Genomic DNA, 72,089 nt, shown 5'->3' on the forward strand with positions numbered 1-72,089 from the left:
CCCCCCAGCATCATTTAGTGAAGAGACTGTCTTTTTTTCTGTTAGATACTCTTTCCCGCTTTGTTAAAAATTAGTTGGCCATATATTTGTAGGTCCATTTCTGGGTTCTCTATTCTATTCCATTGATCTATGTGTCTGTTTTTGTGCCAATACCATACTGTCTTGATGATTATAGCTTTGTAATACAGCTTAAACTCCAGAGGAGAAGTAGGGAGGCAGGGATTTTCCTTGTCCCTCAAACACAGCTATATTGGGATCAGATCACTTGGAACACCCAATAAGTTGATCTGTGGAGGGTAGAAGGACCTCCACAGTTGGAGCAAGACAGCTTGACAGGAGTGAGGTGTGTGGAAGTGAAGAGAGGAGATAAAATGGCATAACCATGGAGGAGAGGGAACCCTTTCTGTGGAGAGACAAAAGGGAGAGAAAGGGAGAGGGGTTGTGAAAGTGTGGCTTTGAGTTAGCACAATAGGAAAACCTGTCTGTATCATGGACTGGGGAACAAGAAGTATGGGATGTGCTAGTTCTTTTTGAAAACAGCCTTTGGAGCTGAGACTCAGAGGTTTTGGAGGTGCACGACATTCCCCTGAGTGGAGATGTGGCGTGCACTCCTGGGGAAGAAGGAGCTGGCCCTGGAGTGCATAGTGTGGTGTAGCAATCTCCAGGGCACACTGGGAGAACAATCGTGCCAGGGTACTTTGGAAAGATGGTTTATTGCCTCCGCAAGGACAAAAAGACCCTGCAGGTGCAAGCCAAAAGCCTTTCATCAGCAGGTGGTGGGGCTCTACTCCGGAGGAGGGGAGCATATCTGGATCTTCACTGTGTTGGGTCTTTTAAGATTTTGGGTTTTGAATCCCAGCTGAATGCCAAGAAGCCACAGAATTGTGGTCCAGGACAAGCTGACTGTCCTTGCTATTCTGTTAGGGCTGAAATTGAGAATTTAAAGTAATGATCATAAAGATACTCACTGGGCTTGGGAAAAGAGAGGAAGGCATCAGTGAAACCCTAAATGAAGAGATTTTTAAAAATCAGAGATGAAGAACACAATAAATAAAATGCAAAAATACACTAGACAGAATAAATAGCAGGATAGAGGGAGCAGAAGGACAAATTAACAAACAGGAAGACAGAGTAATGGAAAGTAATCAATATGAGAAAGTGAGAGAAAAAAATAGGCAAAATGAGAATAGACTCGGGAAAATCAGTGACTCCATCAAGCATAATAACATGTGCATTATAGGGATCCCAAAAGATGGAAAAAATGGGACAGAAAATTTTTAAAGAAAAAAATAGCTGGCAATGTCCCGAACCTGGGGAAGGAAACAAATGTCCAGATCCAGAGACATACAGTTACCCCAACCAAATAAAACCAAGGAGGTCCACTGCAAGACACATAGTAATTAAATGGCAAAAAGTAATGTTAAAAAATTTAAAAGCACCAAGAGAAAGCAAGACAATTAAACACAAGGGAAATCCCATAAGGCTCTCATATTTTTCATCAGAAACTGCAGGCCAGAAGGGAGTGACATGATATATTCAAAGTGATGGAAAAGAAAAATCTGCAGTCAAGAATGACCTATCTAGCAAGGTTGTCATTAATAATAGAAGGAGAAAGAGTTTCTCAGACAAATAAAAACTAAAAGTTTTTGATAACTAAATGAGCCCTACAAGAAATATTAAAGGCTACTCTGTGAGTGGAAAAGAAAGACCATGAATAAGACTATGAAAAGTAGGAAACACAAAAGCAGTAAAAATAAGTATATCTGCAAAAAATCAGTCAAGGGATACACAAAATAAAAAGATGTAAATTATGACACAATATACCTGAAGTGTGGAGGGATAAGAATAAAGAATGAGTTCAAATTCAATTGACCATCATCTTAATATACATTATTATATACAGAAGATGTTATATACAAACCTAATGGTTACCACAAATCAAAATACAATAACAGATATACAAGTAATAAGGAGAAATTAGTCCAAGTATATCACTAAACAAAGCCAGAAAACCATAAAAGAGAGCAAGAGAAGTAAAGATCAAAGAAAAAGTACAAAACAACCCCCAATAAAACAAGTAATAAAATGACAATAAATAAATATCTATCAATAGTTACTTTGAATGAGGCAACAAGAAGATGGAAGCAGAATGAAAGGACCCAAGACTCATCTCATCCCATGTACACAACTGGATAGCTATCAAATCATCCTAAATATTCCACAAATCAACTGAAGACAGACAGAACAAACTTCACAACTAAAGGAGAGAAGAGGCCACATTGAAGATGGTAGGAAGTGTGGATATGTGGTTTAGGGGAGAAATGAATCCCAGTACTGCATAGGGGAAGGAGCCATGGTCACAGAGAAAGGCAAGAGAGAGAGGTGCACTCAGGGGAGTGCACAAGAATAATGTTTCCCCAAAGCCATTGGCTTGGAAAATGAGAGGGGCTAAATTTTGTGAGTTCTTGCAACTAGTAGGGTTTAAAGTCTGGAGTTTTAAAGGGCAGCAGGATTGACTGGGATAGAACCAAAAGGGCACTGCCTTACCTATGGAGAGAAGGCAGGTAAAAACACACAAGGGCAGACAGTGTTGAAACAGCAATCTAAAGAATGCTGGGGCGCATGGTAGGGAGATTATTTGCTCTTCTGGGAGCGTGCCACCGAGAAGCAGTGATCACAGAGATGCCTCTCTGTGAATAAATGAGCTGGCTGGCACCAATGCCCTCCCCTACTCCTTAGCATAAACACAGAGTAACCCTTAGGAAGTAGCCCAGCACTGACAGTGGCTGCCTCACTTGCTTATACCAAGACCCACTGCCCTGCACTCTGCAGTAGTAACTTATCTCAGTCCTAGGGCAGCAGGTCTCTCCCCCAGAAAGACCAGCAAAAACCCCTGCCTACAACAGGTCTCCTAACCAGACAGTTCTGCAAGGGCCTCAGTTCTGGTGGAAGTGGTGTCAGGTATCATTGCACAAACAGACAAGAGAATACCTAAACTTCACCACATTCAGGCTAGGGACCAAACATTGTCCACTCCAGGCAAGGAAAGCTTCTGCAGATGACTAACCTGAAGGCTAGATCAACCAAAACACAACAGCAGAGAGCATGCAGTACATACCAGAGACACTTACTGAAGCACCAGACCCTGGACACTGCATGACCTCTTCTTCATAAGTCCATTACTTTCAGGAACAGGAGACATAACTGGATTTTCAAACACAAATAACAAGGTAGAGGCTTAGATAAAGGCCTCTTTATCTAAGTGAAGATGGAGGAATTTATCCCAAATGAAAGAACAAGACTGGGCCATGGGCCCAGAGATGTAAGTGAAACAGATATAAGTAACATGTCTAATGGAGAATTTAAAGCAATAATTATAAGGATACTCACTGGGCTTGAGAAATAATAGAAGACATCAGTGAGACCCTTTAACAATAGTATCAAAAAGAATAAAATAGGAATGAACTTCAGATAAATTTTGGTTTTCAACTGGGTTAAATTATAGAATTTTATCATTAAATTTGCTCTTTAATTTTATTTATTTTTCTGTTTTTGTCTTCTATTCACTTAAAGCCATGTATTTTTTGTGTAAGTTTTTATTTAAATTCAAGCTAGTTAAGGGGTACCTGGGTGGCTCAGGCAGTTAAGCATCTGACTCTTGATCTGAGCTCAGGTCATGATCCCAGGGTCGTGGGATTAAGCCTCAAATTGGGCTCTCCACTGAGCTTGAAACTTACTTAGGATTCTCTGCCCCTCTCCCCCTCTTGTGTGCTCACTTTCTCTCTTTCTAAAATAAAAATTAAAAAAAATAAATTCCAGTTAGTTAACATACAGTGTAATATTAGCTTTGGGTATACACAGTATAGTGATCTAACAATTCCATACAACACCTGGTGCTGATCATGACAAGTGAACTCCTTAATCCCCACCACCTATTTAACCCATTCCCCACCCCTTACCCTCTGGTAACCATCAGTTTGTCCCTGATAAATCACTAGAACTGACTTTCTTGGTTAGGGAAAGGGAGGAGGATAGGCCAGTAGCAACTGCCTCTTGTTCCAAGCCTCCAAATATACCTCCCAGGATTGGGGTTTGCGCTTAGAGAACTAAAGAAACCTCTTCTTGGGACAGCACATTTAGCCCTTTAGTACAAACCATCAGTCCCTTCTTATGTTGATATTCAACTGCATTTATTAAGTTCAGAGAACATGGGAAGAGGTCTTGCAATTTTCAAGTGATAGAATTACTTTGGCAACTGTTCTGATAGAAGGGTTCAGGGGTTGAATATTTCTTTCCTTCTCCCCTTTGGATTAAACATTGGGCTACTGGCCCCAAAGTGTGTTACATAGCACCTTATTCAGGTAGCACCTGAAGGGTAGCAAGACAGCTCGTGACAGCTGCAGGGTACACAGTAGGAAAGAAGACAGGTAGTTTGCTACCCCTGCCTGAACAACATTGACAATGTGATTTGGGTGCCACTTTTACATCATGAGCACGTTCTACTAACACCTTCTACCACAGGACTTTCTCTAGAACACAAGGATAAACTAGAGTTCTTCCCCAAATAATAAGTACTGACACCCCAAAGGTAACAGACACCTAAAACAGGCCTCTGCCAAACACAGAGTGTGACTGGAAACACAGCTGAATGCCCACCCCTGGAAAATATGACTCAAGTGGATTATCATTCTGATTGCCCTAAATTGGCCCCCCACCTGGGCCACATACAGTCCCTTGGGTTTAACCAATTAGCAGTAATCATCTTGAATATTTGGACACCCAGGAAATTTGGGAAAGGAGAGGTATGTATGGCAACCAGCAGCAGACATAGCAGCAAGGCTAAACTGTAGTTACATCACCAGGTGGAAATTCTGTCCCAAGCCACTTATGCAGTGGTCTGGAACCAGTAGTAATCCTAGAGCAGTCCTCTTACAAAGCTACCCAAAATTCAGTGTGAATGGCCTAGTGGTCCTGTTTGTAAAGCCACTTGGGGTGTGGACCTAATCAGCTATTCAAAAAGGGGAACTGACCGGCCTCTGTGCAGGACCTCAAAATTGAGTCAGAGGAACTTTAAAGACACTATATGACAGAGATATCATGTTATAACCAACTTGAAGACATAAGATAAACCTTCCCTCCAAATTTTGTTTGGATATCCAGATTGATAATGACACACACAGGCCAAAAACGTATGGAAACGTTTATTACTCACAAAATGAAGGCTTTCTAAGAGAGTAGCACAGCTCCCAGGCAGGTCCAAAAATGCCTTGAGATAATAGGGGAAAGAGACTGGCTTGAAGTTTGTACAGTGGTTGGACATGCATGGATTGAATTTATCACATGTTCCAAAGGGAGGAGGATGCAGGCTTTCTTATCATCTCACCCAGTTGTGAGGCAGAAGTGGAAGACAATGGCGTGGGGCTGAAAAGCTTAAAAGTTAAAGGTTAAATGTCAAATATAAATGGTACTTTATAAACACATAGCTTAAAGCACACAATACGGCTGGGATATGATAGAAGATAAACATCTACCTTTAGTCCGAGATAAGTTGTCTCCATTAAGGTATTTCAAACCTGCAACCACAGATGCTAAATATATGTGCACATGTGCATATATACATGGAAATGTATATCCATGAACAAAATATTTTTATATCATATATATGTGTATATATATATATATGTATATATACATACATGTATACATACACATATATATATATACACATATATATGTATTTCAGATTTTCTAAATGAAAATATGCCATAGGTAATAATCCATTTTTTCTTTTTCTGGGAATGATTTTAATTCAAAACATCAAATATATTCAGATGGAAGTTTAACTGATCTAAGTGTTGTGGAATTAGAAGCAAATTCACCTGTACTCTGAAAACTATAAAATATTGATGAAAGAAATTGAAGATGACACAAACTAATGGAAAGATACTTCATGCTTATGAATTGGAAGAAAATAATATTGTTAAAATGTCTATGATACTCAAATCAATCTATAGATGTAATACAATACCTATCAAAATATTTATCACAGCATTTATCACAGATGTAGAGCAACCCTAAAATTTGTATGTAACAACAAAAGACTGTATAGCCAAAGCAATCTTGAAAAAGAAGAACAAACTGGAGGTGTCACAATCCCAGACTTTAAGTTATATTAGAAAGCTGTAGTGACAAAGACAGTATGGTACTGGCACAAAAAATAGACACACAAATCAATGAAACAAAATAGAAAACCCGGGGGCACCTGAGTGGCTCAGTCAGTTAAGCATCTGCCTCTGGCTCTGCTCATGATCTGTTTGTGAGTTCGAGCCCCGTGTCAGGCTCTGTGCTGACAGCTCAGAGCCTGGAGCCTGCTTTGGATTCTGTGTTTCCCTCTGTCTCTCTCTCTCCTTCAAAAATAAATAAACATTTAAAAGAAAGAATAGAAAACCCAGAAATAAACCCACAAATGGCCAGTCAGGGAAATACAAATCAAAACTACAATAAGATAGCACCTCATATCTGTCAGAATGACTAAAATTAAAAAAAAAAAAACATAGGAAATGACAGGTGTTGGTGAGGAATGTGGAAGAAAGGGAACATTTGTGTCCTTTTGGTAGGAATGCAAAGTATTGCAGCCACTCTGGAAAATAGTGTGGAGGTTCCTCATAAAGTTAATAATAGAACTACCCTATGATTTACTAATAACACTGCTGGGTATTTACACAAAGAAAACAAAAACATGAGTTCAAAGGGATGCATTCACTCCCATGTTTATTGAAGCATTATTTACAATAGCCAAACTATGGAAGCAGCCAGAGTGATGATGTGATACACACACACACACACACACACACACACACAGGGAATATTACTCATGCATAAAAAAGAATGAAATCTTGCCATTTGCAAAGACAGGGGTGGCCTAAGGAGTATAAAGTTAAGTGAAACAAGTCAGTCAGAAAAACACAGATGACAATATGATGTCACTCATATATAACATTTAAGAAACAAAACAATGGGGAAAAATAGAAACCAAAAGCAAACTCTTAACTATAGAGAACAAACTGATGGTTTCCAAAGGGGAGGTGGGTGGAGGATAGGTTATATAGGTGATGAGGATTAGGAGTACACTTGTGATGTACAATACTGGGTATTGTATAAAGTGTCGAATCACTGTATTGTATACCTGAAACTAATATTAAACTGTATGTTAACTAATTGGAATTTAAATAAAAAGTTTAAAAAATAAATGGTCAATTAATCTTTGGCAAAGGAGGAAAGAACATACAATGGGCAAAAGAGAGTGTTTTCAAAAAATGGTTTTGGGAGAACTGGACAGCAACATGCAGAAAAATGAAACTGGACCACTTACACCATACACAAAAATAAATTCAGAATGGATTAAAGATCTAAATGTGAGACTTGAAGCCATGGAAGTCCTGGAAGAAAGCACAGGCAATTATCTCTCTTATATCAGTTGCAGCAAAATTTTCAAGATGGTCTCCTGAGGGAAAGCAAATAAATACAAAAATATGGGCCTCTGGTTGGCTCAGTTGGTTAAGCATCCAACTTTGGCTCAGTCATGATCTCATGGTTCATGGGTTCAAATCCTTTGTCAGGCTGTATGCTAATAGCTCAGAGCCTGGAGTCTGCTTCAGATTCTGTGTCTTCCTCTCTCTCTGCTCCTCTCTGGCTCTCACTCTGTCTCTCTCTCAAAAATAAATAAACAATAAAAAACATTTTTAAAAAGCAAAAATACAATATTAGGAGTACATAAAAGAAAAAAAAAACTTCTGCACAAAAAAGGAAACAATCAACAAAACTAAAAGGCAAGCTACAGAATGGGAGATTTTGCAAATGACACATCTGATAAAGTGTTAGTATCAAAAACATATAAAGAAACTACACAACTCAACATCAAAATATAATCCAATTGTATGGAATTGTTGAATCACTATATTGAACACCTGAAACTAATATAACACTGTATGTTACCTATACTGGAATTAAAATGAAAACATTTAAAATTTAAAACAACAATAACAAAAAAGAAAATGAGTCAGAGGAATTAAGATAGTGATGTAGTAAGGGGACGCTGGGCTTGTCTGGTCCCTCTAACATATCTAGATCAACCTCAAATTATTTTGAACACCTAGGAAATCGATCTGAGTATTAAGAGAACAATCTGCATAATTTGTGGGAGAAAACATGGGAGGTACATGGTGCAGAGGGGAAATTGGGGGAGAGAAAAGCTGCAAAGGGTGCTGCAGAGAGGTGGCAGCCCTTTTTGCAGAGAGGTAAAACAGAGGGAGAGAGAGAGAGCAGTGTGTTGGGTTTGCAGAAGGAAAACATTCCCTCCAAACCATTGACAGGGAGTCCTTAGGAACTGAATATTGCAAGTTTTTGCAAACAGTGGACCTGAAGTTCTGAGTTTTTGGAAATCTACACCATTTTCTGGAGTGGGCAAATGGTGCTCCTGGGTAGAAGGAGGGGAAGCCTTGGAGTGGACAGTGGAAAGTGTGGTGTGGGGAATCCTCTGGGTTGCACATGGCAAGGAAGTTTCCCTTCCCTGAGTGCATTTGGAAGAGGGTATATTGCCTCTGCAAGGACAAAAGACTCAGCTGGTGCATTTGAGTGGCAGTTCAACTTCAGGGGAAAGAGTGTTTGCAGAAGACAGATAAAGTGGCCACAGCTTTTCACTGTTCTTCACCATAAACTCTAGACACTTGCTCAGTTGTGAGACTGCTTTTCTGTGACAGAATACTGCCAGGTGCAACACTGTGAGGCTCTCCTCCAGAGTCGGTGTAGTGGGTCTGTGTCCTGACCAGCCTTTTAAGATTTGAAGCATTGAATCCCAGTCATGTGCCAGAGATAAAACACCAGGGAGCTATGGCACCAGGCACGTCTATGACCAAGGCACAGAAGGGTTAAGGTCAGGGATCTAATGGAAGCCTGTGACACAGGAGGGTAGATTGTTCCCTTGTCTTTCAGGACAAGGGTGGGAAACAGCTTGCCTCCCTGGGGACAAGAGAGTAGGGTGACGCCATCTGCCTTGCCCACCAACATTGTCAGACTTCAGCGAGTAACAGTGTCCCCAGTGGAGGTTGGAACTGTTTACACCAAACCCTACCCACCCATTCTCCCCCGCGCCCACCCTGCGCACTACAGGGTCATCTTTATGAGGGAAGTCTCGCAGTGGACCTCTCCCTAGAGGACCAAAACAGGAACCCCTGCATGCACCAAGTCTACTGATCACAGAGTGCTCCAAAGTATCACCTTCAGTAATAAGATCAGTCTTTTGTTTTTTGTTTTTTGGTTTTTGGTTTTGTTTTTGTTTTTTAAATCAGGCTTATAGTTGTTGTTGTAGTTGTTCATTTATTTGTTCTTTTGTTTCTTTTTTTCTTGTTTTTGGGAACAGGATTCTTCTTTCTTTTTCTTCTTTTTGCCTTATTTTTCTTTAAAATCAGGCTTATAACTTTATGATTGTGTGTTTGTTGTTTTTTTTTTTTGTTGTTGCTGTTGTTCCCTAATTTTTATCTTTTTTTTTTTTTGGATAAGGCTTTAAAAAAAAACAACCCCATGCTTGTTTGAACAAATATATCAAAACACACTTAGATAAAAGTCCAAACACTCCCTACTGAAAACAAAGAGGAGCTCTGCAGGCGACTAACCAGTGGGAAAGAGAATCCAAAATAAAACAACAGAGTGTACACAGCTTACACCAGAAACACTTCCTGAAGCACTGGACCCTGAACAATGTATAATCCCTTATTAATATAGCATTACTTTCAGGAGCAGGAAACATAACAAGCTTTCATAACACACAAAACACAGAAACCTAGACAAAATGATGAGATGGAGGAATTTTCCCCCAAAGAAAGATCAGGAAGAAACCATAACCAGGGATTTGCTCAAAACAGATAGAAATAATATATCTGAACAAGAATTTACCACAGCAGTGATAAGAATACTAGATGGATTTTTAAAAAGCATAGAAGACTCCAGAGAAACCCTTGCTTCAGAGATAAGAGACCTAAAAACTACTTGGGGCAAAATAAAAAGTGTTAAAGCTGACTGGATGTAATTACAATTGAAGAAGCAGAGGATCAAATAGGTGGTATAGAATATAAAATTATGGAAAATTATGAAGCGGTAAAGAAGAAAGAAAGAAAAATATTAGATCAAAAATTTAGAATTAGGGAAATCAGAGATATTTTAAAACACAATAATATCTGTATCATAGAGTCCCCAAAGAATAAGAGTGGGGAAAAAAGAAAAGGTTTATATGAACAAATTATAGCTGAGAACTTCCCTAATCTTGGGAAGCAAACAGGCATTCAAGTCCAAGAGGCCCAGAGAACTCCCTTCAAAATCAACAAAATAAGTCAACACCAAGACATATCATAGTGAAACTTGAAAAATACAAAGATAAAGAGAATTATGAAAGTAGCTAGGCACAAAATGTTCATAACCTACATGGGTAGTTAGATAAAGTTAGCAGCAGACCTGTCCACAGAAACTTGGTAAGCAAGAAGGGAGTGTCATGGTATATTTAATATGCTGAATGGGACACATATGCAGCCAAGAATAATTTATAAAGCAAGGCAGTCATTCAGAATAGAAGAGAGATAAAGAGTTTCTAAGAGAAGCAAAACCTAGAGTTCATGAAAACTAAGCCAGCTGTGCAAGAATTATAAAAGGAGACACTTTGATCAGGGAAGAGAGGCCAAAACCAAAAAAGACTAGAAAGGAACAGAGACAATCTACAGGAAGAGCGACTTTACATGTAATACCATAGATATCTATCAGTAATTACTATGAATGTAAATGGACTAAGTGTTCCAATCAAAAGACACAGGGTGTCAAAATGGATGAAAAAAAAAAAGCCTCGTCAATATGAAGGTTACAAGAGACTCTTTTTGCCCCAAAGTCACCTTCAGATTGAAAGTGATGGAGTGGAGAGACATTTATCATGCTAATGGAGGTCAAAAGAAAGTTTGTGTAGCCATAATTATGTCAGACAAACTAGATTTTAAATCAAAGACTGTAACAAGAGATGAAGAAAGGCACTATATCATAATAAAGAGGTCTACCCAAAAAGAAGTGCTAAGAATTGTAAATATTTATGGACCCAACTTAGAAGAATCCAAATATATAAATCAATTAATAACAGAGGTTCTTGGATGGTTCAGTTGGCTAAGTGTCTGACTCTTGATTTCAACTAAGGTCATGATCTTGTGACTTGTGAGTCTGAGCCCCACATTGGGCCTTGGGTTTTCTCTCGCCCACTCTCTCTGCCCTTCCACCACTCCCATGCATGCACAAAGCATGCATGCATGGGTGTGTTCTCTCTCTCAAAATAAATAAACATTAAAAAAATAATAAACATAGAGACACTCATTGATAATTATGTGATAATAGTAGAGCACTTTAACACCCCAACTTACAGCAATGGACAGATCATATAAGCAGCAGATCAACTAGGAAACAATGGCTTTGAATGACACACTGGACCAGATGGACTTAATAGATATATTCAGAACATTTCAACCTAACAGCAGAATAAACATTCTTTTTAGGTTCACATGGAACATTCTCCAGAATAGATCACATACTGAGTGACAAATCAGCCCTCAACAAGTACAAAAAGATTGAAATCATACCATACATATTTTCAGACCACAATGCTATGAAACTTGAAGTCAACCACAAGAAAAAAATTGGGAAAGACCACCAATACATGAAGATTAAAGAATATCCTACTAAAGATTGAATGGCTTAACCAGGAAATTAAAGAAGAAACTAAAAATTACATGGAAGCAAATGAAAATGAAAACACTGCAGTCCACAATTTTTGGAATAAAACAAAGGTGGTCAAAAGAGGAATATATATATATATATATATATATATATATGATTATTATATATTATAATTATATAATTATAAATATAAATTATAAATATATAATTATAAATTATAAATAAATAATTATATATATATTATATATATGTAATATATATATAATTCAGGCCTAAGTCAAGAAAAAAGAAAAGTACCAAGCACACAACCTAACTTTATACCTAAAGAAGCTGGAAAAAGAACAGGGAATAAAGCCCAAAACCAACAGAAGAAGGTAAATAACAAAGATTTGAGTAGAAATAAATGATATCAAATTAAAAAAAAAAACGAATTCAACAAAACTAAGAGCTGGTTCTTTGAAATAATTAACAAAATTGACAAACTCCTAGCCAGACTTCTCAAAAAAAAAGGAAAGAACTCTCCCAAAATACAATCATTAATAAAAGAGGAGATATCACAACCAACACCACATAAATATATAAGAGAATATTATGAGCAATTATATGCCAAAAATGGACAATCTGGAATAAATGGATAAATACCTAGAGATATAAACTACCAAAACTGAAACAAGAAGAAATAGAAAATTTGAACAGACTCATAACCAGTAAAGAAATTGAATCACTAATCAAAAATCTCCCATCAAACCAAAGTCCAGGCCCAGATGGCTTCCCAGGGGAATTCTACCAAACATTTGAAGAAGAGATAATAGATTTTCTTTTGAAGCTGTTCCAAAAAATAGAAATCGAAAGAAAACTTCCAACCTCATCTGTGAGGCAAGAATTTCATTGATTCTACAACCAGACAAAGACTCGACTGAAAAGGAGAATTAGAGGCCAATATCGTTGATGAACCTTGATTCAAAAATTCCCAACTAGATACTAGTAAATTGAATTCAACAGTACTTTAAGATAATTATTAACCACAATCAAGTGGGCTTTATTCCTGGGCCTCTGGAATGGTGCAAAATTGGCAAATCAATCAATGTGATACACCACATTAATAAAGAAAGGATAAGAATCATATGATCCCATCAATAGATGTGGAAAAAACATTTGAAAAATACAGCATTTTTCATGAGAGAAACACTCAAGAAAATAGGAATAAAAGAAACATACCTCAATATCATAAAAATCATATGTGAAAGGCCCACAGCTAATATCATCTTCAATGGGAGAAAACCTGAGAGCTTTCCTCCTAAGGTGAGGAACACGACAGCGATATCCACTGTCACCACTCTTGTTCAACATAGTACTAGAAGTACTAGCCTCAGCAATCACACAACAGAAGAAAATAAATGGCATACAAATTGGCAAGGAAGAAGTTAAACTTTAACTCTTCACAGATGACATAATACTGTATGTGGAAAACCCAAATACTACACCAAAAATTGCTAGAACTGATACATGAATTAAGCAAATTCACAGGAAATAAAATCAAAGTAAATATATCTGTTGCATTTCTATACACCAATAATGAAGCAGCAGAAAGATAAATCAAGGAATCAATCCCATTTATAATTGCACCAAAAGCCACCAGATAACTAGGAATAAACCTAAGCAAAGAGGTAAACTATCTGTGTGCTGAAAATTCTAGAACACTTATGAAAAAACTTGAAGAAGACACAAAGAAATGGAAAAAGAGTCCATGTCCATGCTCATGGATTGGCAGAGAAAACATGGTTAAAGTGTCTATAATTCCCAAAGCAATCTACACATTAAATGTAATCCCTACTAACATAACATCAACATTTTTCCTAGAGCTAGAACTAGCAATTCGAAAAATTTTATGGAAACAAAAGACCCCAAATGGCCAAAGTAATACTGGGGGGGGGGGGGAAGCAAAACAGAGGCATCACAATTTTGGGCTTTTAGCTATACTATAAAGTTGTAGTCATCAAGACAGTATGGTACTGATACAAAAACAGACACATAGAGAATAGAATAGAATAGAATAGAATAGAATAGAATAGAATAGAATAATAGAGAACCCAGAAATGGACCCACAAGTGTATGACCAACCAACTTTTGATAAAGCAGGAAAAGAGTATCCAATGAAAAAAAGACAGTCTTTTCAGGAAATGGTGCTGGGAGAACTGGACAGTGACATGCAGAATAATAAAACTGGACCACTTTCTTATACCATAAACAAAAATAAACTAAATACGGATGAAAAGCCAAAATGTGAGACAGGGAAACATCAAAATACTAAAGAATACAGGCAGCGACCTCTCTGACCTCAGCCACAGCAACTTCTTACTACACAAATCACTGGAGGCTAAGGAAACAAAAGCAAAAATGAACTATTGTAATGTCATTAATCTAAAAAGGTTCTGCAGACTGAAGGAAATAGTAAACAAAACTAAAAAGGCAACCAATGGAATGGTAGAGGATATTTGCAAGTGACATATCAGATAAAGGGTTAGTATCCAAAATCTATAAATGCTTATCAAATGCAACACCAAAAAATAAATCATCCAGTAAAGAAATGGGCAGAAAACATGAATAGACACTTTTCCAAAGAAGAAGTCCAGATGGCTAACAGACACATGAAAAGATGCTCAGCATTACTCATCATCAGAGAAATACAAATCAAAACCACAATAAGATATCACCTCACACCAGCCAGAATGGCTAACATGAACAACTCAGGAAACAACAGATGTTGGCAAGGATGTGGAGAAAGGGGAATGTTTTTGCACTATTTGTGGGAATGCAAACTGATGCAGCCACTCTGAAAAGCAGTATGGAGGTTCTAAAAAAAAAACAAAAAAAACAAACTACCTTACAACACAACAATTGCACTGCTAGGTATTTATCCCCAGGACACAAAACTGCTAACTTGAAGGGGGACATGTTCTCCAATGTTTATAGCAGTGCTATCTACAATAGCCATATTATGAAAAGAACCCAAATGTCCATAGACTGATGAGTGGATAAAGATGTGGTTTACAATGGAATATTACTCAGTGATCAAGAAGAATAAAATCTTGTCATTTGCAATCATGTGGATAGAACTAGAATGTATTATGTTAAGAAAAATAAGTCAGTCAGAGAAAGACAAATGGTTTTAGTCATATATGGAATTTAAGGGAAAAAATGATGAACTTAGGGGAAGGGAAGAAAAAATAAGATAAAAACAGAGATGCAGACAAACAATAAGAGACTTTTAAATACAGAAAACTGAGGGTTGTTGGAGGGGTGGTGGGTGGGGAATGAGCTAAATGGGTGATAGGCATTAAGCAGAGCACTTAATGTGATGAACACCAGGTGTTATATGTAAATGATGAATCACTGGGTTCTACTTCTGAAAACAATACCACACTGTATATTAGCTAACTTGAATTTAAAGAAATAAATTTAAAAAAAGAAAATGCAAGAATAATTAAATGCACACATTGAAAAGAATGAAGAAAATTTAAGACAATTTGGAGAAGGAAAAAAGACACAGAAGATTAAAATTGGGACAGTGTACAAGAAAGTAAGTGTTACAAAGCAGTGCAGAATGCTTCTGGAAGAAGACAGTCTTGAACCCTGTACTTCATCATTCATCCCAAAATAAAAATTTGGCAAAAGCTTTTGTGGGAGGTAGTTATAACATCTCATCTGGTGAAAGAGGTGGAGCCTGCTCCTGAAGACCTGGATTCAGAGACTCATCACCTGGTGGATGAGGTAAAAATGTTGTTAGTGTTGTTTTTAACATCAGCAAGATAAATCCTTAACACTCAAGTCAAATGTCATATGCACACTGTTCACAGTGAGTAGCCAAGAGGAGCAGGGTTTTATTCTGTTCTTAACTACACCTGCATCTTAAGGCTTAAAGTCAGCATCGGATATAGACATCACCACAAGCTATAGTGGCAGTTGGTCACACTTCACTAAAGCCAGTAACTGTGTTCATTGATTTAATGCGTAATTACTAGTTGGTAGATGAAGCTCTTCAGTTGATTAACAATCTGATAAAAGAAACCTAGTAATGATCCTTCACTTTACAAGTCCTTGCTGGTAGGACAATCTCTGTAACAGGTTGCATTGAATTATGTCTTCCTTGTAAATGGTGAGCCCACCAGCAAGGATTACTGATGGACAGTTGGTGAAGTTGGTTGTTTTTATATAGTTTTATGTTCAAGACTTTGTTTTTTTAAAAAAGAAACTGTAAGGGCTCCTGGGTGGCTCAATTGGTTAAGTGTCCAACTTCAGCTTAGGTCATGATCTCATAGTTCATGGGTTTGAGCCCTGCATCAGGCTCTGTGCTGATGGCTCAGAACCTGGAGCCTGCTTTGGATTCTGTGTCTTCCTCTCTCTCTGCCCCTCACCTGCTCGTGCTCTCTCTCTCTCTTGCAAAAATAAACATTGAAAAAAAATTTTAAAAAGAAACTGTAATCGTTTTTAATCACAAAGAAAGAAAATGTATTTTTATTAAGTATATCAAAAGTCAAATTTAAGGGTTTTAAGGATAAGCATATATGAACAAGTGGAGATCTAATGAAATTGAAAGTGTGCACTTACTTCCCACAATACATGTGATGCTTCTCAGGCATTCACAAACCCAGGACAAAGATACAGTACATCTGTGCCAAGTATTTCTGCAATGCTTCTAACCTAATACAATTCCATGTCTTTTTTGTCTACAGTCTACAAGGCCTATCATATAGTTTGTGTGTTTCCAGTATGTTTTTCCAAGCAATGAGCTAAAAAGTAGAATAAGACCATGAGGAAATCGTCAAGATTCTGATTCCTTATAAGTGTTGTTACATAATATATCTACTGGATCTTATAGCAAAGGCAAAGCAACAAATTCAGAATCATGTAGTGTAGTGTTGCTCTGCTCACCTTGTTTCTCTATGGTCTTATGTAACATCATCTCTTGAAGCAAACGCCTTATCTGTCAGTCTATTTGAACCTGGATCACCAATTTCAGCAAAGTTAACTGCTTTTCCTTTTGTCCCCCTTTTCCTTGAGTTCTACTGCAAGTGTAAAATGTCTGAATTAAGAAATTCTGACTATAGCTGCCTACCAGTTTTTCATCTCTTCCCCTCAAAATGGTTGAGAGACTAAGAAGAGACACAGGAAGTGTATATAAGAAAGCAAGACATTCTTTGAAATATAACTGTTAAAATATTAATACACTTTTGAAATTGAATTTATCACTACATTTAGGCAAATTTTGTATTGTACAGAATGAGTATTTTATTTTTATATTAGCTGTTACTGTTGCTTTATCTTGTGGAAAGTTTAGTTAAGATAGTCCATGGTACAGTAGTCCCCCCCACCTGTGGGGGGATATGTTCCAACAACCCCAGCAGATGAAACCTCAAATAGTACAGAACCCTATAGATGGTATGTTTCCTACACTTAACTACCTATGATAAAGTTTAGTTTATAAATTAGGCACAGTAAGAGGTTAACAACAATAATTAATAATAAAATAGATAAATTATAACAATAGACTAAATAAAAGTTACATAAATATGGTCTCAAAATATCTTACTGTAGTCTACTCACACTACTTCTGATGATGATATGAGATGACAAAATGCCCATGTGATGAAATGAAGTGAGGAAAATGACCTAGGCATTGTGATGTAGCATTAGGCTATTATGAACATTCTGACCATATATCAGAAGGAGGATCATCTGCTTCTGAACAGCAGGTGACTGGAGGTAGCTGAAACCATGGAAAGTAATAACACAGATAAAGTGGATCTACTGTAAGGTACTGGCTGCCTCAGATTTCATTTTATTTGGCCAAGAGGGGTGTAGGGACTTGAAATGACACTATCACCCTAATGCATGCTCTAGATAACAGCTCTTAGAATCACAAGTAAATGTAAGTTCCTGGTATGACATTATCAAAAGCTCTTCTTTTAAGATTTTGTTTTGGAAATTTATTTATTTTGAGAGAGAGAAAGAGAGAGAGAGAGCACAAGCAGGGAAGGGGCAAAAAGGGAGAGTCAAGCAGGCTCCACACTGTCAGCACAGAGCCTCATATGGGGCTTGATCCCATGAAAAATGGGATCATGACCTAAACTGAAATCAAGAGTCAGATACTCAACCAACTGAGCTACCTAGGTACTCCAAAAGCCCATATGATCACTAGTGTACCCTGCCTTCCAGAGCTTTCCCCTTGTATGACCCATAGATAAGACCCCATCAAGATTGCCAAAACCCCACTCTTTTGATTTGGATTTACCAATTTGGCCCTTGTCTGGAAACTCCAATGCACTCTACCCACAGACTCTAGTGAAGGTATGTTCCCCAGGTTCTAGGCCTCAGCCTACCTTGACCTTCCAATGTCGTTCCTCCAGGTATGTTCTGTACCTCCTCCAAGTCCTCTGAGAAATAAAGTTTCTATTTTAATTTCTCTTGTAATCCGTTATTTAACAGATAACAGAATCACCCTCCATGTAGCACCCTGTGCTCCACTTAACAAATGTTCATTTGATAAAATCATAGCAATTGGCATCACCACATAGGATGGTAGAGTAGACCTTCAGACACAAATCGCTGACTAACTGACTCTTCCACGTGGGAAATCCTATTTGGGGGAGGTCCACTGTTTGCTGGCCTTTGTGTAACTTCACACTGCAACTTACTACCTATGCAGAGTGCTGTTGCATCTTCCCATCCTTAGATGCAAGTTCTGAAGCAACCAGAGTCCTCCTGAGCCAGGCATGGAGCATTGCTCATCAGTCCTAGTTTTAGGTACTATAGATATGTCGTCTGCCTGTTAATGCCCCACATAAGGTAATTCCCCCACTGGGTGTTAGGTTTCAGGTATATTTCCTAACTCTAAGCACAGATCCAGCTGCTGACTGTCAGGTGAACTGGCTAAGATTTTTACAAGTTCTGCAGTGTTAGTTAAGGTTCAGGACATGAGAGTAGCAACCTCAAACTCAAGGGTATGCTACCAGATGAGTGTTCTAGGGAGTGCCCTTGGAAGCAGGAGAGACAGACTCTCCTTCTCTAACCATGGTGTTTTCAGGTGGCACCAGGACCCTGAGTCTTAGCCAGTATGATTGGAACACCCTGGCTCAGGAAGTCATGGTTCCTCACAAAGGCAAGTGCAGCCTGGGTCTTTAATCCTTCTGTATACTTTGCTGCTGTATTGCTGTATACCTTTCTGCTGTCTGCAAGTCATCCCTGGAACCTATGGGGTATTGTCAGTCTTAAACCTGGTGCATGGTGACATAAGATCTAATGGCCCATGTAAAAAGCCTGTGTACCTAGTGTTGAAACTACCTAAAGTTCTGGAAGAATTTTGCAACTTTCTCATTAAATATAAAATAATTGTAGAATAAGACTGTATACAGCTCAGTGCTGTGGTATACCAACATTGCAAAGCACTGGATTTATGCTTTGGGGGTCTCGGGTCCAGCCCCAATGATCCTGATACCACTGTATTACTGGTAGCTGACCATATCCCTAGTGAAATTGATTAGGACATCCCAAAGAAAGAAGTGAGCACCTAAATCTGGCCAAGTATGTCCACCACAGATCTTGTCAGTAATAATTCTTAAGTTTAAATCCTAGAATTGAAAACTGAAACTTGAAACTTTTGACATCTTGAGATTCAAAACATTTTAAAATAATTTGTAAAGCAGGAAGAAAGAAAAGGGGCAGACTGGTAATTCAGAGTATTTAATACTTCTCTAAACTGCTAGTCACCACAGAAATGAGGCAACTAAGCAGAATTTCCACAGACCCCAAAATGCATAACATTTGTAAAGAGCTTTAGTGTCTAGTGTCTGCTATCAGCAGACATAGGCCTGGCCCCTAATTCATTTTAGATAAAGAAGTAAATGACCATTTGCTCTAAACTATATTCAACTATATTCAGCCTTTGGGCAGTATTGATATTGCTTGCCCTGAAGGAAGCCATCCCCACACACTAATCAAATGCAAATGCTCTTCTTTATTATAACTATTGTTCTTATTGTGTACAGTCTGGGTAATAGGGTTACTAGAAAAACCCCTTAGGTCTAACACTGTCTCGGGAGATGTGCTAGGAGAAAATTACCCAGGTGCATTAGTACATTGCAGGATGGCTGAGCACCAGGTGCTGGCAGACCCTGTTAGAGGAGTTTGAACTATCATGACATTAGGCATGGATTCTGATCCAGAACTTGTGTCTCTCTATATTAAATGATGCCAATGAAAATAATGCCTAAGTAACTCACTCCCTCTTCATACCATGCCTGAAATGATATCCCAAGCAGAATGGCCCTTCCAATGTAACCAAATGAGACCCATATAGCTGGCAGGTTTATGCTCTAATGTTCTTTCTGTAATTCTAATGGGAAAATCTCTGTTTTAAAGCTGCTGTTTACAAATTTACCTATAATTAGCTTACCAAAGAGCCCAGAATCTATATGCATTATGGATGAGTATCCACAAAGCTCCATCACAGACATTAGTTTTTTGCAAGATGCACCCCTGATGATCTGACAGAGCTCACTGAGATTGGCTCAACTAGCAGCAGAGTCCATACTTCTTGTTCCATCCAAAGCCATGCTTTTATCAGAATTTAATACCTGCCAGCCACTCCTATTCTTCATGGGTCTGCATCTGGGAAAGCTACTTTTTCCTGAGCTGTCCCATCCTCCAGCATACCAGCTACTCAGACATCATTGTTCCAGCACATGAAATCACCATTGGAGATGACCTCACCCCAGATGGAAATGACACAACCCAAGAAGAGGAAAAGGGAAACAATGCACCCCAACCTTGATGGACATCAGGGATTTCTTCTATGGTGACTGTTGACCTCAAGACCAAGTTGCCAAAATGCCTCTGTTGAACGACCCTGAGAATTCTATTGGATCTATTATTCCAAAACAGCTAAGTACTTTCCTCACAAATGTTTTCTCTGTCAAATGCTTGCAAAACTCTAAGTCCTCTGCTGATTGCCTGGCAGCACTAAACATCATTTTACCTTATGGCAAGCCAAATAATGCATAGTTGACCTTTGAACAACACATGTTTGAACTACATGGGTCCACTTATACATGGGTTTTTAAATAAGTATAATACTATAAATGTATTTTCTCTTATAATTTTTAATAACTTTCTTTTCTCTAGCTTATTTTATTTTAAAAATATAGTATGGGAGAAGCCAAGATGGCGGAACAGCATGGAAGGTTTTTTTTGTTTTTTTTGTTTTCTTGTTTTCTTGTTTTTGCATCTTGAGTCCATGAAATACAACCAGATCAACACTAAACCATCCCGCATACCTAGAAAACTGACTTGAGGATTAACACAACAATCTGCACAACCTGAACCACAGAACTCAGCAGATATATGGCACAGAGAGGTGAACTGAGGGAGAGAGAAGCCATGGAGGGCAGGGAGGTGTTTTTGCTTGTGGAGAGAGGACAGAGATGAGGAGGCTACAGGAACCCCCCCCAAAAAAAAATCAGCACAAAAGAAAGTGGAAAAGTGGAAATAGCTGTAGGTACTGAACTAAAAAGGGACAAAGGAGAGGGTTTAAATTCCATTAAGACTCTTTATCCATTCATCAGTTGATGGACATTTAGGCTCTTTCCATAATTTGGCGATTGTTGAGAGTGCTGCTATAAACATTGGGGTACAAGTGCCCCTATGCATCAGTACTCCTGTATCCCTTGGATAAATTCCTAGCAGTGCTATTGCTGGGTCATAGGGTAGGTCTATTTTTAATTTTCTGAGGAACCTCCACACTGCTTTCCAGAGCGGCTGCACCAATTTGCATTCCCACCAACAGTGCAAGAGGGTTTGGGATGAGCACTGGGTGTTGTATGGAAACCAATTTGACAGTAAATTTCATATATTAAAAAAAAAAAAAAAAAAAAAAAAAAAAAATTCCATTAAGACTCTATAAACAGGGGTGTGGAAAGTCTGAAACTTCACAGCTTAATACCTGGTCGTGCTCTGGTAGGAAGGACAAATCCCCAGGAGCAGAGTGCGGTCCAGGCAGTCCTCAGGCCACACAGGGAGAGGCGGTTTCACTGCTGGGAAGACATTTGGTAAAGGTTGTGCAGCCACCCCACAGGCAAAGGTCCCAGCAGACCCCAGAGAATAACCATATTTGCTGGTGCTGGAACAAGGTCCTTAAGGGTGAAGCCTGGTGCCAGAAGTGTGTTGTGATTTTCCATAATCCCTGAAATGCTGTTACATGATTGCATGAACTTTTTCTGAGAAGGCTGGTACCCAGCCACAGGGCATTGGTAGCAGCACAGTCCTGCGAACATTCCTGGGTGCAGTCAGCACCTGGCCACTGCTCAGTGAGAACCTGCCTCAGAAGATCTGAGCAGATCAAAGCGGCCATCCCTAAGAAATGAGGGGTTTGGAAACACAGCCGCATCTGGGATAAAACTCAGGAGGAGGTGCAGTCTGGTAACCTGATGGTTTGGTCATGGACTGTGAAAGCAGGGAGTAAATGGAAGGCAGAGAGAAAGATGGATGCATGATTGCTGATAGGAAAGAAAAGAGTTCTGATACTAGAAGCTGGGTAGCTGGGGATGCCATTTTCACCCCTCCCACACATGCACATACACACCTAAAAGTGCCATAAAAATCCACTGCAATAAACTAAGCAGTGCCATCTAGTGGACGATGGAGCCATTATACTAAGCTCTTCCCAACTGGGCCAGCCTTTGTCTTGAGGAACACCTCATGACTCTCCACCTACTTAGATTATGGACTATAAGTGCTTCATTCTTTGACTTCTAGGGGAAAACGATCTAATTTCAATTGTATTTCAGCCTGTTTGCTTGTCCATCTATTCAATTTTTTTTCTTTTTCTTTTTAGTTTCTTTACTTTTTCTTGAATACAGAAAGAGAAAAAAATTTTATTTTCTATTTTCATTAAAAATATTTTTCATTAGGATAGTGCTGGAAGAAGGCAGCGTAGGAGGATGCTGGGCTCGCCGCGCGTCCTGCTGATCACTTAGATTCCACCTACACCTGCCTAAATAACCCAGAAAACCACCAGAGGATTAGCAGAACAGAGTCTCTGGAGCCAAGCACAGACGAGAGGCCCACGGAAGAGGGGCCTCTCCTGAAGTGGATCACCTAAGGAGAAGCGAGCTAAGCCTGCCCCTCCTGCCCCTGTGCACCTTGCCTACCCACCCCAGCTAATATGCCAGATCCCCAGCACCACAAGCCTGGCAGTGTGCAAGTAGCCCAGACAGGCCACGCCACCCCACAGTGAATCCCGCCCCTAGGAGAGGGGAAGAGAAGGCACACACCAGTCTGACTGTGGCCCAGCGGTGGGCAGGGGGCAGACATCAGATCTGACTGTGGACCCGCCCACCAACTCCAGTTATACACCACAGCACAGGGGAAGTGCCCTGCAGGTCCTCACCACTCCAGGGACTATCCAAAATGACCAAACGGAAGAATTACCCTCAGAAGGATCTCCAGGAAATAACAACAGCTAATGAACTGATCAAAAAGGATTTAAATAATATAACAGAAAGTGAATTTAGGATAATAGTCATAAAATTAATCGCTAGGCTTGAAAACAGTATAGAGGACAGCAGAGAATCTCTTGCTACAGAGATCAAGGGACTAAGGAACAGTCACGAGGAGCTGAAAAGCGCTTTAAACGAAATGCAAAACAAAATGAAAACGACGACGGCTCGGATTGAAGAGGCAGAGGAGAGAATAGGTGAACTAGAAGATAAAGTTATGGAAAAAGAGGAAGCTGAGAGAAAGAGAGATAAAAAAAATCCAGGAGTATGAGGGGAAAATTAGAGAACTAAGTGATACACCAAAAAGAAATAATATACGCATAATTGGTATCCCAGAGGAGGAAGAGAGAGGGAAAGGTGCTGAAGTGGTACTTGAAGAAATAATAGCTGAGAACTTCCCTGAACTCGGGAAGGAAAAAGGCATTGAAATCCAAGAGGCACAGATAACTCCCTTCAGACGTAACTTGAATCAATCTGCACGACATATCATAGTGAAACTGGCAAAATACAAGCATAAAGAGAAAATTCTGAAAGCAGCAAGGGATAAACGTGCCCTCACATATAAAGGGAGACCTATAAGACTCTCTTTTGAAACTTGGCAGGCCAGAAAGGATTGGCACGAGATCTTCAGTGTGCTAAACAGAAAAAAAATATGCAGCCGAGAATCCTTTAGCCAGCAAGTCTGTCATTTAGAATAGAAGGAGAGATAAAGGTCTTCCCAAACAAACAAAAATTGAAGGAATTAGTCACCACTAAACCAGCCCTACAAGAGATCCTAAGGGGGATCCTGTGAGACAAAGTACCAGAGACATCGCTACAAGCATAAAACATACAGATATCACAATGACTCTAAACCTGTATCTTTCTATAATAACACTGAATGTAAATGGATTAAATGCGCCAACCAAAAGACATAGGATATCAGAATGGATAAAAAAAACAAGGCCCATCTATTTGCTGTCTACAAGACTCATTTTAGATCTGAGGACACCTTTAGATTGAGAGTGAGGGGATGGAGAACTATTTATCATGCTACTGGAAGCCAAAAGAAACCTGGAGTAGCCATACTTATATCAGACAAACTAAACTTTAAATTAAAGGCTGTAACAAGAGATGAAGAAGGGCATTATATAATAACTACAGGGTCTATCCATCAGGAAGAACTAACAATTATAAATGTCTATGCGCCGAATACCGGAGCCCCCAAATATATAAAACAATTACTCATAAACATAAGCAACCTTATTAATAAGAATGTGGTCATTGCAGGGGACTTTAACACCCCACTTACAGAAATGGATAGATCATCTAGACACACAGTCAATAAAGAAACAAGGGCCCTGAATGATACATTGGATCAGATGGACTTGACAGATATATTTAGAACTCTGCATCCCAAAGCAACAGAATATACTTTCTTCTCGAGTGCACATGGAACATTCTCCAAGATAGATCATATACTGGGTCACAAAACAGCCCTTCATAAGTTTACAAGAATTGAAATTATACCATGCATACTTTCAGACCACAATGCTATGAAGCTTGAAATCAACCACAGGAAAAAGTCTGGAAAACCTCCAAAAGCATGGAGGTTAAAGAACGCCCTACTAAAGAATGAGTGGGTCAACCAGGCAATTAGAGAAGAAATTAAAAAATATATGGAAACAAATGAAAATGAAAATACAACAATCCAAACGCTTTGGGACGCAGCAAAGGCAGTCCTGAGAGGAAAATACATTGCAATCCAGGCCTATCTCAAGAAACAAGAAAAATCCCAAATACAAAATCTAACAGCACACCTAAAGGAAATAGAAGCAGAACAGCAAAGGCAGCCTAAACCCAGCAGAAGAAGAGAAATCATAAAGATCAGAGCAGAAATAAACAATATAGAATCTAAAAAAAATGTAGAGCAGATCAATGAAACCAAGAGTTGGTTTTTTGAAAACATAAACAAAATTGACAAACCTCTAGCCAGGCTTCTCAAAAAGAAAAGGGAGATGACCCAAATAGATAAAATCATGAATGAAAATGGAATTATTACAACCAATCCCTCAGAGATACAAACAATTATCAGGGAATACTATGAAAAATTATATGCCAACCAATTGGACAACCTGGAAGAAATGGACAAATTCCTAAACACCCACACTCTTCCAAAACTCAATCAGGAGGAAATAGAAAGCTTGAACAGACCCATAACCAGCGAAGAAATTGAATCGGTTATCAAAAATCTCCCAACAAATAAGAGTCCAGGACCAGATGGCTTCCCAGGGGAGTTCTACCAGACGTTTAAAGCAGAGATAATACCTATCCTTCTCGAGCTATTCCAAGAAATAGAAAGGGAAGGAAAACTTCCAGACTCATTCTATGAAGCCAGTATTACTTTGATTCCTAAACCAGACAGAGACCCAGTAAAAAAAGAGAACTACAGGCCAATATCCCTGATGAATATGGATGCAAAAATTCTCAATAAGATACTAGCAAATCGAATTCAACAGCATATAAAAAGAATTATTCACCATGATCAAGTGGGATTCATTCCTGGGATGCAGGGTTGGTTCAACATTCGCAAATCGATCAACGTGATACATCACATTAACAAAAAAAAAGAGAAGAACCATATGATCCTGTCAATCGATGCAGAAAAGGCCTTTGACAAAATCCAGCACCCTTTCTTTTTTTTTTTTTTTTTTCAACGTTTTTTATTTATTTTTGGGACAGAGAGAGACAGAGCATGAACGGGGAGGGGCAGAGAGAGAGGGAGACACAGAATCGGAAACAGGCTCCAGGCTCCGAGCCATCAGCCCAGAGCCTGACGCGGGGCTCGAACTCACGGACCGCGAGATCGTGACCTGGCTGAAGTCGGACGCTTAACCAACTGCGCCACCCAGGCGCCCCCCAGCACCCTTTCTTAATAAAAATCCTGGAGAAAGTCGGGATAGAAGGAACATACTTAAAGATCATCAAAGCCATTTATGAAAAGTCCACAGCTAACATCATCCTCAATGGGGAAAAACTGAGAGCTTTTTCCCTGAGATCAGGAACACGACAGGGATGCCCACTCTCACCGCTGTTGTTTAATATAGTGTTGGAAGTTCTAGCATCAGCAATCAGACAACAAAAGGAAATCAAAGGCATCCAAATTGGCAAAGATGAAGTCAAGCTTTCGCTTTTTGCAGATGACATGATATTATACATGGAAAATCCGATAGACTCCACCAAAAGTCTGCTAGAACTGATACATGAATTCAGCAAAGTTGCAGGATACAAAATCAATGTACAGAAATCAGTTGCATTCTTATACACTAACAATGAAGCAACAGAAAGACAAATAAAGAAACTGATCCCATTCACAATTGCACCAAGAAGCATAAAATACCTAGGAATAAACCTAACCAAAGATGTAAAAGATCTGTATGCTGAAAACTATAGAAAGCTTATGCAGGTAATTGAAGAAGATATAAAGAAATGGAAAGACATTCCCTGCTTATGGATTGGAAGAATAAATATTGTCAAAATGTCAATACTACCCAAAGCTATCTACACATTCAATGCAATCCCAATCAAAATTGCCCTAGCATTCTTCTCGAAACTAGAACAAGCAATCCTAGAATTCATATGGAATCACAAAAAGCCCTGAATAGCCAAAGTAATTTTGAAGAAGAAGACCAAAGCAGAAGGCATCACAATCCCAGACTTTAGCCTCTACTACAAAGCTGTAATCATCAACACAGCATGGTATTGGCATAAAAACAGACACATAGACCAATGGAATAGAATAGAAACCCCAGAACTAGACCCACAAACGTATGGCCAACTCATCTTTGACAAAGCAGGAAAGAACATCCAATGGAAAAAAGACAGTCTCTTTAACAAATGGTGCTGGGAGAACTGGACAGCAACATGCAGAAGGTTGAAACTAGACCACTTTCTCACACCATTCACAAAAATAAACTCAAAATGGATAAAGGACCTGAATGTGAGACAGGAAACCACAAAAACTAGAGGAGAAAACAGGCAACAACATCTTTGACCTCACCAAGAAGTTAAGGAGCATACAGCAATTTCTTGCTTGGCAGATTTCCAAAGGCAAAGGAATTAAAAGCAAAAATGAACTATTTGGACCTCATCAAGATAAAAAGTTTCTGCATTGTGGATTGCTAGAGGTAAGAGTGACTGGTGCCACTCCCACTGCTACACCTTCCTTCTTGGACCCATGAAACTTAGCTGTGGGAAAAACAGCAACATATTGAATGTTGATTCAGAGTATATATGCCGTTTATTTATAACATTGCCTTAGTCTCACAAAGTACTGTCATCTACCTGGCACTGTAACTAAGTCTTAAAGAGGCCATTCCACTGTTCTGTCATGGCTGCTGATTCAGGATGGTGGAAAACATGGTATGATTATGAATTTCATGAACATGGAATCATTGATACATTTCATTTCCTGTGACACGATGAGTTCCTTGGTCAGAAGCAATGTTGTTGGAATAGCATAATGGTGAGAAGGCATTCATTAAGTTTTCAGAAGGTAATTTTGGCAAAAGCATCACATACAGGGAATGAAAATATGTATCTAGAGTATGTGTATATTTTAATAAGAATGAAACGCTACCTTGGGGCACGTGGGTGGCTGAGGTGGTTAAGCATCTGACTCTTGATCTTGGATCAGGTCATAATCTTAGTTCATGAGATGCAACCCTGCATCAGGTTCTGTGCTGACAGCACAAAACCTGTTTGGGATTCTCTCTCTCCCTCATCTCTACCCCTCCCCCACTCACACACAATCTTTCTCTCAAAATAAATTAAAAAAACATTAAAAAATTAAAAAAGAAAAGAATGAAACACTACCTCTGCTGTGATGGAGTCTAATGGAATCAAGTTGCCACCAGCTTGCTGGCTGAACACTTTGGGAAATGATGCCATATAAGAGAATCAGTGTTGGCCTCTATGGCTGGTAAATGGTCACTCAGCAGTAGCCATAAGCATATTGGCCTTTTTGAGCATAAATCCATGTTGTTGGGCCCATGATATCTTCCATCCCTGCCAACATGGCCACTGCATCCATGAGCCCATTGAGTGATGATGGGTGGCAGGGGAAAACATTGACTGCTATCCATAGAATGGGTCATTGTATCCACTATATTGTTAGAATCATCCTCCTCTGATAAGGGAACCCTTTGTTGAGCATTTACATGGGACTCAAATATTTTCACATTTTGCCCATTCAAAAAGATCTAACTGGTTCCAGTTGCTTCTTCTCCCTCCACTGCCATCAATCACCAAGGATCATCTATCCCTTGGTGCAGACAAAAAAGCAAGTAGCAATTGGTCAGGAGAATAGCATCAAAAGAATTGCAGACATTTTTTGAATATGACAGTGTTGAGCTGAATGCAAAATGAACTTTGTTATCTACCACCAAAGGCAAAAAGTGGAAAATGCCCTGCACTATATTGGCTGTCTGGTTTAACTTGCACCAAACAAAATTTTATGTCAAAGTCTGGTTATCATCAAGATACCTCAGAACATGGTTGTTGTCATTGTTCAAGATACCAGCCCTTGTGGTTGCAATATTAAAGGAGAAAATTAGAGCTGGGACTTTGACACCAGTGCTGGGTTTTTTTTGTGGGTGCCACTGAAGATCCTTGGAAAACTAACTGCAGAATGTACTTTTATGTAACTGAGGAGCTTCTCCAAATCATAAATGCCATTTTCCAGTGGATATCCAAAGGATGTCTATTTTTGGACACTCCATGGGGAACTTTGCGCTTTGAAGAATCCTGGAAAGTACAAATCTCTGCCAACATTTGCTCCAATTTGCAACCCAGTGATCTTTTTGCCCTTGGGGTAAAAAAGCCTTTAGTGGATATTTGGGAACAGATCAAAGTAAATGGAAGACTTATGATGCTACCCATCTTGTGAAGTGCTACCCAGGTTCTCAGCTGGACATACTAATTGATCAAAGAAAAGGTGATCAGTTCCTTTCTGATTGACTGTTACTACTTGATAAATTCATACCTGCCTGTACATAAAATAAATTCCTGTTGTTTTTAGATTATGAGAATTATGAACATAGCTAAATATTTCATTGCAACTGTTATTACTGATCACATCAGACATCATGAAAAGTATCTGAATGCATTAAAAACTTCACATAAGAGAATTTCTCTAGGATTATAACATTGTGATAAACAGAATTATATGGAAAAGGGATTTCAGAACATCAGATTTCATAGTGCTAAAAATGCATAATTCCATAGTTTAAAGACTTTCTGAATAAATATATAAAACATGAAAAATAAAAAAAGGTCAACCCACATACTTCTTTCTGAGACCTCCTTATCACCAATTTTCCAATAATGTTCCTTCCAGTCTCTGACCAACCAGCCAAACCAATGGCCACATCCTAGGAATCAGTATATAATCTCAAGTCTGGTAATTTTTTCTTCCACGCAGAGTGAACCATCATATATACTTATCAAAATTCTGCTCACTGGGAGGTTTTCTCTTCATCTTAGTCTTTTTAATTGCTGCAGCTGTTTATTTTCACATGGCGTCTGCATAACATGCAAATTATCTGTGAACAGAGCCTGAATTGTCTCTCTCTGTCAGCTGATTGTAGAGAACTGTCTGTGAGACCACAGGTACCGGCCAGAAGAGAGAAGGTAGTGTAACAGGAATGAGAATTATGGGCATTTGGGTCACTTCAACATGCAAATTACTTGTGCTCCTGGGCCTGCTTAAGCCTGATCTTTTTTTTTTTTTCAACGTTTTTTTTTTTTTAATTTATTTTTGGGACAGAGAGAGACAGAGCATGAACGGGGGAGGGGCAGAGAGAGAGAGGGAGACACAGAATCGGAAACAGGCTCCAGGCTCCGAGCCATCAGCCCAGAGCCTGACGCGGGGCTGGAACTCACGGACTGCGAGATCGTGACCTGGCTGAAGTCGGACGCTTAACCGACTGCACCACCCAGGTGCCCCTGCTTAAGCCTGATCTTAGGCAGACTCTCAATCAGTAGTGTCTATACCACTTCTGTTTGATGATGGAATGCATCTGTGCATACCCAACTTTATAGGTTGGTGAATAAAACAATATTCAGTTCATGATGAACACATAACATGGTAATTTAGTATCCAACAGTTAGGTTTTCATTCTCTACTAAGGCCCACTAGAACTTAAAGTTGTTTCCCAGAAGGAGGGTAGTTATCAACAGAGGATGGCAGAACTTTTCTTGAAAACCCTGGGTGCTGTGATTCATCTGTAGGGACCTGCCAAAATCATGTTTATCTGTCACTGACACATCAAATATCATTGGATCTATGGTGTCATATAGTCCAAGTTTCCAGAGAAGCTTGTATGGCTGCTTGGATCTGTTGAGGAGCCTTCTCTTATTATGAGCTCCATTCAAACCTAGAAGTTTTGGGGGTAAGTTGTTAGATGGGCTAGCGTAACACATACAAATGACAAATATGTTGTCTCTAAAATTCAAGGATGCCCACTGGATGTTGTGTCTCAGCTTTGGTTGTAGCAGGGGCCAACACAACAATTCACCCTTCATCCTGGAAAGGATAGCTTGACATGCCCCATACCACTGGACTTATAGGTAGAAGGCCACTGAATTTCAGTTGGATTTATTTCCCACACTGTGACTTGCACATGTTTTACCAATAACTCTGGAGTACTTGCTACTTCTTACTCACTAGTTCAATCAGCATGATGTCATCAAGGTACGACCAGTGTGATATCTTATAGAAGACAAAGGTGAGCAAGATCCCTATGAACTAAATTATGACACAAGTTAAATTGATACACCCCTGAAGTAGGATAGTGAATGTGTATTGCTACTTTGACAGCTGAAAGCAACTGCTTCTGATAGTCTTTAATATCAGATAGAAGAAAAGAGCATTTACAAGATCAATAGCTACATACCAGGTACTGAAGTATATGTTTATCAGTTTAAGCAATGAAACTATATCTAATACAGCAGTTACAATAGAAGTTGCCATCTAGATAAGCTTATGATAATCTGCCATTATTCTCTAAGATATATCTGTTTCCTGAACAGGCCAAGTAAGTAAGATGTGTGAAAATTAATAAAAGAAAATATCATTTAGAATGAAGTTGGGAGGCCAGCAGGGGGGCCCTCATACCCAGCCACTAGTCCTCAATTGGAGACCCCACAGGAAGAGATTTACCTCACTAGTGGATACTACTTTGCAATCCCAGCAGGAATAAGAAAGGTTTCCTCCTTCCCCAGCAGCAGCCCAGCCAAAGAGAGACTGTCACAACTCAGCCAATAAAAGGCCACTACAGGGGTGCTTGGCTAGTTCAGTTGGTTAATCCTCTGACTTTGGTTCAGGTCCTTATCTTGTGGTTCATGAGTTCGAGCCCCAAGTGGGGTTCCGTGCTGACAGCTTAGAGCCTGGAGCCTGCTTCAGATTCTGGTGTCTCCTTTCCCTCTGTTCCTCCCCTACTTGTTCTCTGTGTCTCTCTCAGAAATAAATAAACATTTAAAAAAATTAAAAAGCCACTACACTTGGAACTCCCAGTTTACTCCAGTGGACTTTTTGTTTATAGAATCCCTCCCAGCTTAACCCTTTACTCTGTAAAAGAGCATTCTTCTCTTTGGTTCTCCAGACCTGACTATAGTTTTGCTGTACCTTGTCCCAAGAATTGAAATTCTCTGCTATTACCAAATAAACCCATTTTTTTCTCGTAAAATAATTGGCAGTTTTAAGGTTTACAGTTTAATGGAACTATGGTGGCAGTCAACAATCCTGCGTCCTTCAACTCCTTGTTCATGGCATGTTTATCCACAATCCCTACAGGAATACGTATTGCTTTTGGTTTAGTAAAGACAGTCTGGTTTTAAAATGTAGGTTTTATTATTATTCAGGTGTGGTGAGATAATTGCCATTGAAATGGTAGTTCATTACTCACAGTTCCTACTAGACAGGCACATGCTATGAAACACAGGGCCACATGGGGAAGCACTGAAATCTCTCATGAGGTAGAATTAATTGAGAAAAAAGATGGACAAAAGATTTTATTATAGCTTCCCCAGAAAGGAAGGAATGAAGTAGAGTAAGGAGGCTTAGGATTGGCTAGTTTGAACAATGTCAGTGAGCTCTGAGGTATAGAAGCTGTCCCCAGTTGCTGAGTACCTGGCCATAGGTTGATAAAGACAGATAAATAGGGGCCTGTGAGTGGGAGCCCTATGAAAGCACAATAAAAGAACTGGTTGAATATGGGCTCTGGATTGACTGGTTTTCTCCCAGGGAGTTATTTGCTATTCCTATGAATTAAATAATTCTATGAGGGGCAGTCCTTTTCAGTGTCAGCAAAGCCCCAAGATTTTGAAGCATCATTAAAAAAAAGAAAAGAAAAGAAAGAAAAAGAAAAAGAAAAACATACTTACTTCCAGTGGCTTCCACTAGGACTTTCCTTTTCCCTAATACCCCTCACTCCACAGCACAAGAACCAATGAGGAGAATCTGCCAGTTGCTGAGTATGTCTAATACAATTACGCATTCCAGACTGGTTTAATAACCATAGGATGAACTTACAGACCCGTACACCCACTGTGAGATGGACTTAAGCTCTAACTCCATCAATCAACCTCCATTAGCTCCTACATTGGTGGGCCACTGTGACATTATGGGTCTTTTGGAATTAGTTTCAATTCAGAGACAGTGTCCAGTAATCCCCCAAAGGTCTTATTATTTCCTATTTTTTGGTGAACAATCACCCCAATGAAAGGTCATAGTTCCATAGTTGAAAGGCTGCGAGAAAGATTAACAGCATCATTTTGGGTAGCACAGCGAGGTTTTTCAAGATCTGGCCTCCTCTTCATTCAAGGGGTTCTGGATCTGTAAACTGGATCAAGTATGGGAAATTATTGAGAAACCAAGATTCTATGTTTTTTATGATTTAAGTTAGACTTTTGCTCACATGATCTAGAACTGTTCCACTTCTACAGACCATGTAAGAATTTAGTAGACAGCCCATCTCTTTTACTTTTAAGAACTTCCCAATTAACTAGCCAAAAGCATAAGTGTCTACAAATCAGACTTCTTAAGTGCTGCTTGGACTGTGCTGTCCATTATGGTAACAATGCCAACTTGCTCTTGGATACTAAGTGCTTCCACTTGGCCTCTGCCACCAAAAAAATCTGATTGTCCCAATTGCATTTAGGTTTCCCAGTTTGGTGGTAGCAGTTCTCATTCTAATTTCTGACCTACAGAGAAGAGTTAGAAAGCTCTCCAAAGAGCTTCTCAAAGATGACTACTCTTCCTGCACAAATTTATTTCCAATAATTGTGGTGAAAAGTGTGCTGTCTGAATCTCCCAGGGTAGTTGAGCGGATCTGGCATGATAAATCCTCTCTAACGTTTCAATCACCCTTAGCCTTTGGATTCCTTCCCATACAGTGTATTGAAACAGTTATGGCATCTAAATTTATTGTGCCCCACTCTTAGTTTATGTTTCACCCAACCAATCAAACAAACTTCCATAGTCCTTTATAATGCCTAGAGTTACAATATTAAATCTATGATATCTGCTTAGTGAACCCATGCCAATAAACTCAGCCTCATCCAGCTTTGTGTTCCTTCCACTGTTCCATTACCTCACATGCTTACTATCCATTCCTATGTATGTCCCTCATATTTCTGTGAATATAAATTGGGAAAAAGTCATGTACTTTTTTTAGAATGACTTTTCATGAGTTATACTTTATATCTACCTTTTGGAGCCTGTTGGGACTAATTCAGAAAATGCATCCTTATGATTCTGTTCTTCTAGAATTATACTTGGTACCAAAATATGTGTACTTCCGGGTTCTTAAAAAAATGAACTAATAGGGTGTGTGTGTGTGTGTGTGTGTGTGTGTGTGTGTGTAGAGACAGAAAGAGAGAGAGAGAGATTTACTTTTTACTTTTAGGAATTGGTTCATGCAAGTATGAACGTTAGTAAGTCAGAAATTTGTAGGGCAGATTGGTAGGCTAGAGACCCCAGGAAGAGTTAATGCTGTAGCTGAAGTCTGAGGGCAATTTGGAGACAAAATTCCTTTTCTCTGGTGGATCTTAGTCTTTTTGTTTTAAGGCTTCAACTGACTATATAAAGCCTACCCATGTTATAAAGGATAACCTAATTTGTTCAAAGTCTACTGACTTAATAATAATCACATCTAAAAAATGCCTTCACAATAATGTCTACACTGGTGTTTGACCAGCAACTAGGTTCCATGGTCCATTCAAGTTGATGGATAAAATTAACCATCAAATGCTACCACTCTACAAGTGAGCACTCAGTGGAGGAAAGGAGGTTACAGCTGAGATCTTCTTGGTTGGCTTCTCCTGGGTGAAACCACAACCCTACGATAAGAGCTATATAAAACCACCAGCAGACATAGATTTCAATCTCAACTTTGCTATGTCCCATGAGAGCTACAAGCATAAGTTTTCTCACATAAAATGGAAAAGATATGATATATCAGGGACTAATTGTGAGTATTAAATGAGATAATATATGTAATATAACTGACATAAATTTTGATACATCATAGGAACTTAATAAATATGAAAGCAATTATGATGGTGATGGTAAAAATGATGATTACAGTGTTGATGGTCATGATACATTTATATTTAACAGAGGTATAAAACTGGATGTCAAGTTCAAATTCAATATAAAGTCATGTATTATTTTTTCTGTACAAAAATTAAAGACAAATTATATCAGCTTCCAACTTTTTAAAATGTGAGATTTTACATAAAATTGTATCTTTTAGCTTCTTGTGAAAATTCCAAAATGGCCCTCCTGACCCGAAATTCTCATAGAGCAACAACTGGCAAGGACTGAGTAGATCTACCCCTTTCCAACTAGGACGTATTTTCTCTAGTCTTCACTAGCCAATTCATTCACTTACTTTCCTGGACTTTGTTGGCATTTACTTTTTCCCACTCTAGCATTTTTCAGTTTATAAAGAGTAATGCAACATATTGCTATTAAGCATGTATTTCATTCTGGTGTTTTGACATTTGGGGTTTTACTGACCCTGAGGAGACCATTTCTCCCCTGACTAGCCAACTTCTAGAGAAAATATACAACTCATTTTCTATGTAAAGTTACCAATATAGAGCCTTATTCTTTCTTAGAGTCCTATCCTTTCTTTCATCCCATTCCTTCTACCTCCTAATTATGTAGGTGTTCCCCAGGTGGCCGTGTGTGGTGTGTACACCATCCTCATGGAAACTGTGAGTAACAAACTATCTTTTCAATGGCAGTTTTCTCTTGATCTTCTTGCCTCAACATACTGGAATAACACCAAGACTTACATCAATCTGGGAAGGTGCTACCTTGCTTACACTTGATACCACTGCTATCTGCCTTTGCCAGCTGGTCTTCAAGTCCCAACATTATTTTGGAACTTGAAAGCTGAATCCTCCCTTCTTTATGGTCTGAGATGTGTTATTTGCCTATTGTCTCTAACAATACTCTTAGGAACACCTGTTTTCTTTTTTTTTTTTTTTTTTTTTTTTTTTCAACGTTTTTTATTTATTTTTGGGACAGAGAGAGACAGAGCATGAATGGGGGAGGGGCAGAGAGAGAGGGAGACACAGAATCGGAAACAGGCTCCAGGCTCCGAGCCATCAGCCCAGAGCCTGACGCGGGGCTCGAACTCACGGACTGAGAGATCGTGACCTGGCTGAAGTCGGACGCTTAACCGACTGCGCCACCCAGGCGCCCCAGGAACACCTGTTTTCTTAATAAACTAGGTAGGTTTCCAAAGGATCCTTTAGAGGAAGCCAAGTATGAATTCCCTTCCAGTGCCATAGAATGATTCTGATTCACTGAGCAGACAGCACTGATAGGAAGTGAGCAAACCAAGTTTTTGCTCTTTTCCCACACATTTAAGCCTACCCCACTGAGTAGGTGGAGAGTGATTTTCAGAGATGCTCTTGAGTTGTGAGTCATATATTGGGTCACTATGAGAGTATCTGCCTCATGGACCATGGCCCTCCACAAAAAGTATTATTCTGAACATAAACTTTGTGCAGTTTTTTTGCCTTGCTGTTATTGCAAATTGTCCCCTGACCAACTGTGATATAAGATATAACTTTAACTGAAGTTAAAGTTCCCATAGTAATAGCACCCATTGTCTTAGAATATGCCATAGTGGGCACTCATGCTATAATACAATGAATAATGCATTAAAATTAAGCTATATCTTTGGCATTTACAAACTTATTATTAAAATGTACTAGACCATGAATGTAAATTAAATAGGACATTCAAGAATTAAGACCTCTATAAAACATAATTAACAAAGAGGTATTATATGCATTGCTTCTTGACTTTAATCCAATGTTGCATGTTTTAAAAATGGAGAATAAAGGGCACTTCATAATCGATTATTACAACTGTAATGCTGTGATCCAGTCCAGTAACGTCCTCACATCCAATATTCGGTATTATTAAATTACTGATTCTAGACAACGAGTAAATATTTTTCTATTATATTTTTGGCTGATATGTTCCATGCAGTGCTCTTTTGTGTTATTATCAGCCAATCAATAATGATGCCATCTGCTAGGAATGCCTGAGAACACTCTCTTAGGCCCATATTACCTATTATGAGCTCCCAGTAACATTTCCCCAAATGGAACCAACATTGTAGTTGGACCAGAACTAGTGGTTCTTTTTTTTGTCTTTTTTTCTTGTATTTAAATCCAAGTTAGTTAACATATAATGTAATAGTGATTTAAGAAATAGAATTTAGTGATTCATCACTTACATATAACACCCAGTGCTCGTCCCAACAATAGTCCTCCTTAATGTCCCTCACCCCTTTAGCCTTTCCCCCCAACCCAAAACCTCACCAGAAACCTTCAGTTCGTTCTCTGTATTTAAAAGTCCCTTATGGTTTGTCTCCATCCTGCTTTTAGCTTATTTTTGCTTCCCTCACTCTATGTTCATCTGTTTTGTTCCATAAAAATTAGCATTTTTTGTATATTTTGGATAAATACTAGTAAAATTTCTGGGTCATAGGGTAGCACTATTTTTAATTTTTTGAGGACCCTACATATTGTTTTCCAGAATGGCTGCACCAGTTTGCATTACCACCAGCAGTGAAAAAGAGATCCTCTTTCTCTGCATCGTCACCAACATCTGTTGTTGCCTGAGTGTTAATTTTAGCCTTTCTGACAAGTGTGAGGTGGTATCTCATTGTGGTTCTGATTTTGTTTTCCTGATGATGAGTGATGTTGAACATCTTTTCATGTGTCTGTTATCCATCTGGATGTCTTCTTTGGAAAGGTGTCTATTCATTCTTTCTACCTATTTCCTCAATGGATTATTCTTTTGGGTGTTGATTTATCTGTTCTTTAGGTGACTTGGGTGTTATTTATAGATTTTGGATACTAACCTTTTATCTGATATGTCATTTGCAAATATCTTCTCCCATTTCATCGGTTGCATTTTGGTTTTGCTTATTGTCTCCTCTATGCAGAAGATTTTTATCATGTTGAAGTCCCAACAGTTCATTTTTGCTTTTGTTTCCCTTGCCTCTGGAGACATGTCAAGTAAGAAGTTGCTGTGGCCGAGATCAAACATATTGTTGCCCGTTTTCTCCTCTAGGATTTTGATGGCTTCCTATAGTACATTCAGATCTTTCATCCATTTCGAGTTTATTTTTGTGTATGGTGTAAGAAAGTGATCCATGTTAATTATTCTGCATGTCGCTGTCCAGTTGTCCCAACACCCTTTGCTGAAGAGACTGTGTCCAACCCCCCTCCTTTGGGTATTGTTTTGGATAAATATCTTTGGAAATTCTTTCCTGGTTTGTCAAAGATTGATATTCCATATATTTGTGGGTCAATTTATGGATTCTATATTCTGTTCCACTGATCTAAGTGTCCACTTTTATGCCAGTACCATACTGTCTTGATGATTACAGCTTTGTTATACAGCTTGAAGTCCAGAATTGTGACGCCACCAGCCATAGCTTTCTTTTTCAACATTAGTTTGGCTATTCTCACTGTTTTGTGGTTCCATACAAATTTCAGAATTGTTTGCTATAACTCTGCGAAAAATGTTGGTGCTATTTTGATTGGGATTACATTGAATGTGTAGATTGCTTTGGGTAGTATTGACATTTTAACAATATCTGTTCTTCCAATCGATGAGCATGGAATGTTTTTCCATTTCTTTGTGCCATCTTCCAGTTCTTTCATAGCCTTCTATAGTTTTCAATGTATAGATATTTCACTCTTTGGTTGGCTTTATTCCTAGGTATTTTATGATTTTTGGTGCAATTGTAAATGGGATAGATTCTTTGATTTCTCTTTCTGCTGTTTCATTATTGGTATATAGAAATGCAACAGATGTTTGTACATTGATTTTATATCCTTCAACTTTGCAGAATTCATATATCAGTTCTAGCAGTTTTTTGGTGGAGGCTTTTGGGTTTTCTAGGTAGACTTTCATGTCAACAGTTAAAAGTGAATATTTGACCTCTCCCTTGCAAATTTGGATGCCTTTTATTTATTTTTGTTGTCTAATTGCTGAGGCTAAGACTTCCAACACTATGTTGAATAACAGTGGTGAGAGTGGTAAGAGTGTTGTGTTCCTGATCATAGCAGGAAGCTCTCAGTTTTCCCCATTGAGAATGATATTAGCTGTGGGTATTCTGTATATGGACTTTGTGATTGAAATATGTTCCTTGAATCCCTACTTTCTCAAGGATTGTTATCAAGAAATAATGCTGTATTTTGTCAAATGCTTTTTCTGCATCTATTGAGAGGATCATGTGGTTCTTATCCTTTCTTTTATTAATGTGATGTACTGCATTGATTGATTTGCAAATATAGAACCAGCCCTGCATCCCAGGAATAAATTCCACTTGTCTAGGTGAAAAATTCTTTTAAAGTATTGTCCAATCTGGTTTGCTAGTATCTTGTTGAGGATTTTTGCATCCATGTTCATCAGGGAAATTTTTCTGTTGTTCTTTTTTTTAGTGTTGTCTTTGTCTGGTTTTGGGAATTAAAATAATGCTGGACTTGTAGAGTGAGTTTGTAAGTTTTCCTTGCATTTATGTTTTTTGGAACAGCTTCAAAATAAGCAGTGCTAACTCTAAATTTTTGATAAAATTTCCTTGGTAAGCCTTCTGGCCCTGGACTTTTGGTTTTTTTGGGAGAGTTTTGATTACTGATTCATTTTTTTTTTTTTACTGGGTTTGGGTCTGTTAAAATTTTCTAATTTCTTCCTGTTATAGTTTTTGTAGTTTATATGTTCCTAGGAATTTACCCATTTCCTCCAGATTGCCCAATTTGTTGGGTTATATTTGCACATAATATTCTCTTATAATTGTATTTCTGTGGTGTTGGTTGTGATCTCTCCTCTTTCACGAGTGATTTTATTTATTTGAATCCTTTCATAGATTTCCTAGATTTCCTAGAACCAATCTAGCTAGGGGCGTATCGATTTTGTTAATTCTTTTTTTTTTTTTTTTTTTTTTTTTTTTTTTAATTTTTTTTTTTTTCAACGTTTTTTATTTATTTTTGGGACAGAGAGAGACAGAGCATGAACGGGGGAGGGGCAGAGAGAGAGGGAGACACAGAATCAGAAACAGGCTCCAGGCTCCGAGCCATCAGCCCAGAGCCTGACGCGGGGCTCGAACTCACGGACCGCGAGATTGTGACCTGGCTGAAGTCGGACGCTTAACCGACTGCGCCACCCAGGCGCCCCTCGATTTTGTTAATTCTATCAAAGGAAGAGCTTCTGGTTTCATCGGTCTGTACTAGTAGGCTTTTGTTTTTGTTTTTTGATTTTTTTATAACACTGACTTCTGCTCTAATTTTTATTATTCTCCTTCTTCTATTGTTTTTGGGCTTTATTTCCTGTTCTTTTCCCAGATCTTTTAAGTGTAAGGTTAGGTTGCGTATTTGAAGCTTTTTTTTTTTCCTTCTTTAGGAGGACCTGCTTTCCTATATACTTCCCTCTTATGACCATCTTTACAGCATCCCACAGCAACACATTAAAATTGTGTTTTAATTTTCATGGCTTCCATGTACTTTTAAACTTCCTCCTTAATTTCTTGATTAATCTATTCTACAGTAGGATGTTCTTTAATCTCCAACTATTCACAGTCTTTCCAATTTTTTCTTGTGGTTCATTTTGAGTTTCATACCATTGTGGTCTGAAAAAAATGCAAGATATGATCTTGATCTTTTTGTACTTGTTGAGGACTGATTTGTGAACCAGTGTTTTTTTCTGGAGAATGTACCATGTGTACTCAAAAAGAACGTTTATTCCGCTATTTTAGGATGGTAGTTTCTGAATATATCTGTTAAGTACATCTGGTCCAGTGTGGTCCAGTGTTAAGTACATCTGGTCCAAAGCTATTGTTTCCTTGTTGATTTTCTGTTTAGATGATCTGTCCGTTGCTGTAAGTGGGGTGTTGAAGTCTCCTACTATTATGGTATTATTATCAATGAGTTTCTTTATGTTTGTGATTAATTGATTTATATATTTGGGTGCTTCCACGTTGGGCAGATAAGTATTTAGAGTAGTTAGTTCTTCTTGGTAGGTAGAACCCTTAATCATGATATAATGCCCTTCTTCATTTCTTATTACAGTCTTTATTTTAAAATCTAGTTTGTCTGATATAAGTATGGCTACTCCAGCTTTCCTTTGATGATCATTAGCATGATAGATGGTTCTCCATCCACTTACTTTCAATCTGCAGGTGTCTTTAGGTCTAAAATGTGTCTCTTGTAAGCAGCATATGGATGGGTCTTGTTTTCTAATCCATTCTGATACCCTGTGTCTTTCGATTGGAACATTTAGTCCATTTACATTTACAGTGAGAACTGAAAGGAATTTAGTGCCATTGTGTTGCCTGTAGAGTTGGTATTTCTGTTGATGCTCTCCGGTCCTTTCTAGTCTTTTTTGCTTTTGGTATTTTTCGTTTTATTTTGTCTTTTCTCCACTCAAAGACCCATCCTTAAAATTTCTTGCAGGGCTGGTTTAGTGATCACGACCTCCTTTAGCTTTGTTTGTCTGGGAAATTCTTTTTGTATCCTTCTATTTGGAATGACATTCTTGCTGGATAAAGAATTATTGACTGCATATTTTTCTGATTCAGCATGTTGAATATATCCTGCCAAGTTTCTGTGGATAATCTTTTTGCTTATAGAATACAGACTTTTTCCCTTGCTGCTTTCATAATTTGTCCTTGTCTGTGTATTCTGTGATTTGACTATGATATGACTTCGTGATTGTTAGATTTGTTGAATCTAATGGGAGTTCTCTTTGTTTCTTGGATTTTGATGTTTGTGCCCTCCCTCAGAATAGGAAAGTTTTCCATTCCACTTCACTCACATAAACCTTCTGCCCCTTTTTCTTTCTTTTCAACTTCTGCGACTCCTATGATTTGGATGGTATTGCTTTTTAATAAGTCACTGAGTTCTCCAAGTCTTGTACACTGATTTTGACTGGTTTTGACTGGTTTTGACTTTATTTCCCTCTTTTTTTTTCCTGGTACTTTTTTCTCCATAATTTTATCTTCTATATTGCTTATTCGCTGCTCTGCTCCATTCATCCTTGCCATCGTGACATCCATTCCAAATTGCATCTTGGTTGTAAGCATTTTTAATTTTGATCCGATTAGAATTTATTTCTTTTTTTTTCTCCACAGAAAGGGATTCTCCTGTCTTCTATGCTTTTTTTAAACCCCAGCTAGTATTCTTTTTATCAAGGTTCTAAATTCTATTTGACATCATACTTACATTTGTGTTAATTAAGTCCCTGGCTGTCATTTCTTCCTGTTCTTTCTTTTGGTGTGAATTCCTTCATTTTGTCATTTTGGAGGAAGAAAAAAATTAACAAAATAAAAAACAAAAATTAAAGAATTAAAAACAAAACACAAAATCAAATAAAGAAAGCTATATCCTAGGTGTGTTTCAGTCTGCTTGTTCAAAGAATCCTGATAGAACAGAGAAAAAGGGAAAGAAAAATTTTAAAAAAAAGGTAAGAAAATTAAAAAAAAAACCCTATACAATAAAATAACAAAAATGAAGCAGAATAAAACAGTAAAAAATTTTAAAAACTAAAGTAATAAAATTTTCTCTTTCTGTATCCAAGAAAGGGAAAAAAAGAAAGAAATAAGAAAAAAACTTAATCAAAAACAAGCAAAGAAAATGAACAAATAAATGAACTCACAAGCAGAATGTAACCCAGAGGAAGTTACATTATTTCTCCTATTACTGAAAGTATGAAGCACTCTATAGTCTGTATGATAAGCAGGTGAAGTGAGTTGTGCTGGTCTTCTGGGGGAATGTTTAGAAGGCGCAGTTGGGCAGGACTTGACATAGTGACTCCATTCTCCACCAGGCGGTGCTGCTTAGCTTACTGGGGTGGATCGATGTGGGGGGCTGGGCCCCGGTGCCAGACTGAGACCAGGTCGAGCAATGTTCCCTGTTGACTCAGCCAACCCGGTGGTTCCCCCTCCCATTCATGTGGGAGGCCGGGCCCCGGCGCCAGGCTGAGACCGGGTTGAGCAACGTTCCCTGTTGACTTAGCCAACCCGGTGGTTCACCTTCCCATTCCCCCACTTTCAAGGGCATACGAAAGCCTTGTCAAGGCTGAGAAAGTTAATTCCTGAAGCCTGTGGTCTGTAAGTGTTGTCAGTAATGCTACCTCCCTTTTTCTACCCCGAGTCAGATAAAAACAAACATGGGAATTGTGTTTTGCTAACAATCTTATCAACAAGGTCTTGTTGTGACCAGTCTAGAAAATTCACAAGAAACACAGAACTAAATGTTTTGGTTGGCAGTGATTATGTGAAACCTGATTATTCTTAGAATGACCTGATCCATAAGAGTCTTATATTATAAAAGATTGTGTACAGCAACAATAAAGCCGTCACTTGGGCCATCAGCCCAGGGGACCCTCCTGTTCCCAAACTTTCTTCTCTCTCTTTTTTCTTGCATTCCCCTACCCTCAGGACCCTGACCTCGGTGTTTGTTGTGCCGGTCATGACAAGTGGCACCCGAACAGGGACCTGAGACAACAAGGAGGAAAGCGAAAGCAGACCACGTGGCATCTAATTCAGGTAGGGGAACTGTGCCAGCAGCACAGACAACGAGAGTAAAACTATGGGACAAAAATAGTCTATGGAACAGGGAACAATGTTCGACCTGGTCTCAGCCTGGCACCGGGGCCGGCCCCCCACAGATCGATATGCATGCGTGTGCAGGGCAGAGGTGAAAATGGCTTCACCCAGCTCCCCAGTCTATTGTGCAGGAACTTCAGGTTCTCACTGACTGGTGACCAAGCACTCCTCCTTTGTCTAAGGCCTCTATCCACTCCCCGCCTCTATCTTGTCTGTGTCAAAGCTGTCTGCCTGCCAGTCAGCATCTTTCTCCAGAGTTTTACCTCAGATGGGGTTGTGTTTCAAAGCCCCACACTTCAGAGATCCTTGCGGTTTAGACCCATGCCAACACTCCATGGAGGTTCTTGGTGAGCAATGGCTAAGTGCACCAGAAAACGTCATGTGATCATTCAATGGCAGAGATTCAGAGATTATGGCAAATCACAACACACAGCTAGTGCAAGGTTTTGTTGCACTCTGAAGTCTTTTTCCCAATATCAGCAAACATGGCTACTCTCTGTGGTCTGCTGGGAATTTTGCCTATGGGAGGCCCTATGGCCTGCACCAAATGCACTTCAAACAGGGGAACTGATTCTTCCCATGTTGTACACAGATCCCTCAGACTGTGTGGCCTGCTCCTGGGGATTAGCTCAACTTCCTCACCAGAGCACCACCAGGCACTTCACTCCAAAACTACAGACTCTGTTCTCCACTGTTTATATAATCCTGGTGGTATTGAAACTCTCTCCTTTCTCCAAGTCAATGGTTTTAGGGAACATATTTCTTGTTCAGCGCCCTGTGTTTTCATTCTTTCTCTTTCTCTCCAGCAACTTTTGGGAGAGTGATTTTCTTGCAGAATCACAATGCACTGTACTGTCCCCCCTTTCACTTTCTCTCTCTTTCTTCTCTCCATGAAAACTGCTCTGTACCATCTATAGACTTTTTTCTCCCCCATGTACCAGCAAAGTTCTGTGGCTCCAGTTACACAGATTGTTGTGTTAATCCTCAGATCAATTTCCTAGGTGTTCAAAATGGTATGGTTCTGATTTAGCTGCATTTCAGGGACCAGACAAGCTCAGGGTCTCCATGCTGCTCCACCACCTTAACTCTTCCCTTGTGTTTGTTATAATTACAAGCTGCATCTCAGCAACAACCATCAGAGAACTTACAAAAAAATAAGGTTTATTACTTGCAAGTCCTAGGAATTACATGGCTCTCCTGGGGCCACACGGTATGGTTACATGTAGAAAGAGAGAGAAAAAAAAAACATGAGAGAGAGAGAGAGAGTGAGATCACTGGAACCTAGAACTCTACTTTTATTGTGGCAAAAGGTTGGACACCTAGGATTTCACAGCTTTACTCTTTATTCTCAAATTTAGGAGGAGTTAAGATGGCAGAGGATTAGAAGAACCCTAAGCTTATTTTGTCCCTTGAACACAGCTAGATAGTTATCAAATCTTTCTTAACACTCAACAAATCAATAAGATGTCTGAGAGAACAAAAGCTGCAAGTATATGAGTAGAAGAGCAATCCTTTTGTAAGGTAGGAGGTGCAGGGAGTTGACTTGGGGAGATATAAATGTGGGTAAGGTGGTGGGGAGGGATACCTTGCTTATGGATGGTATTGCAAAGTATTGTAAGCAGCATAGTTCAAAATCTGAACATTTGGAAGTCCACTACTATGTGGAAACAAAATAAAAAAATAAATTATTGGGATTTCATCAAAATAAAAGGCTTCTGCACAGTTACGGCAACCTATTGAATGGGAGAAGATATTTGCAAATTACATTTCTGATAAAGGGTTAGCATCCAACATTTATAGAGAATTTATCAAACTGAACACCAAGAAAATGAATAATCCAATTTAAAAATGTACAGAAGACATGAATAAACATTTTTCTAATGAAGACAAATAGATGGCCAACAAACACACAAAAGGATTCTCAACATCACTCATCATTAGGAACATACAAATCTAAACTACAATGAGATATCAGCTCACACCTTTCATAATGACTAAAATCAACAGCACAAGAAACAACAGGTGTTGGTGATGCTGTAGAGAAGAGGATCCCTCTTGCATTGTTGATGGGAATGCAAACTGGTGCAGCTACTCTGGAAAACAGTACAATATAGCAATTGCACTACTATATATTTACCCAAAGAATACAAAAATACTAATTCAAAGGGATATGGCACTACAATGTTTATAGCAGCATTATCTTCAATAGCCAAATTATAGAAATAGCCCAATTGTCCATCAACTAATGAATGGATAGCGAAGTTGTGGTACACACACACACACACACACACACAAGAATATTACTCATTTATTAAGAGAAATCTTGTTATTTGTAATAACATAGATGGAGCTAGAGAGTATAATGCTAAGTGAAATAAGTCAGCCAGAGAAAGACAAATACCATATGATTTCACTCATATGTGGAATTTAAGAAAGAAAACAAATGCACAACAGGGAAAAAGAGAGAGACAAATCAAGAAATAGACTCTTAACTACAGAGAACAAACTGATGGTTAACACAGGAAAAAGTAGAGAGGAGGTGGGTATATACATGATGGGTATATAGGTGCACTTGTGATGCTGTTTTATGGAACTGTTTAATCACTATATTGTATACATATTACTCTGTATGCTAATTAACTGGAATTATTTTAAAAACTAAAAAAAATATGTATCACTTAACCCCATTAAGTGGGATTTAGTCCTGGGATGGAAGGGTAGTAATATTTGCAAATCAATCAAACACAAAGATAAGAAAAAGGATAAAAAACATATGATCATTTGGATAGATGCAGAAAAAAAAAAAGTATGATAAAGTAAAACATCGATTCATGATAAAAGCCCTGAACAAAGGAGGTTTAGAGGGAGTATATCTCAACATACTGAAGACCATGTATGAAAAATGCACAGGAAGGCGTGCCTGAGTGGCTCAGTCAGTTGAGAACTTGACTCTTGATTTTGGTTCAGGTCATGATCTCACCATTCATAAGATGCAGCCTTGGGTTGGACTCTGAGCTGATAGTGTGGAGCCTGGTTGAGAGTCTCTCTCTCTCTCTCTCTCCTTCTGTCTCTGCCCCTGACTTCAAAATAAATAAACAATAAAAAAGAAAGAAAAAATGCACAGTGAACCTCATACTCAGTGGGGAAAGTTGATAGCTTTCTCTCTAATTCCTGGAAGAAGACAAGTATGTCCACTGTCACCACTTTTTTATTCAACATAGTACTGGAAGTCCTAACATAGTAATCAGATAAGAAAGAGGAATAAAGGCATCCAAATTGGTAGGAAAGAAGTAAAATTTTCACTATTTGCAAATGACATGGTACACTATATAGAAAACCTAAAAGACTCCAGCAAGAAAAACAAAAACAAAAACAAAAAAACAACTCCTAGAATGGATAAATGATCAGTGAAATTACAGGATACAAAATCAATGTTCAGTAATCTATTGCATTTATATATGCTCATAATAAAACCACAGGAAAAAAACCTCTGAAGATTCTGTGTATTTGTTGGTATGTTTCCAGAATGTTTGTTACTCAGCTCAGAAAAACTGCTTGGTTTTCATCCTTCCCATGAGTGATTTCTTCTATCTTATAATTTACAGGTTTCATCATACATTATTTTATTCCTTCTGATTAGCAGGTTATGTAATGTCTCATGTAGTCTGGTCAATATTATCCTAATTCCAGTGGGGATCCTGTTCTGGCACCTCATCACCACCCACTTGTTAAATCTCTTGATGAGAGTTGACAGTCACTAGACTGTATAATTTCTACTTTTTCTTAGAATATGATTCTTCTCATTAAAGGTACAGCAATGAGATAAAATGACAATAGCATCCTGTCAGGTCAGCAAAAATGTCAGCCTCATGCTGATGAATCATCCCTAAATTTATAGGTTTTATGATAATCTACCAAATTTGTCCTTAAAAATTCTTAGGTTCCCCATGGAGAAGAGGACATGTATCCTAGAAATTCCTCCATTATTATCAACTACTTCTCCAAGGGGAGAGTGACTCTGAGTAGTGGGTGTAGTAAAGGTGGAGGCTAACTTACAGTCTGATTGCAACTTCATCTGAGATAGCTTTGAGACTCTTGGTTCCATCCCTGTTGGTCCTCTAAAGGCTTGACTAGGATAAGAGGAAGGTTCTTGGGGGGATAATGGGGGATATAGGAGTCTGAAAAGAATTTGAACATGTAGGTTGTGGTGTATGCTGAAAGAGGGGATCTGAAAGTAAGTTTTATTCAGAATCTTTGGAATCCAAGACAGAGATAGAGTCCACACAGGCATGGAAGTAATTAAACAAATTAAAATCCTGGTATAGTTTCATGAAACCCTGCATGTAAGGAATCCCTAATGACTTTTAAGACTGCTTGTAAAATAAGTCCACCTGTAGAATGATATTAAAGTTAAGGGATCCACTTAGTGTCCATTTCTCCTGGTCAAATTTTATTGGGGCCAAGTGATGTCACAAAAGAAAAGTAACTTCTTTTGCTCATCTAGTTTAATATGGTCCTGATTATTCAATGTGCAACCAAAGGAAGAGTATTCAGGGAAGCATTGGGTGCTCCCCATTTTCTGTATTATTTATGAGCCACTATTATGGATCTTATTTCCAGGATGGAGTGCCTAGGTTCAGACATTGGCTAGATTACACTCTTGGATTTGGTCCCAGGCATTCTTAGCATGCAGATCATAGAGAAGAAAGAGAAATGACAAGGGGCTCCCATGATCTGAGACTATAAGCTTGAAAGTGGTTCCAGATGTCCCCAACTTTACTCAGCCAAAGTCCCATTTACTTGTTAATCTAACTGCGTTGGATCAAGAAACAATTAATAAAGTGTTTAACGAAGGAGTGCAAGAGGAGATACAAGTGTTAGGGCTTCTTAAGGCTCATTTCTGGGAGTTATCCATATATTCTTCACAGAGACAAGAGACTCGAACTGGATACTTGACATGGTTGGCAAGATGACATAAGAGATTACCAGTTTCCCTTCCTCATAAGTGGGGACAGAGGGTGAAGAATCAAGGAGTGTCTAAGAAGGAAACAAAATTGGAGTTTTCAGGCTAGAATCAGACATAACATGGCATGGGAAGCTGACAAAACAGAATGGGGTGTTTTGGAGAGAAGATGGCAGCGTAAGAGGCTGCTGGGCTCACCATGTCCTGCTGATCGCTTAGATTTCACTCACATCTGCCTAAATAACACAGAAAACCACCAGAAGACTAGCAGAACAGACTCTCCAAAGCCAAGCATAGACAAGAGCCCACAGAAGAGGGTGGAAAGGGTGGAGAGGCAGTGCATACTACACAGACTGGTGGAAGGGCACTGGGGCGGTGCAGGGGCAGCCTGCCCAGCAAGGTAGAGCCCCCGAGTCTGGCTTGTAAAAGCAGAGGGGCTGGACTGCATGAGTTCTGACAGCCAGTGGTACTTAACATCTAGAATGTTAAAAGGCAACATCTCTGCTCTCTGAGAACGGGGAGGGCGAGAGGACAATGGAAGGGAGAATTGTTGAGCCTGGGGATACAGAGCTCAGCTCAGCAGAACAAAGGTGCTGGCAAGCGCCATCTCCCTCTCCCATCCCCCAACCAAAATTCCAAAGGGAACCAGTTCCCGTCACCAAACTTCCTTGCACCATGCAAACACCCAATGCTGTGCTTCTGTGGATCCATCCTTCCTACGGTCTGCCTCCCTCCCAGTGCTGCAGGGCCTCTCCCACAGGGGATCACCAGCAGCAAAGCAAGCTAAGCCTGCCCCTCCCATACCTGTGCACCTTGTGGATCCACCCTGGCTAATATGCCAGATGCCACTGAAGCAACACCACAAGCCTGGCAGTGTGCAAATAGCCCAGAAAGGGGCCACACCACTCCACAGTGAGTCCTGACCCTGGGAGAGGGGAAGATAAGGTACACACCAGTCTGACTGTGGCCCCAGAAGTGGGCTGGGAGCAGACATCAGGTCTGATTGTGGCCCCGCCCACCAACACCAGTTACTCTGCACAGTACAGGGGAAGTGTCCTGCACTTTGGAGCCACCCCAGGGACTACCCAAAATGATGAAATGGAAGAATTCTCCTCAAAAGAAACTCCAGAAAGTAGCAACAGATAACAAATTGATCAAAAACGATTTACATAATATAATGGAACAAGAATTTAGAATAATAGTCATAAAATTAATCACTGGGATTGAAAAAAAGTATAGAGGACAGCAGAGAATCTATTGCTACAGAGATCAAGGGACTAAGAAATAGTCATGAGGAGCTAAAAACGTTATAAATGAGGTGCAAAATAAATGGAGGCAACCACAGCATGGATTGAAGAGGCAGAGGAGAGAATAGGTGAATTAGAAGATAAAATTATGGAAAAAGAGGAAGCTGAGAAAAAGAGAGATTAAAAAAAAAACCAGGAGTATGAGGGGAGAATTAGAGAACTAAGTGATGTAATCAAATGGAACAATATCCGTATCATAGGAATTCCAGAGAGGAAGAGAGAGAGAAAGGGGCTGAAGATGTACTTGAATAAATCATAGCTGAGAACTTCCCTGATCTGGGGAAGGAAAAAGGCATTGAAATCCAAGAGGCACAGAGAACTCCCTTCAGACGTAACTTGAATCGATCTTCTGCACGACATATCATAGTGAAACTGGCAAAATACAAGGATAAAGAGAAAATTCTGAAAGCAGCTAGGGATAAACATGCTCTAACTTATAAAGGCAGATCAATAAGACTAGTGGCAGACCTATCTACTGAAACTTGGCAGGCCAGAAAGGAATGGCAGGAAATCTTCAATGTAATGAACAGAAAATATATATGCAGCGAAGATTCCTTTATCCAGCAACTTTGTCATTCAGAATAGAAGGAGAGATAAAGGTCTTCCCAAACAAGCAAAAAATGAAGGAATTAATCACCACTAAACCAGCCCTACAAGAGATCCCAAAGGGGATCCTGTGAGTGAAATGTTGGAAGGACCACAAAGTACCAGAGACATCACTATATGCATGAAACCTACAGACATCACAATGACTCTAAACCCATATCTTTCAATAATAACACTGAATGTAAATAGACTAAATGCTCCAACCAAAAGACATAGGGTATCAGAATGGATAAAAAACAAGACCAATCTATTTGCTGTCTACAAGAGACACATTTTAGACCTGAGGACAACTTCAGATTGAAAGTGAGGGGATGGAGAATTATCTATCATGCTACTGGAAATCAAAAGAAAGCTGGAGTAACCATACTTATATCAGACAAACTAGATTTTCATTTAAAGGCTGTAACAATAAATGAAGAAGGGCATTATATAATAATTACAGGGTCTATCCATCAGGAAGAGCTAACAATTATAAATGTCTATGCACCGAATATGGGACCCCCCAAATATATAAAACAATTACTCACAAACATAAGCAACCTTATTGATAAGAATGTGGTAATTGCAGGAGACTTCAATACTCCACTTACAACAATGGATAGAACATCTAGACAGAGAATAAATAAAGAAACAAGGGCCCTGAATGATATATTGGGTCAGATAGACTTGAGAGATTTATTTAGAACTCTGCATCCCAAACCAACCGAATATACTTTCTTTTTGAGTGCACATGGAACATTCTCCAAGATCACAAAACAGCCCTTAGTAAATATAAAAGAATTGAGATCATACCATGCACACTTTCAGACCACAATGCAATGAAACTTGAAATCAACCACAGGAAAAATCTGGAAAACCTCCAAAAGCATGGAGGTTAAAGAACACCCTACTAAAAAATGAATGGGTCAACCAGGCAATCAGAGAAGAAATTTTAAAAATATATGGAAACAAATGAAAATGAAAATACAACAATCCAAATGCTTTGGGATGTAGCGAAGGCAGTCCTGAGAGGAAAATACATTGCAATCCAGGCCTATCTCCAGAAACAAGAAAAATCCCAAAGACAAAACCTCACAGCACACTTAAAAGAAATAGAAGCAGAACAGCAAAGACACCTCAAACCCAACAGAAGAAGAGAAATAATAAAGATCAGAGCAGAAATAAACAATATAGAATCTAAAAAAAACTGTAGAGCAGATCAATGAAACCAAGAGTTGTGTTTTTGAAAAAAATAAACAAAATTGATAAACCTCTACCCAGGCTTCTCAAAAAGAAAAAGGAGTGGTACCAAATAGATAAAATCATGAATGAAAATGGAATTATTACAACCAATCCCTCAGAAATACAAGCAATTATCAGGGAATACTATAAAAAATTATATGCCAACAAACTGGACAACCTGGAAGAAATAGACAAATTTCTAAGCACTCACACATTTCCAAAAGTCAAACAAGAAGAAATGGAAAATTTTAACAGATCCATAACCAGCGATGAAATTGAATCAGTTATCAAAAATCTCCCAACAAATAAGAGTCGATGACCAGATGGCTTCCCTGGGGAATTCTACCAGACATTTAAAGCAGAGATAATACTTATCCTTCTCAAGCTGTCCCAATATAGAAAGGGAATGAAAACGTCCTGACTCATTCTATGAAGCCAGAATTACTTTGATTCCTGCACCAGACAGAGACCCAGCAAAAAAAGAAAACTACAGTCCAATATCCCTGATGAATATGGATTCAAAAATTCTCAATACAATACTAGCAAATCGAATTTAACAGCATATAAAAAGAATTATTCACCATGATCAAGTAGGATTCATTCCTGGGCTGCAGGGCTGGTTCAACATTCGCAAACCAATCAGCGTGATACATCACATTAATAAAAGAAAAGAAAAGAACCATATGATCCTGTCAATCGATGCAGAAAAAGCATTTGACAAAATTCGGCATCATTTCTTAACAAAAACACTCAAGAAAGTCGGGATAGAAGGAACATACTCAAGATCATAAAAGCCATTTATGAAAAACCCACAGCTATCATCATCCTCAATGGGGAAAAACTGAGAGCTTTTTTCCCTGAGATAAGGAACACGACAGGGATGTCCACTCTCACTGCTGTTATTTAACATAGTGTTGGAAGTTCTAGCATCAGCAATCAGACAACAAAAGGAAATCAAGGCATCAAAATTGGCAAAGATGAAGTTAAGATTTCACTTTTTGCAGATGACATGATATTATACATGGAAAATCCGATAGACTCCACCAAAAGTCTGCTAGAACTGATAGATGGATTCAGCAAAGTTGCAGGATACAAAATCAATGTACAGAAATCAGTTGCATTCTTATACACTAATAGTGAAGGAACAGAAAGACAAATAAAGAAACTGATCCCATTCACAATTGCACCAAGAAGCATAAAATACCTAGGAATAAACCTAACCAAAAGATCTGTATGCTGAAAACTATAGAAAGCTTATGAAGGAAATTTAAGAAGATATAAAGAAATGGAAAAACATTCCATGCTCATGGATTGGAAGAATAAATATTGTTAAAATGTCAATACTACTCAAAGCTATCTACACATTCAATGCAATCCCAATCAAAATTGCACCAGCATTCTTCTTGAAGCTAGAACAAGCAATGCTAAAATTTGTTTGGAACCACAAAAGACCCCAAATAGCCAAAGCAATTTTAAAGAAGAAGACCAAAGCGGGAGGCATCACAATCCCAGACTTTAGCCTCTACTACAAAGCTGTAATCATCAAGACAGCATGGTATTGGCACGAAAACAGACACATAGACCAATGGAATAGAATGGAAACCCCAGAATTAGACCCACAAAAATATAGCCAACTAATATTTGACAAATCAGGAAAGAATATCCAATGGAAAAAAAGACAGCAGTCTCTTTAACAAATGGGGCTGGGAGAACTGGACAGCAACATGCAGAAGGGTGAAACTAGACCACTTTCTTACACCATTCACAAAAATAAACTCAAAATGGATAAAGGACCTGAATGTGAGACAGGAAACCATCAAAACCTTAGAGGAGAAAGCAGGAAAAGACCTCTCAGACCTCAGTCATAGCAATTTCTTACTTGACACATCCCCAAAGGCAAGGGAATTAAAAGCAAAAATGAATTATTGGGGCCTCATGAAGATAAAAAGCTTCTGCATAGAAAAGGAAACAACAAACAAAACTAAAAGGCAACTGACAGAATGAGATAAGATATTTGCAAATGACATATCGAACAAAGGGCTAGTATCTAAAACCTATAAAGAACTCGACAAACTCCACACACAAAAAACAAATAATCCAGTGAAGAAATGGGCAGAAAACATGAATAGACACTTCTCTAAAGAAGACATCCAGATGGCCAACGGGCACATGAAAAGATGTTCAACATCACTCCTTATCAGGGAAATACAAATCAAAACCACATTCAGATACCACCTCACGCCAGTCAGAGCAGCTAAAATGAACAAATCAAGAGACTATAGATGCTGGAGAGGATGTGGAGAAACGGGAACCCTCTTGCACTGTTGGTGGGAATGCAAACTGGTGCAGATGTTCTGAAAAACAGTGTGGAGGTTCCTCAAAAAACTCAAAAATAGATCTACATATGATCCAACAATAGCACTGCTAGGAATTTACCCAAAGGATTCAGGAGTGCTGATGCATAGGGGCATTTGTACCCCAATGTTTATAGCAATGCTTTCACCAATAGCCAAATTATGGAAAGAGCCTAAATGTCCATCAACTGATGAATGGATAAAGAAATTGTGGCTTATATACACAATGGAATACTATATGGTAATGAGAAAGAATGAAATCTGGCCTTTTGTAGCAACGTGGATGGAACTGGAAAGTGTTATGCTAAGTGAAATAAATCATACATAGAAAGACAGATACCATATGTTTTCACTCTTATGTGAATCCTGAGAAACTTAACAGAAGACTATGTGGGAGGTGAAGGAAAAAAAAATATCTAGAGAAGGAGAGAGCCAAACCATAAAAGACTCTTAATAACTGAGAACAATCTGAGGGTTGATAGGGGGTGGGAGGGAGAGGAGGGTTGGTTGGGAAGAACAGAAATACATTGTGGACAGTAATGCCCCAGGGTATCGCCGAGATTCTTTATTTTTCAGAAATATTAAAAGCTAATTTGAATACTATAAAGCTTTCGGTGGGCTCCACTTTGTTCAATACATGGATTGTTTGCTTTTATGCTTCTCTTCTCAAACCTCTTCACAGGAAGATAATATCCACCTGTTACAACCTTTGTTCCTTTAAGGCCCTACAGGAACTTAAAATCTCCAAAGAAAAAATTGAAGTTTGCTTCAACTCAGGTTCAGTACTTAGGGTATCTGATCTCAGAATAAAATTTAAAAAAAAAATAAATAAAAACATATTTAGATCCAGAACAAGATCCCTCACAAAGGCTTACTGTTGACAGATCACCTTTTGACTTTCTAAGAAATCTACATGAAATTCCTATAATCTATGGTGATTTTTCATGGAATGATGATTCTTATTTAAAGGATGAAAATGGTAAGTATTACATTGGGCAAGCAACTGCAATTGCTTATTAAGTCATCAAAGCATCATTTTATATATGTGGCTGATTTGGCAGGGCAAGCTGAGTCATAAACCCTTAATTGAAACTTAGGTACTTGTATCTTAGCCATGAATAACACCACAAAAATTTATACCGATAGTCTGTATGCATTTGGGATAGCTCATAAATTCATAATGTTGTGAAAACAATGCAGTTTCCTTACTCTGATGAAAATAAAATTAAAAATGTCTTTGGTGTCCAAAATGCATTAGATGGCATGCATTTGCTGACAGGTCTCATTATTATTAAGTTTCCTGGGCATTCCAGAATCAACTCTCTGGAGGCTGAAGGGAACCAACTCACTGATATTTCTGCCAAAACCGCTGCTATCAAGAAAACCAGTAGCCAAACTATAACTTAACTAATGTGAGTTCACTCTTTGGTGAATTACAGATAGAGACTACATCAAGTGGAGTTGTCACACAAAGGAAACTTTATTTGCAGCAAATAAGGAAATCACAGAAAGTAACTTCCAAAGCTGTGACTCCTCAAGGAGGGTTGAGTGAGTTTCTTTTATTTAGGGTTAGGATAAATATTCAGAAAGGGGAGTTTTATCATCATATGCTGTGGTGGGCACAAAGTTGTACATATATATTAAAGAAACATGTCTATACATACATTACATGTTATATTATTGAGGTTTGTGCTCTTCTCTGGACAGAGGTTTTGACATTTTAATGAGGTAGAGGTTAACTGTTGGTCACTTCATGGTCCATCTGTGCAGGCATGAATTGGTCAAGCTCAAATTGGCCTAGGCTGCTTGGAGTTCTTCCTGTTGTTTACCGCTAAAAGATAAGGCCAAACACTCCTGTGAAGAAGAAGAGGGTTCATTGGAGGTCTTTCTGGTAACAAAATCCCTCCCCCAGTTTTTTTTTGCTCCTCATTCGTGAGGGGCATCAGGTGAAAGTCGTTGTCTGTAGCTACTTCCTGCTGAACATGGATATAGTCATAGGATTGATAGAAGAGCAGAATTTTTTTCTCAGCTAGTTTTAGATATGTTTGTGGGTCACCAAGTTTAACCCCAAGGTGTTCATACCCTTTTTCTACTACCATCTGTAATTTTATGTCCTCTATGCAGTATGCACAAATTGTACCATACACTTAAGTATGCAAGGTCCAAATAGTAATAAAAGTAGTAGGATTAGTAGTGACCCCAGAAAGGAAAGAAACCATGTAATACTGGATAGTGCTGTTTTATAGCCTGCAGAACCTCACCAGGGAATTATCTCTTTTGGTTAAAAGTATGTAGTGAAGTTTCCTTGTCCAGAATATTTTTTATATATTTATCTATAGTTTACTTGAAGTATTAATATAGGTATAGCATGAGGTGTGTATATATATATATATATATATATAATATATAATATAGTTATAATGTAATATAGTTTATAATATATATTATATAATATTATATAACATATATTATATATAAATATATAATTATAAATTATATATAATTATACATATTATATAAATTATATAAATATATATATAATTATAATATAATATAGTTTCCCTCTTCCATCTGTTAATAAGTAGTCTAGGGTCAATCTATTGTCTAACACTGGATTCTAAGGAATCCGGAGAAATGTTTAAGTATTTGAGGGTGTTGCCTATATTTTTAGCTAATGTCCCTAGTGTATTAGATTCCTTAGAGTAACTTTATGATATATGAAACCTCCCCAAGTCGTGGCTAATCCAAAAGCCAATCCAATGCCAGCCTGGACCAGTCCTAGGGCTTTTTTTCCCATTGAAAAGATTAGTATGATTGCATATGGTAATTCTCCTGGGACTCATTAGACCCAAAGTACATTGTCCAAGAAACTGGACATTATCAATGCACACATGAACAAAAATTGTGAACATAAAATTTCCAGCTGGAGAACAGCCCATTTGAAGCTAATGATTGGGTGATCCACAAATGAATAATATACCCTTGATTGTGTGCAGAATCTGCAGGACTGGGTTGAGTCAAGCCAGTTAAACAACTTGAGGCCCCATATTGGACTGCCCCTGCATATAGAAGACAAAGGTCCATTCCATGTGACTGCATGATTTATTTAATCCCAGGTCATCACTGTTAAATGCCCTGGGTGGTAAATAGAGAAGTTCCCCAAATCCTGTAGGTTTGGCCAATCCTGTCCATGCCCTACACTGATCTTTCTGTAGTTGTACTATCATATTCCTTTTCTGAATACCAGCAAGTCTCATTTGAAAATTAATTATCATAAACATTAAAAGGAACTATAGAAAATAGGCCTTCTTGACTACCATTACCTGTATCAGAAGTGCATTTATAACATGGTTTTTGCATTGAGATGCAATTTAAGAATGATATTCTCTTCCACTCTATTTGGTATCATTGATAATAGAAGCAAGATTTACATGTTGACTTTCTCTGTGGCTATGCAAGGGGGAGTTTCAAATGATTTAGGGGAATGCATAACACATTTTATGTCAAAGTCATTTATACAGGATGAAATACAGACCTTCCAATTTTGGTTTGTAAATCCAACAGTTGTTTAGGTAGTTTCCCTTTGCTGTGATCTTACTTATATTTACTAGGGAACTTACCTCCCAAGGATGCTCCAGTGTATTTATAGTTTTTGACATCTTTAGGATAATAGTGACAAGAACCAACATCAGGAAGATATTTGTTTTACTTTTTATTTATTTTTTTTCTTTTTTTTTAATTTAAATTCAAGTTAGTTGAAACCAATACTGTAATATTGGTTTCAGGAGTAGATTGGTAATACTGAAATATTGGTTTCAGTAAGTGATTCATTACTTAGATATAACATCTAGTGCTCACCCTAACAATTGCCCTCCTTAATTTCCATCACCCATTTAGCTGATACCCCCACCCATCTCCCTTCCAGAAACACGAAGTTTGTTCTGTTTATTTAAGAGTCTCTTATGGATTACCTCCCTCTCTGTTTTTATCTTATTTTCCCTTCCTTTCCCCTATGTTCATCCTTTTTTTTGTTTCTTAAATTCCACATATGAGTGAAATTATATATTTGTATTCTCTGACTGACTTATTTAGCTTAGCATAATATACTCTAGTTCCATCCACATTGTTGCAGATAGTCAGATTTTATTATTTTTGATAACCTAGTAATATTCCATTATGTATATATACACACACATACATACACATGTATATCTGTATCTTTATCATCTATCTATATCTATCTATGTCTGTATCATCTATTTATATATATTTCCTTAATTCGGTTACTATTGATAGCACTGCTATAAACATTGGGGTGTATGTGCCCCTTTGAATCAGCATATTTGTATTCTTTGGATAAATACCTAGTAGTGTAATTGTTGGGTCATTATTTTTAATTTTTTGAGGTACCTCCATACTGATTTCCAGAGTGGCTGCACCAGTTTGCATTCCCACCAACAGTGCAAAAGTGTTCTCCTTTCTCTGCATCTTCACCAACACCTGTTGTTTCCTGACTTGTTAATTTTAGACATTCTGACAGGTGTGAGGTTGTATCTCATTGTGGTTTTGATTTTGTATTTCCCTGATAGTAGGTGTTTGTTTTAAAATCAGAGCAGAGAGAGCAGGAAGAGCTGCCAGCCAGCCACCAGCCCCATAGAGCTCAGCAGGAAGGAGGGCGGGAGCTAGGGAAAGAGGGCAGCAGGAGTAGGAGAAATGCCAGGTCAGGGAAAGGAAGAAAGAAAAGGAACACTGGAGGAGGAAAAGCCAGTGATTGAGTGAGGGTGCACATGAAAATTCCTGGTAAGTGCTTTAATGACGTTGTGATAATTTAGGAGAATGCCCTTCTTCCTGGGGGACAACAACTGAAGAGTTTAGAGCATTTTCATTTGGACCCATGAATGCCCATTGAACAGATACTTGACACCTACATGTGAACTTAAGATCTTAGCACAACCATAAGGCTTGTCCTTTGTGTGGGGAGGAGATAGCTCATGTTCTGTGGAAATGAGCCAGTAGCAACAACTTGATGCAGATGCTGGATCTGGTTTGGAAGAAGTGGAATTGAGCTGGGAATATTATCTAGAAGAGACAGGGTCCACTGTAATTCCACATGGATCTTTTAAACATGTGGGCACACATTTGCAAAATAGGTTTGATCCTGAGATAAGACTGGAGGTGGCTGTGAAAACAGACCTTGAAACCAACTGGGCTGGTCACCACCATCATTACCACCTGTGAGCAGTTGCTCCTCCTCCCCTGCAATAGCTATGGGGATGGCCAGAGGGCAGAATTCTGGTGTGACATCAAGAAGGCTGACTTCTACCTGGTTGAAAGGTGTGAGCAGAATAAGAAGACCATTGAGGGGAGCATAGGTGGCTCAATTGGTTAAGCGTCTGACTCTTGGTTTCAGCACAGGTCATGATCTCATGGTTTGTGAGTTGGAGCCTTGCATAGGGCACTGTGCTGTCATGCAGAGTCTGCCTGAGATTTTCTCTCTCCTTCTTTCTCTGCCCCTCCTCCGCTCTCTCTCTGTCTCAAAATAAATAAACTTAAAAAAAGACCATTGAAACTCCAGAAGACATCAGAGATAGTGTCTGATTGGGATGAGTTTCTGCGGCAGTCCCTGAGGAGAGGCTTCAATCCCCCTGGTGTACTGATAGAGGGCATCTATAATGGAAGGAATCCTTTAGATCTCATTGATCCTGGCTCTAGGTTAGAATGTTAACCTTTCCAAGACTCACTGATTACTTGATTTTTACTGAAGCTGCATTAGAAAGAACTTGAAAGTTCTGACAATTTTGAGAATTTTGTTGTATTACTTGGATCCATTTCTTCATCAGGTAGGTTGGGCTGCTCGGTAAGGATATGAGCTTTAGCCCCCACTAGCCATCTGACATCTGAAGCCAAATGACAAGAGATTTTGCCAAACTGAAAGATGAGGAGGAAGAGCAATTGCCATCATACTTATTTAGGGACAAGTGATTAGTACTCATTTATTCTCTGTAAATATGAAATGGGAAGCTGTGGAACCCTGGTCACCTTGTGGGATCTCTCCTACTACAGTAGTAAAGCTTTCTTATGAGAAGTATTTCTTGGTGGAAATGGATGATTTGAAATCAGAAAATCATTCAAGGTGATCTTTTGTATGCCATGCCCACAGTCCTGGTATTTTCCCTATGCAATGGAGTCTGAAAAATGCTTTACACCTCAGCCACCCTCCTGGATACCCTGGCCAAGAATTTGATTGGACCAAATACCTCAAACAGTGTGGTGCTGAAACTACTCCCCAGAGGTGCCTTTTTCCACCAATTTCTGAGCATGAATTTAAGGAGAATATGAAGCTTGAGACAGTGAATACTCTTATCCCTGAAGAAGTGTGTGTTGCCACCATTACTGCAGTGAGAGGCTCCTACCTGTGGCTCCAGGTGGGTTCTAAGGAGCTCATACATGAATGTACTATAATTGTAGAATCCATGGATGCATTTCCTTTGGGCTGGTGTGAAACCAATGCCCATGCCCTCAGTGCCCCTAACAGAACACAAGTACACAAATGGAGGAAATTTTTCTGGTTCAATCAGAAAAATAAATGCCATCCTCCAGCACTGTCGATGAGAGCCTGATGAATTAAGAGCAGAACTCCCCAGATGATTAATGGAAAATGACACTTTCCAAGGATATACTTCAACCACCGTTGCTTCTCAGGGCTATATCTTAACTAAGAATCCATGAGCTGCCTCAATTTGTAGGACATGGTAACTATATTCTGGTCCTCAGAGAGGTCCTCACTTTACTTATCAATGAACGTATAAACCCAGTCTTGCCCTTCAAGAGTTGCAGCTGAACAAATATTCTGTGTGGCATGGATGTAGGGAGGTTCTAAAAGTCAAATACAAAGGAAAGAGTTACTGGGATACTGCTGAGGTAGTGAAGATAGTGGGTTTGGTGCCTGAGTTCTGCTGTCAAACCTACATCAGACTGGAGTTCTGTCCTAATCTCCGCATCCCTTGGGTGGTTCTTACCAAGTATTCTGAGAACTGCTCTGTGCTTACAAAGACCAGTATACACACTGTATGGGAAGAAGAAAAATAAAATAATTGGGAGGCCATGAGCATGGTAAGTTAGCATGTGCCCTGAAAAAAAAAAACAGTAAGAGGAGGAAGAGGCAGAAAAATATTTTGACCCATAGAAGAAATACTCCTCTGCATCTGTTGATAACACCTCGGGGGGCTTGCCCCAGGGAAGTGGGAGTGAAAATGAGGATGACCAAGATGAAAAGGAGGGGGATTCCCTAAGTGAAGGCAATATATCTGAGCAATAGGACAAGCTATAGGAAGAGTCAGAAGTGTCAGAAAAAAAAAATCATGTTCCTCTTCTCCCATCCAAAACGAGATATATGCATTGGGGCATCCAGACAGACAATGAAGAAAAAAAGAGCTTCACACTTTTTCATTTTCTGATGATGAGAATAAACCTTCACCAAAGGATTGAAGTTGCTGAAAGGCTTCACCTGGACAGTAACCCCCGAAGTGGCAAGTGACAGATATTGTTGTGTTCATCATATACATTGATCATGCTCCATTAACAAGAATATTTCTAGACCAAGAAATTGATGGACAGGCCCTGTTGCTCCTTACCCTTCCAAGAGTGTGCGGGCTTAAAATTGGGCCCTGAAATCGAACTCTGCCATCACATAGAGAGGGTCAAGTTTGCTTTTTATGAACAGTTTGCCAACTTAGAAGGACAACTGAAGTGGGCTGTGTCTTTGAAGCACAAATGTAGCAAATCCTCCTCCCCTCTCTACAAGTGAAGCTGAAACAGTCCTGGGGGCTTTGGCCCTGCAGAGTTGGCTTGATCTCTGCACTTTCAGGGAAAGAGGGCCCACATTGAGGAAGCAAATACTGCATAGAAGTGGCTATCCTGCCAGGGTAAATGTGGGCATCTCTTGGTCAGAGGGTTGCAGTTTCAAAGAAGATAAATGTTGTGAAGAAAAGATTCATGTAAAAAGAATAAGCATTTCCAGAGGTGTAGCATGAAAATGAAGAAAAATTTAGTCTGCTGGGAAGCACCTTTATTGTTGTTTTCTTTTTGTTTGGTTCCTTCCCATTGTAGACTGAAACTTGTTCTCTGCTTTCTCTTTCTTGGAAACAGTCAACATAGCTTTAAGTTACCAGTGATTTGGAGCTGTGCCTAAGGCACATCAGTGCTTCATTGTCATTGTGTTTTTAAGCTCTTTAAAATTAAAACACTTCATTTTGGGATGATTATGTGGCTCTAGGGTTTTGAATCGTACAGTCACACTTCGCTCCATTTTAAAATCTATTCATAAGGAAATAATAAAATCAGATCCAAGTAGGGGAGACTAGAACATTAAATAATTTGCCATGTATTAACAATAAGCTGTAGCATTTATTATCAAATAGTCTCAGAGACAATGATTTAATCTTTTGTTTTTGATTTCCATTTTCTTTTATTTAATTTACATTCAAGTTAGTTAGCATATAGCACAACAATTATTTCAGGGGTAGATTCCTTAATTCCCTTACCTATTTAGAGCATTCCCACTCCCACAACCCTTCCAGTAACCCTCTGTTTGTGCTCCATATTTAAGAGTCTCTTCTGTTTTGTCCCCATCCCTGTTGTTATGTTATTTTTGCTTCCTTTCCCTTATGTTCATCTGTTTTGTATCTTAAAGTCCTCATATGAGTGATGTCATATGATATTTGTATTTTTCTGACTAATTTCGCTTAGCATAATACCCTCTAGTTCCATCCACCTAGTTGCAAATGGCAAGATTTCATTCTTTTTAATTGCTAGCAATACTACATTGTGTGTGTGTGTGTGTGTGTGTGTGTGTAAACACACCACATCTTCTTTATCCATTCATCCATCAGTGGACATTTGGGCTCTTTCCATACTTTGGCTGCTGTTGATAGTGCTGCTATAAACATTGGGGTGCATCTGTCCTTTCGAAACAGCACACCTGTATCTCTTGGATAAATACCTAGTAGTGCAATTGCTGGGTTGTAAGGTAGTTCTATTCTTAGTTTTTTGAAGAAGCTCCATACTGTTTTCCAGAGTGGCTGCACCAGCTTGCATCCCCACCAACAATGCAAAAGAGATCCTCTTTCTCAGCATCCTTGCCAACACCTGTTGTTGCCTGAGTTGTTAATGTGAGCCATTCTGACAGGTGTGAGGTGGTATCTCATTGTGGGTATGATTTGTATTTCTCTGATGATAAGTGATATTGAGCACTTTGTCATGTGTCGGTTGTCCATCTGGATGTCTTCTTTGGGGAAGTGTCTATTGATGTCTTTTGCCCATTTCTTCACTGGATTATTTGTTTTTTCGGTGTTGAGTTTGATAAATTCTTTATAGATTTTGGATACTAATCCTTTATCTGATATGTCGTTTGCAAATATCTTCTCCCATTCTGTTGGTTGCCTTTTAGTTTTGCTGAATGTTTCCTTTACTGTGCAGAAGCTTTTCATTTTGGTGAGGTCCCAGTAGTTCATTTTTGCTTTTGTTTCCCTTGCCTCTGGAGACGTGTTGAGTAAGACGTTGCTGCGGGCAAGATCAGAGAGGTTTTTGCCTGCTTTCTCCTCGAGGATTTTGATGGCTTCCTGTCTTACATTGAGGTCTTTCATCCATTTTGAGTTTATTTTTGTGTATGGTGTAAGAAAGTGGTCCAGGTTCATTCTTCTGCACATCGCTGTCGAGTTTTCCCAGTACCATTTGCTAAAGAGACTGTCTTTATTCCACTGAATATTCTTTGTTGCTTTGTCAAAGATCAGTTGGCCATACGTTTGTGGGCCTGGAAGCAAACAGTAAGACTGAGTAAACAAGAAGAGTGGAACTAGTAACAGATATAAATTACTGTGGTATAGGGTCGCCCGGGTGGCTCAGTTGGTTGAGCATCCAACTTCAGCCCAGGTCATGATCTCTCAGTTCATAAGTTCAAGCCCCGTGTCAGGCTCTGTGCTGACAGCTCAGAGCCTGGAGCCTGCTTCAGATTCTGTGTCTCCCTCTCTCTCTGCCCTATTCCCATTCATGCTCTGTCTCTCTCTGTCTTAAAAATAAATAAAACATTTAAAAATTGTTTTAAATAAAAAAGAAATTACGGTGGTATAAATCTGAACACCCATAGCCATTGAGGCTCTGCTCATCTTGTGATTGTCTTCTTAATACAAGTTTTAGGTCAGTGACTGCCTCACAGGGTTGTTTATTGTCATGTGGTTGCTGGTAGCATGTATTGCTGGGTCTTGGTGTAGATGCCTTTTTATTCTATTATGATGGATCTGAGTTACAACTCCCTTTAATTTCATTTCATTTTATTTTATTTTATTGTAAAGTTTTTATTTTAATTCCAGTTAGCTAATGTACAATATTATATAAGTTTCAGGTGTGCAATATAGCCATTCAACACTTCTATACATCACTCGGTACTCATCATGACAAGTGTGCTTCTTAATCCCCATCGCCTATTTCACCCATTTCCCCACCCACCTCCTCTTTGTAACCATGAGTTTTTTCTTCATAGTTAGAGTCTGTTTCTAGGTTTCTCTCTCTCTCTCTCTCTCTCTCTCTCTCTCGCCTGTTTGTTTTGTTTCTTAAATTCCACATATGAGCAAAATCATGAGTAAAATCATATGGTATTTGTCTTTCTCTGACTGACTTGGTTCACTTAGGATTATACTCACTAGCTCCATCCATGTCAAATGGAGGTTACAGTCTTCCTGAAGACTTCAGTCTGCAATGGCACAATTTCATTATCTTTATGGCTGAATTATATATATACAGGGCCTTGTCCATATAGGTGGATGGTTGTTGTCCTGGAGCGACCCACTTTTCCAAATTTTGAGGTACACCCAGTCCCCAGATATATATGGGTGAAATTTAGTTTTAGTGGGTGGAGGGAGGAAAAGTTTTCCATTCTTGTTGATTACATTCACCATCTTTCATAGCTAATTATATGCTTAATGGCTAGCTAAACCTCCATGTCTGGGTGAGGAGGAGTCAAGATATTTTGTAAAGGGCCTCCCACTTGTCATTTTGAATAGACTGAGCTTTAGTTTGTGCTTTGAGGCAGCTCTCCTTCTTGTAAGAACCGTTTGTAGTAACTTTAACCAATTTTTCTGTGTTTCCTGGCATAGCTTTGGCAGTGTCTTTTTCAGAGTTATGTTAGCCTGTTCTGTCCTCCTGGAAAACTTAGGTCTCCAGGTAGACTCTAACCTCAATTTGATATTTAAGGCTTTTATTACCTCAGAAATGATTTGTTTTAATTTTTATGTATTTATTTTTTTAATTATAGTATAATTAACATACAGTGTTATATTAGTTTCATGTGTACAATATAGTGATTCAATAATTCTATACATTATTCAGTACTCTAGAAAGTAAAACACTAAGTGAAATAAAAGAAAGAAAATTACCTTATGATTTCACTCATATGTGGAATTTAAGAAACAAAACAAATTTTAAAAAAGACCAAAATACTAAGTAATTTTTGAAGGTCAATTGCCAAGCTCATTCAAAATTAAGGATTATTATTATTATTATTTTATCAAGGCTTTTGTTACTTTATTAGCTCTTTCTATCCTTTAAGAAAAGGCCTCAGACCATGAAGTGAATGTATCCACAAACACAAAAAGCACTGGCATTACAGTAAAGTCTGTTCACAGATACTCCCCTGGCATTATCCCCCAGATCTGTATTGCTATAGCTAGAGGGGGTAACAAAGGTCTGGATCATACATTATATATCTGGCATTAGGCACAATGGTTTGTTATTTTCTCAGTAAGTTCCTTCATTCCCAGGGTGCTCATAATCTTTATTAATCACAAGTATAGAGCTTCCCTATCATAAAAGGCTGGGTCATGTATACTCTTAAGGAGTCCCTAAGGAGTCTGATTAGGTACCCAGATTCTCATATTGTCATTTATCATTCATTCTCTGATTATTTGAGATAATTCATAGCCTAATTTGATACCTTCTTTTATCTCATTCTAGTAATATGCTTGAGTGAGCATATATAGTGGTAGGGAGGGAATTAATGGCATTTGTAAAATCTTGCCAGAGTTGGTGGGCTTATCTGTAGCCACATCAGCCATATTATTTTCCTTTATTACTTCTGAATGTCCTTTTTGATGCCCTCTGCAACAAACCATTGACAATTATTTAGGCTTAGATACTGCTTCTAGAAGCCTGTGGATTTCCTTGCCATATTTAATTTCTTTATTTTTACTATTTAACAGTTTTCTTTCCCTCCATATGGCTTCACAGGAATGTATTACACAGAAGACATATTTATAATGAGTGTAAATAGTTAACATCTTGTCTTTCTACAGTTCTAGTGCTCTGGTTAGAGTAATTATTTCTCTGTTTTGTGCTGAGGTGCCTGGGACCAGTATCTTAGACTCTACAAGAGTATTTAGGAGAACTACTGCATACCCTGCCCTCCTTAGTCTGTTTTCCATAAAACTGCTAACATCTACAAATAATATTTCCACTGCACTGGACAGAGGCTCATTCTGGAAATCTTTGTGACTAGAGTAAACTTGATCAACTACTTATGGAAAATTCTGGGTATCTCAGTGATAAAGGTTGGAGTGGCTGGATTTAAGGTGTGACATGGCTTTAGCTTTATCTGGGGTTTATTTATCATCATGGCCTGATATTTTTGTATTCTATTTGGAGACAGCCACAGACATCCCTTGATTTCTAGTAAACTAGAAGCCTGGTGTGGGGTCCAAACTATCATAAGCTGGTCTGTAGTTAGTTCCCCTTCTTTTTTTTAAGTTTATTTATTTATTTTGAGGGTGGAGGGGCAGAGACAGAGAATCCGAATCACGTTTCATGCTGTTAACACAGAACCCCACAAAAGCCTCTATCTCAGTAACCCCGAGATCATGACCTGAACAAAGATCAAGATTTGGACTCATAGAGGAGTTGAGATGGCAGAGCAGTATGGAAACCCTGATCTTGTCTTATCCCTGAAACACAACTAGATTAGCACCAAACCATTTTGAACACCCAGGAAATTGATCAGAGGATCAATGCAACAGTCTGCATAACTTGAGCCACAGAACTTGACAGGTACATGGTGTAGAGAGGTGAATTGGGGGTAGAGGCTGCAGAGGGTAAGAAGCCTAGAGAGGAGAGTTCCGGAAGATGGCGGCGTAGGAGGACGCTGGGCTCACCGCGCGTCCTGCTAATCACTTAGATTCCACCTACACCTGCCTAAAGAACCCAGAAAACCGCCAGAGGATTAGCAGAACGGAGTCTCCGGAGCCAAGCGCAGACGAGAGACCCACGGAAGAGGGTAGGAAGGGCGGCGAGGTGGTGCGCGCTCCACGGACTGGCGGGAGGGAGCCGGGGCGGAGGGGCGGCTCGCCGGCCAAGCAGAGCCCCCGAGTCGGGCTGGCAAAAGCGGAGGGGCCGGACGGACTGTGTTCCGACAGCAAGCGCGACTTAGCGTCTGGGAGGTCAGAAGTTAACAGCTCTGCTCAGAAAGCGGGAAGGCTGGAGGACAAAGGGAGGGAGAGCTGCTGAGCCCCCGGACGGACGGCAGAGCTCAGCTTGGCGGGGAACAAAGGCGCTCGCCAGCGCCATCTCCCCCGCCCATCCCCCAGGCAAAATCCCAAAGAGAACCAGTTCCTGCCAGGGAACTTGCTCGCTCCGCGCAAACACCCAACTCTGTGCTTCTGTGGAGCCAAACCTCCGGCAGCGGATCTGACTCCCTCCCGCTGCCACAGGGCCCCTCCTGAAGTGGATCACCTAAGGAGAAGCGAGCTAAGCCTGCCCCTCCTGCCCCCGTGCACCTTGCCTACCCACCCCAGCTAATACGCCAGATCCCCAGCACCACAAGCCTGGCAGTGTGCAAGTAGCCCAGACGGGCCACGCCACCCCACAGTGAATCCCGCCCCTAGGAGAGGGGAAGAGAAGGCACTCACCAGTCTGACTGTGGCCCCAGCGGTGGGCTGGGGGCAGACATCAGGTCGGACTGCGGCCCTGCCCACCAACTCCAGTTATACACCACAGCACAGGGGAAGTGCCCTGCAGGTCCTCACCACTCCAGGGACTATCCAAAATGACCAAACGGAAGAATTCCCCTCAGAAGAATCTCCAGGAAATAACAACAGCTAATGAACTGATCAAAAAGGATTTAAATAATATAACAGAAAGTGAATTTAGAATAATAGTCATAAAATTAATCGCTGGGCTTGAAAACAGTATACAGGACAGCAGAGAATCTCTTGCTACAGAGATCAAGGGACTAAGGAACAGTCACGAGGAGCTGAAAAACGCTTTAAACGAAATGCAAAACAAAATGGAAACCACCACGGCTCGGATTGAAGAGGCAGAGGAGAGAATAGGTGAACTAGAAGATAAAGTTATGGAGAAAGAGGAAGCTGAAAGAAAGAGAGATAAAAAAATCCAGGAGTATGAGGGGAAAATTAGAGAACTAAGTGATACACTAAAAAGAAATAATATACGCATAATTGGTATCCCAGAGGAGGAAGAGAGAGGGAAAGGTGCTGAAGGGGTACTTGAAGAAATTATAGCTGAGAACTTCCCTGAACTGGGGAAGGAAAAAGGCATTGAAATCCAAGAGGCACAGAGAACTCCCTTCAGACGTAACTTGAATCGATCTTCTGCACGACATATCATAGTGAAACTGGCAAAATACAAGGATAAAGAGAAAATTCTGAAAGCAGCAAGGGATAAACGTGCCCTCACATATAAAGGGAGACCTATAAGACTCGTGACTGATCTCTCCTTTGAAACTTGGCAGGCCAGAAAGGCTTGGCACGATATCTTCAGTGTGCTAAACAGAAAAAATATGCAGCCGAGAATCCTTTATCCAGCAAGTCTGTCATTTAGAATAGAAGGAGAGATAAAGGTCTTCCCAAACAAACAAAAACTGAAGGAATTTGTCACCACGAAACCAGCCCTACAAGAGATCCTAAGGGGGATCCTGTGAGACAAAGTACCAGAGACATCACTACAAGCATAAAACATACAGACATCACAATGACTCTAAACCCGTATCTTTCTATAATAACACTGAATGTAAATGGATTAAATGCGCCAACCAAAAGACATAGGGTATCAGAATGGATAAAAAAACAAGACCCATCTATTTGCTGTCTACAAGAGACTCATTTGAGATCTGAGGACACCTTTAGATTGAGAGTGAGGGGATGGAGAACTATTTATCATGCTACTGGAAGCCAAAAGAAAGCTGGAGTAGCCATACTTGTATCAGACAAACTAGACTTTAAATTAAAGGCTGTAACAAGAGATGAAGAAGGGCATTATATAATAATTACAGGGTCTATCCATCAGGAAGAGCTAACAATTATAAATGTCTATGCGCCAAATACCGGAGCCCCCAGATATATAAATCAGTTACTCATAAACATAAGCAACCTTATTGATAAGAATGTGGTCATTGCAGGGGACTTTAACACCCCACTTACAGAAATGGATAGATCATCTAGACACACAGTCAATAAAGAAACAAGGGCCCTGAATGATACATTGGATCAGATGGACTTGACAGATATATTTAGAACTCTGCATCCCAAAGCAACAGAATATACTTTCTTCTCGAGTGCACATGGAACATTCTCCAAGATAGATCATATACTGGGTCACAAAACAGCCCTTCATAAGTTTACAAGAATTGAAATTATACCATGCATACTTTCAGACCACAATGCTATGAAGCTTGAAATCAACCACAGGAAAAAGTCTGGAAAACCTCCAAAAGCATGGAGGTTAAAGAACACCCTACTAACGAATGAGTGGGTCAACCAGGCAATTAGAGAAGAAATTAAAAAATATATGGAAACAAACGAAAATGAAAATACAACAATCCAAACTCTTTGGGACGCAGCGAAGGCAGTCCTGAGAGGAAAATACATTGCAATCCAGGCCTATCTCAAGAAACAAGAAAAATCCCAAATACAAAATCTAACAGCACACCTAAAGGAAATAGAAGCAGAACAGCAAAGGCAGCCTAAACCCAGCAGAAGAAGAGAAATCATAAAGATCAGAGCAGAAATAAACAATATAGAATCTAAAAAAACGGTAGAGCAGATCAACGAAACCAAGAGTTGGTTTTTTGAAAAAATAAACAAAATTGACAAACCTCTAGCCAGGCTTCTCAAAAAGAAAAGGGAGATGACCCAAATAGATAAAATCATGAATGAAAATGGAATTATTACAACCAATCCCTCAGAGATACAAACAATTATCAGGGAATACTATGAAAAATTATATGCCAACAAATTGGACAACCTGGAAGAAATGGACAAATTCCTAAACACCCACACTCTTCCAAAACTCAATCAGGAGGAAATAGAAAGCTTGAACAGACCCATAACCAGTGAAGAAATTGAATCGGTTATCAAAAATCTCCCAACAAATAAGAGTCCAGGACCAGATGGCTTCCCAGGGGAGTTCTACCAGACGTTTAAAGCAGAGATAATACCTATCCTTCTCAAGCTATTCCAAGAAATAGAAAGGGAAGGAAAACTTCCAGACTCATTCTATGAAGCCAGTATTACTTTGATTCCTAAACCAGACAGAGACCCAGTAAAAAAAGAGAACTACAGGCCAATATCCCTGATGAATATGGATGCAAAAATTCTCAATAAGATACTAGCAAATCGAATTCAACAGCATATAAAAAGAATTATTCACCATGATCAAGTGGGATTCATTCCTGGGATGCAGGGCTGGTTCAACATTCGCAAATCGATCAACGTGATACATCACATTAACAAAAAAAAAGAGAAGAACCATATGATCCTGTCAATCGATGCAGAAAAGGCCTTTGACAAAATCCAGCACCCTTTCTTAATAAAAACCCTTGAGAAAGTCGGGATAGAAGGAACATACTTAAAGATCATAAAAGCCATTTATGAAAAGCCCACAGCTAACATCATCCTCAATGGGGAAAAACTGAGAGCTTTTTCCCTGAGATCAGGAACACGACAGGGATGCCCACTCTCACCGCTGTTGTTTAATATAGTGCTGGAAGTTCTAGCATCAGCAATCAGACAACAAAAGGAAATCAAAGGCATCAAAATTGGCAAAGATGAAGTCAAGCTTTCGCTTTTTGCAGATGACATGATATTATACATGGAAAATCCGATAGACTCCACCAAAAGTCTGCTAGAACTGATACATGAATTCAGCAAAGTTGCAGGATACAACATCAATGTACACAAATCAGTTGCATTCTTATACACTAACAATGAAGCAACAGAAAGACAAATAAAGAAACTGATCCCATTCACAATTGCACCAAGAAGCATAAAATACCTAGGAATAAATCTAACCAAAGATGTAAAAGATCTGTATGCTGAAAACTATAGAAAGCTTATGCAGGTAATTGAAGAAGATATAAAGAAATGGAAAGACATTCCCTGCTCATGGATTGGAAGAATAAATATTGTCAAAATGTCAATACTACCCAAAGCTATCTACACATTCAATGCAATCCCAATCAAAATTGCACCAGCATTCTTCTTGAAACTAGAACAAGCAATCCTAAAATTCATATGGAACCACAAAAGGCCCCGAATAGCCAAAGTAATTTTGAAGAAGAAGACCAAAGCAGGAGGCATCACAATCCCAGACTTTAGCCTCTACTACAAAGCTGTCATCATCAAGACAGCATGGTATTGGCATAAAAACAGACACATAGACCAATGGAATCGAATAGAAACCCCAGAACTAGACCCACAAACGTATGGCCAACTCATTTTTGACAAAGCAGGAAAGAACATCCAATGGAAAAAAGACAGTCTCTTTAACAAATGGTGCTGGGAGAACTGGACAGCAACATGCAGAAGGTTGAAACTAGACCACTGTCTCACACCATTCACAAAAATAAACTCAAAATGGATAAAGGACCTGAATGTGAGACAGGAAACCATCAAAACCTTAGAGGAGAAAGCAGGAAAAGACCTCTCTGACCTCAGCCGTAGCAATCTCTTACTCGGCACATCCCCAAAGGCAAGGGAATTAAAAGCAAAAGTGAATTACTGGGACCTTATGAAGATAAAAAGCTTCTGCACAGCAAAGGAAACAACCAACAAAACTAAAAGGCAACCAACGGAATGGGAAAAGATATT

At 39.0% G+C, this 72,089-nt stretch overlaps 2 pseudogenes; both read left to right on the forward strand.

Annotated features, from left to right (window-relative positions):
• The first annotated feature begins 27,681 nt into the window (after positions 1-27,681).
• On the forward strand, positions 27,682-29,506 carry LOC131517894 (S-formylglutathione hydrolase-like; annotated as a pseudogene).
• Positions 29,507-58,947: 29,441 nt separating this feature from the next.
• On the forward strand, positions 58,948-61,750 carry LOC131517895 (scm-like with four MBT domains protein 1; annotated as a pseudogene).
• Positions 61,751-72,089: the final 10,339 nt, after the last annotated feature.

This window comes from Neofelis nebulosa, chromosome 7 (genome assembly GCF_028018385.1).
Source record: "Neofelis nebulosa isolate mNeoNeb1 chromosome 7, mNeoNeb1.pri, whole genome shotgun sequence".
Classification (NCBI taxonomy): Eukaryota; Metazoa; Chordata; class Mammalia; order Carnivora; family Felidae; genus Neofelis; species Neofelis nebulosa.